Source organism: Phyllobates terribilis, unplaced genomic scaffold (assembly GCF_046119375.1).
Source record: "Phyllobates terribilis strain yellow unplaced genomic scaffold, ASM4611937v1 Scaffold_12__6_contigs__length_324123572, whole genome shotgun sequence".
In the NCBI taxonomy this organism is placed as follows: domain Eukaryota; kingdom Metazoa; phylum Chordata; class Amphibia; order Anura; family Dendrobatidae; genus Phyllobates; species Phyllobates terribilis.
Genome location: NW_027362772.1, coordinates 151,505,761 through 151,577,849, shown reverse-complemented (window position 1 = coordinate 151,577,849; position 72,089 = coordinate 151,505,761). Strand labels below are relative to the sequence as shown.

The 72,089-nt window shown below is 43.3% G+C and overlaps 3 protein-coding genes across 4 annotated transcripts; 1 reads left to right on the top strand and 2 right to left on the bottom strand.

The window, feature by feature from the left end:
• Nucleotides 1-39,143: 39,143 nt before the first annotated feature.
• RPS9 (ribosomal protein S9) lies at nt 39,144-43,076 on the bottom strand. 2 transcript variants are annotated; one of them, XM_073656394.1, is made up of 5 exons: nt 43,001-43,076; nt 42,206-42,316; nt 40,360-40,482; nt 39,931-40,117; nt 39,144-39,392 (listed from the first exon to the last, which is right to left on the bottom strand). In XM_073656394.1, the coding sequence occupies exons 2-5, from the start codon at nt 42,300-42,302 to the stop codon at nt 39,215-39,217; spliced, it is 585 nt and encodes a 194-aa protein (XP_073512495.1). In that variant the 5' UTR covers nt 42,303-42,316; nt 43,001-43,076; the 3' UTR covers nt 39,144-39,214. The 2 variants fall into 2 exon arrangements, with proteins under 2 accessions (XP_073512495.1, XP_073512496.1); XM_073656395.1 differs by having other exon boundaries at nt 42,993-43,039.
• A 296-nt stretch (nt 43,077-43,372) lies between these two features.
• Nucleotides 43,373-48,147, bottom strand: LOC141171735 (uncharacterized). Its single transcript, XM_073655379.1, has 3 exons — nt 48,130-48,147; nt 45,940-47,223; nt 43,373-43,506 (listed from the first exon to the last, which is right to left on the bottom strand). The coding sequence occupies exons 1-2, from the start codon at nt 48,145-48,147 to the stop codon at nt 46,093-46,095; spliced, it is 1,149 nt and encodes a 382-aa protein (XP_073511480.1). The 3' UTR covers nt 43,373-43,506; nt 45,940-46,092.
• Nucleotides 48,148-48,425: 278 nt separating this feature from the next.
• Nucleotides 48,426-70,046, top strand: MBOAT7 (membrane bound acylglycerophosphatidylinositol O-acyltransferase MBOAT7). Its single transcript, XM_073656393.1, has 8 exons — nt 48,426-48,568; nt 51,581-51,666; nt 52,048-52,177; nt 54,945-55,071; nt 60,210-60,366; nt 61,033-61,393; nt 61,478-61,660; nt 66,552-70,046. The coding sequence occupies exons 2-8, from the start codon at nt 51,591-51,593 to the stop codon at nt 66,913-66,915; spliced, it is 1,398 nt and encodes a 465-aa protein (XP_073512494.1). The 5' UTR covers nt 48,426-48,568; nt 51,581-51,590; the 3' UTR covers nt 66,916-70,046.
• Nucleotides 70,047-72,089: the final 2,043 nt, after the last annotated feature.

The window sequence follows — 72,089 nt, the reverse complement described above, 5'->3', positions numbered from 1 at the left end:
CCATCTCCTCTTATCCCGGCTGGGGCAGCACCCTGGTGCATATAAGCCCCCCTCAGGTGGGAGAGGTGTAGTGTTGGGTGATGTGGTGGGGTCCCGATTGGTGCTCCCTCCTTACCTCGGAGAGGAGATACCACACCTCGGTCTGAGGTGCAGTACCCCTGTGGCGACTGAACCCTCAGGGGCGCCACAGAAACAAAGCCTGAATCCTAGAGATGAGACAGGTGAATGACACCAACCCATCCTCAGAGTATCTACAAACTTGTGGTTTATTTTTTCTTAATGATACACTACATCATGTATTAAATCACTTGGCAAAGAGAAACTAATAGATAGGTTACACTAACAAATTAGATTTTTTCTGTTCATTGCTACTTTAGCAAATGTAAAACCGATCATGATTGTAAAGTGTTGGATTTCATGATCCATCCAGCATTTTCATAAACCGTGCTTTGTGCTTCCAAACAAAATTAAAAGTTTAGCTAGTAAGAATTCCAGCTGGATTATGTACCATGCATACCAGCAGAAACAGCTAATAAGTTGTTCACAAATTCCAACAGCCATTCTTAAAGGGAAACTATGGTCACACTGGGGTCAATAAGCATGTAATGTTCAACCATCCACCAAAAATCTCATTTTGTAGGTGTTAGGAACTTACCTGGGTTGGAGTAGTGGTATTGCAACCACTAGGGGCAGCACCGGCAGGTAGCATAGTCAGGGAAAACCAGGAGTAGATACACAGGAGGAGCATTATAATCTTGTAGAATTTAGCAGATTGTGTAGTCAGGGAAAGCCAGGAGTCGATACTCAGGAGAAGTAGTATGATTTTGTAGGAGGCAGCAGGTGATGGAAGAGCTTGACTAAAGGCTGGGAGCTCAATAATCTCACAAGGAAGGAGGTGCTAGGCCAGGTATAATAGTCAGGAACTCACAGGATTAAGCCAATCAGGAGAAACACAGGGTGGTGCTGCTCAGGAACAACATGGGTACTAGAATCTAGTTTAGCCAGGAACTGGCCAGCAAGCAGAATAGCTCAGAGGGAAGAGCCGCCGACTGGTGTACAAGAGCTGCTGGGTTCGAATCCTAACAGTAGTCCCCTCCTTCCAAGATGACCTCTGGACATCTCAGGTGCTGATGTCTCTGATGAAAATCTCTTTTAAGCTTGGATGCATGGATATTGCATTCCGGTTCCCATGAATTATCTTCTATTCCGTAACCCTTCCATTGCACTAATTACTGTAATTTTCCTCTGAATCTTCTAGAGTCCAGAATTGTATCCATGATGTACTCTTCTTCACCATGGACTATTTCTGGTGGAGGGGGTGGCTGAGTTCTTCCTGGAAATGGGTTCTCACTGAAAGTTTTGAGCAAGGATACATGGAGCACAGGGTGAATTTCCATGCTGTTAAGAAGTTTTAAACGAGAGGCAACTTGGTTATTTTGTGCAGAAATTTGAAAAGGTCCTATGAATTTTTGACCCAATTTCGACGAAGGTGCGTTTGCTTTCAGGTTTTTTGTTGATAGCCAAACCTTGTCACCGACCTGAAGGTTAGGAGCGGCTTTGCGATGTTTATCTGCTGTTTTTTATAGTCTTCTTGGGCCTTCAGCTCAATTAATTCTTGCTGAGCTTCCTGCAGCTTTGTCAGTCTGTCTGTAACAGCAGGAACCAAAGTATTACATGGAAGATTAGGAAAACATACTGGATGCAAGCCATAATTAGCAAAAAATGGACATTGGGATGTAGAACTGTGTTTGGAGTTATGGTAGGAAAATTCTGCTGTTGGTAAATAGTCCACCCAGTCATCCTGTAGGTAAGAAATAAAGCAGCACAGATATTGTTCGAGAGTTTGGTTAGTTCTTTCAGTCTGTCCATTGGATTGTGGATGGAAGGCAGTAGACAAGTTGACAGTAACTCCTAAAGCTGTACAGAGGCTTTTCCAAATTTTTTAAGTAAACTGAACACCTCTATCAGAAATTATATTGTCAGGAATTCCATGCAGCCTGAACATCTCTCTGACCATTAATTCTGCGGTTTGTTCAGCGGTAGGAATCTCTTTAGTTGGAATAAAATGGGCCATCTTTGTGAGCCTATCCACCACAACAAAGATAACAGTCATTTATTTAGATGGAGGTAGGTCCACGATAAAATCCATTGAGATTGATACCCAAGGCCTGGATGGAACTTGAAGAGGTTGAAGGAGTCCTAAAGGAGAAGATTGTGGCATCTTGTTCCGTGCACATGTTAAACAGGAAGAAACATATTTTTTCACATCCCTCCTACAATTTGGCCACCAAAAAGAACGAAGCAGTAGTTCTTCAGTTTTCATGACTCCAGGGTGTCCTACAAGTTTGGAATCATGGACAACTTTGAGGACTTCAAGTTGAGCAGATTCGGGGACATATATTTAGTGCTTCTTCATTCAAAACCTCTCCTTAAAAGAAAGATCAACATGTTTGAAAGAATGGTGGAGATAAAAAGGCAGTTTTGTATCCATCTTTAAATTTTGTAACAAAATTATTTTGTGTCCAGTATTCCAAAATAAAAATTTGGACGAAGAATGGTATGGTCAGTGTTAGACCTCTCCTGAGGTTCAGTAGATGTCCTGGACGGTGCGTCAGCTTTGCCGTTTGTTGTACCAGGCCGATAAGAAATTACAAAATTTAACCTGGAGAAAAATAAGGCTCAGCGTGCTTGTCTTGCAGACAACCTCTTAGCTGTACGTATGAACTCTAAATTTTGGTGGTCAGAAAGGACAGTTACCGGATGATTAGCCCCTTTCAAAAGATGTCTCCATTCGGAGAAGGCGACTTTGATAGCTAAAAGTTCTTTATTTCCATTGTCATAGTTCTTTTCTGCAGATGACATAGTATGAGAAAGGAATGCACATGGATGAAGCTGCATCTTGTCTCCAATACGCTGTGCCAAAAAGGCTCCCACTGCAGAGTCTGAGGCGTCTACTTTGACAACAAACGGCAGTTCTAGCGCAAGTTATTTTTTTGCTCTGGATTCTATTCTTCTACAGTTTATTTCATTCTTAGCAGTATTATAGCCCACACAGAGCGGCCGCCACTTATGGTGATACAGTGAAAATCTAAGGTAGAGCAGGCAGCCATCGTCTCCCTGCCCCACCACTCTCTGTTCTATAGTCTGGAAGTTGCTTTTATCTTGTGGCCTGTAGAACAGTGGTAGCGCACATAGGATGTCAGATTACCTGCACAGGTATTGTGATTATGTCACTGTGTTGCTCTGCCTGTGCTAGGACGTTGACTGTGCCAGTTTTCTCTCCATGATCCAGGGTTAGGTGAGTATATAGTATTTATTTTTTTATTTTTTTTATACTTGTATGGAACCATATGACCATCATACTATGTGTGAATGAGCTGTGGGGGCATCATATTGTGTGGGGTCATCATACTTGTGTGGAGAGGGCTGTGTGGTCCATTATACTGTGTGTGGGTGACTATTGGGGCATTACACTGTGTGTGGCAGCATCTTACTGAATGTCGGAGGGGGCTGTGGGGTATCATACTGTGTAGGTAGGACTTTTGGGGCATCGTAGTGTGTGGGGGGCTCTGGGGCCATCATACCTTGTGGTGAGGGATGTGGTGGCCTCATACTGTGTGGAGGGTTGTGGGGACATCATGCTGTATGCAGGTCATCATACTATGTGTGGGGTTATCATATTATGTGGGGGCAGTATGGCCATAAAACTGCGTGGTGGGCTGTTTGTCATCCATACTTTGTGGGGGGCTTTGAGTACATCAAATTGTGTGTGAGTCATCATACTGTGTGTAGGAAGTGGTGTCATCATACTTTGTAGAAGCCATCATATTGTGTGTGTGGGTGCATCATATTATGTGGTTGGGGTGTGGGGGCATCTTATTGTATAGGGGACTGTGGGGGTACAATACTTTGCTGAATGCACTGTGAGGTCATTATACTGTGCATATGGGGTGGTAGGGTGGGGGAATACATTGTGGGGTATCATACATACAGTGTGTATGCCCTTCTTGGTGTCCTCAATCCATCTTGCAATACCATCAAGGAGGCAATTGATTGGCTCCAAATTTATTCTGGAAGTCCTGGATGGGATGATATGTCCCCACAGAGTCCTGATCTCAACATCGGTCGTGGTCTTTGTATAGTGATTTTTTTTCAGTAACAACATAGTCATTTACTAAGGTTCATCTATTCCGACAGTTATTAGGGTGCATAACCATAGCTGTAAAGACTGTAATCTAGATTAGGGGCCCACTCATTTTTTTGCGCCCCGTGTGCTGAGCCTCAGGTTTAGGCAAACGCATAGTAATGCTGCAGGTGAGGATGTCACAATCTGACCCATTATCATAAGAAAAATATTGTTTTACAGCACAAAACTTTTCTGGGATGTAGCCATGGACATGAACCCTTAAAGGGGTCAACTGAGATTTATCAAGATTGGGCTAAGGGCTGGAAATTGTATAAATTATTAATAATAATAATTAGAGATAAGCGAACCCCAACTGCAAAGTTGGGGGTTCGTTCCCCGACCGGTGCTGTATACTGAACACAGATGAGAGGGAGACGGAGAGGGAGAGAGACTTTAACAGCACAAAAGTTCAGGTCCCAATTGATCTCTATGGGGTTCAGGTTCAGGTACAGTTCAGTTACCCAAACCAAACTTTGGATTAAAGTTCGGACGAAGGCGACAAACACGAACATCCCTAAGACTATAGTCACACATCAAGGTTTATTCTGCTTTCATTTTCTGCAGCAAAACCTGATCTCTTGCCAGGAGGTGATTCAGGATTTTTGTTGCTGTTTTCTCATTTTTTTGCTTTTTTTCGTGCATTTTTCAGCGTTTTTTCCACTGTCCTTTTGTCTCTTTTATGCATGTACATAAATTTCAGTGAAAAAAAAAAAAATCTCATTCTGGTTTAGGCACAAAAAACACTGAAAACTTGATACCAGCGTTTTTGGTGCGTTTTTTCACCACCCGTAATTACTTCCAATGGGTGAAGAAACGCTGAAAGAAGTGACATGCTCTATTTTGCAAAAAAAAACATGCAAAGCACAAAATCCTGAAAAAAAAACAAAAACATGATGTGTGCATGAGATTTCTGGAATCTCATAGACTTTGCTGGTACTGCAAAACGCAGTTGAAAATTTGCATAAAAAAATGCATCATAAAAAGCTGAAAAAAACATGATGTATGAACATAGTCTAATAATAATACATCATTGAGACAGACATTCCCTTTAGGAAAAGTTCTCCCTATCTTTATGGGCATGTGTACAGGAATTACTGACATTAAAGGGCCTATGTTCCAGCAGGAGGAGTATTTCCTATGCAGATGCCTGCTTAGAGCATTAAGATTATAATATCACTCGGCAGTCATGAATACGAGGCAGCCGGGATCTTTTTTTCTGCATTATTTCACTTTACGATTTTATTTTAAAAGTTGTATTCAAGTGCATGTTAGATATATGTAAAAAGAAACTTATAGATCAGTCTGGCGATTCTGGTCACACTAATATTTGATCTCTAGCGTAAGATTTTCTTTGCAATTGCAACAAACAAAAGTTGAATTGAAGCTAGGTTTAGAACACTACACCGTCTATAGAAATTGGATCTCTGCCATTCTGTATGTGTGTGTTGTGCCTGAGCTACACATACCATATTCATGCCAGTTCTCCCACTGGGAAGTTAGCGCAGGATTCCTCACTGGAGGGGTCATTTATTTTTATACTCATTAAATTCCGCTCAGCAAAAACATTCATGTAAACTCATTACAATAGAATGCACATCCATCTTACTGAAGAACCCTATGTTTTGTGTCAATTCTGGATAAATATTCCTACTGGGATTTGGGCAAGAAGTGTAAGGTCTCATTCAGACGTCCGATTTTTCCACAAACGAGAAAAATGGACTGATTATTCTGATCAGACAGTGGTCCGAGTGTCATCCGTTTTTTTCATAAGTGGAGAAATTAAAAAAAAAGTTTCTTCACCTTCTCCATTCTGACAGTCCGTGAAAATCTGACAGCAATTTTTTTCACAGACCTATTGACCTGCATTGCCGATTTTGATCCAACCCTCGGATCAAAATGGGATGTGTGCCCGATGTTTTCCGCGAACCACTCAGTCCAAGGAAAAAATTCAGATATGTGCACAGTCCAATAGAATATCATAGGTAGGAGTGCTATCCATGAAAACCACGGATAGCACTCATACACGAAAATATGACATGTAAATGAGCACTTAGATGTATTTTATTGACTTTCAACCCCAAAATCTACAACTTCCCTGAATCTACCACTCCAATATAATATTCCACCCAGACTACAACATATTCTCCCAAGGCTTTGTGTGCATGTGGCAATATTTGAGGACATGATCTGTATCAGATTCTTTCTATGGGATCAGAAAAAAAATTCCTGAAAGCTTGCTTTTGGAAATGCTCTCCTGCGTCCTCACCATAAAATTTAGTGTCAGAAGTATGCAAAAGAACATCTAAACAAGCCTGAAGCATTTTGGAAACAAGTGCTGTGGACCAATGAGGTTAAAACTCTTTGGCCACAATGATCAAAGGTATGTGTGAAGAAAAAAGTGCACAGAATTTCAGGAAAAGAACATCTTGCCAACCATTAAGCATGGGGGTGAATCAATCATGCTTTGGGGTTGTGTTGCAGCCAATGGCACGGGGAAGATTTCACAGGCAGAGGAAAGAAGGGAGTCAATGAAATTTCAACAAATTCTTGATGCAAACATAACACCATCTGTAAAAGCTGACGTTGAAAAGAGGATGGCTTCTACAAATGGATAATAATCCTAAACACAAGTCAAAATTCACAATAGACTACCTCAAAAGGTGCAAACTGAAGGTTTTACAATGGCCCTCACAGTGCCCTGATCTGAACATCATTTTAAATCTGTGGCTAGACCTCAAATGGCAGTGCATGCAAAATGACCCAGGAATCTCACTTAACTGGAAGAATGTTCCAAGGTAGAATGGATGAAAATCCCTCAAACAAGAATTGAAAGACTCTTGTCTGGCTACAAAAAGTGTTTAAAAGGTGTGATACTTTCAAAAGGGGCGCTACTAGTTATTAACCATGCAGGGTGCCCAAACGTTTGCATCGGCCCATTATATTTTGCTGAAAATACAAAAGAAATGTGTCATCTTTAATTTTAGGCCTTTTGGAGATCATTTCATCTTCAACTTGCTTAAAGCGCACCTGTCAGCAGGATTGTGCTTAGTAAACCACATACACTGTCAGGTGGGCACCGTTACACTGAGTAAAATGATACCTTTGTTGATGAAATCCGTCCAGTGGTTCTTTTATAATGTTTAGTTTCATTTCTGCCATAATGATATGCTCGTGCTTCGGGGTGGCCTTTGGGGAGGGGCTTTATCTGGTGCTCTGCTTATGTATTCATATCTCTGCCTTCTGACAGGCCACTGTGCCTTCAGTGACCTGCCTACTATTTTAAATACTGCCTGTGTAATTTGTGTTCCAAACTTGAAATTTAAATGCACCAAAATGGCCCCAGCCGACTGCGCTTTAACTGTTCACAATAACTTTTACATGCCAGAGTACATGCATAACTTTCCATCGATGAATTATGTTAGAACAAAAAAAGATCCAGCATGTTGAATCTCAGAGCACAATTCTTTTATCCACAAGAAAGATAAGCTGCCGGCTTATGACGTTCTCGCAATTGAGAACCTGTCCATACATGTGCATGGAGAGATAGAGAAGAATACTGTCAGGATTCCTCATCTCAGTGTCACCACACTGGCAGCTCAGCCATCCAATCTGAAACAGGTGCTTGCTGAGCTGTCAGTATAGTGATAGACAGCTCAGCCATCCAATCTGAGGCATGGGCGTGCTGAGCTGTAAGTGTGGTGACTGACCGTCCAGTCACCCAATCAGGGCCAGGGCGTGCTGGGTTTCCTACAGGTGTCTCCTGCTTGGAATGATTCCCCACTATTTAGCTGGCTGTCTGCCTCTTATCTCTGCCAGTTTTAGCTCTGCTCAGTTTGGTGTGTGTTTGCTCTGTGCTTTGAGTTCTAGTAGTTTGATCTTTGTTCACTGACCTTGGATTTGCCTTTGACTATCCGTTTGCCTAGCCCCTTCATCTTGATCTGCTATCTTCTTGGAATTCTGACTCCGGACTGTAACCTGACTATGCCTTTGTCTCAACCCTCTGTTTATGATGTACCCTCCTGGCAAGAGACCTTGGACTTTCTGACTTCCCCATCTCACAGAGTGTCCGTAAGTAGTGACTAGCATCACAAATATAGTCACTATTGGTCAAACAAACATTGGACAATAGCTATTGAATGTGTATGCAGTGGAGTACAGCTGATGGCGGCAGGCCACACCACTGCTATAGGGCTCGTGAGTTGAAGGACCCACACTGGGCCCCACCACTGCCCAGCCGCCCGCCCGCACAGAAGGATAGGGGTGGAAGCGTCTCCTGACACTCCCTCCTCCATCATCATTGCTCACGCTGACGGCCAGAGGGGGGCCCAGTGCGAGCAGTGATAATGGAGGAGGGAATGTCAGCTGACGCTTCTGTAGCGCCCCGAGGGTTCGGCTGCTACAGGGGTATTGCACCTCTGCCAGAGGTGTGGTATTCCACTCCCAGGTAAGGATGGAGTATGGACCAGGGCTCAGTTAGCTGCATACAGCACACACACCCCATTTCCGAGGGACAGCTCAACGGTGCTCCCACTAGACAGAAGTGCAGGCACGACCGACTATGTCCCTGGCTGGAGTGGGGAGGGGGGTGGAATATCCAGTGCTGTAGGAGCAGATAGGGGTTGGTTCCTGAGCATAGGAAGGAGCCCATTGGTTGCTGGTCACCTGGGCTCATGGTCAGAGGGAGGTATAAAAGGTGGGTACCATCTGAGCTCTGTGAGAAGTTCAGGCAGTCTGTGCAGACTGAGGAGAAGACAGGGAGTAGAGGCTCTGTAGGAGCTCTACTCCAGAGTGGGCCTAGAGAGAGGCCGAGGAAGAGAGAGAGAGGAGGTGAAAGGGAGCTGTGATTAAGTCTCATCCCAGCTCCACGAGAAATGAACAGAAAGGAACAGGAAGGAACAGAAAAGGAGAAGAAGAGACAGAGAAACAGAAGGGCTCAGGAACAAGAAGGTGGAAGGGACCCTAAGAACCCACGAGAATACAGGGTGAAGGGTCAGGCAGATTAAGGGTGCCGGATCCCAAGTTGGTGGAGGAGAAACTACCCTCAGCCAAAGACCGGACGTCGTGATCATTTATTGGTGCGACACCTCATCAAGCCTGCTAGGAAGGCACCATATAGGACAGCGGAGAACGGGGCCCACGTTTACCCGCACAAGTCCACGGCAGCTGGACAAAAGTGGATCACTGGTGAGGCAGGCCAGAGAAAGGAAAGAAGGGGGTCCTGTGCCATACTCCTGAGCTGCCTGGGAGTTGACCGAGCCCCTCACCTGGTGGACGCAGCACGGCTCGGGCGGTCACTACCTGTACAGAAGTTACCCGGAGTACCTGAACTGTGAGTAAAAGACATTGGACTGCAGTACGTTGTCTGTGTGCTCTTTCGCTCCTCCAGCACTAACGGTACTGGGACTCCCACCACCATCACTCCCACCATCCACTACACTGCCCTGGGGCCGCACTCTTCCCGTGGGGAGTCACACCATCCCAGCTGCATACATCATCGGCCCCAGCGGTCTGCCCTGCAGCGGCAGTTCCTAATAACCGCAATCCACGAGTGGCGTAGTCGGACATTATCTAAAACATCTAAAAGACTGACACTGGTCTGACCACCCTGAGCCACGGGACCAGGTCACCACTACTACCCCCATCGTCTCCCTATTGCCCGGTTCCGAATGCCCCACGGCCCAGGGGGCGAGTCACTTCCACCCCCATCATTCTTCCTCAGCGTTTGACATGTCATAGCAGCGGGCACAATGATGTCATTACAGGGCACCTGCAGCTCTGAGATGTCCGGCACTTCACACTACACGCTGAGGAGATTGGAGCATCGGCTGGAACCAGGAGAGGTGAGTACTGTATTTATTTTTTTACAATCAGTGACCGGTGGCCATAATACAGTATGGAAGGTGCATTATATTGTGTGGAGGACCAGGGGGGGGGCTGCATTATATTGTGCGGAGGACCATGGGGGTGCATTATACTGTATGGGAGACCATAGGAGTGCATTATACTGTATGGATAACCATGGGGTGCATTACATTGTATAGAGGACCATGGGGGTTAATTATACTGTATGGAGAACCATGGGGTGAGTGCATTATATTGTGTGGAGGACCATGGGGGTGTATTGTACTGTATGGAGGACCATGGGGGTGCATTATGCTGTATGGAGGACCATGGGGTGCATTATATTGTATGGAGGACCGTGGGGGGAGTGCATTATATTGTGTGGAGGACCATGGGTGGTGCATTATATTGTATGGAGGACCAGGGGGGGGCTGCATTATATTGTGCGGAGGACCATGGGGGTGCATTATACTGTATGGGAGACCATAGGAGTGCATTATACTGTATGGATAACCATGGGGTGCATTACATTGTATAGAGGACCATGGGGGTTAATTATACTGTATGGAGAACCATGGGGTGAGTGCATTATATTGTGTGGAGGACCATGGGGGTGTATTGTACTGTATGGAGGACCATGGGGGTGCATTATGCTGTATGGAGGACCATGGGGTGCATTATATTGTATGGAGGACCTTGGGGGGAGTGCATTATATTGTGTGGAGGACCATGGGTGGTGCATTATATTGTATGGAGGACCAGGGGGTGCATTAAACTGTATGGAGGACCATGGGGTGCATTATATTGTATGGAAGACCATGGGGGGAGTGCATTATATTGTGTGGAGGACTATGGGTGGTGCATTATATTGTATGGAGGACCAGGGGGTGCATTATACTGTATGGAGGACCATGGGAGAGCATTATGCTGTATGGGTAACAATGGGGGTGCATTATATTGTGTGGAGAACCATTAGGGTGCATTATCCTGCATGGAGTACCATGGGGGTGAATTATATTGTATGGAGGACCAAAGGGGTGCATCATACTGTATGGAGGACCATGGGAATGCATTATACAGTATGGAGGACAATGGGGGTGCATTATACTGTATGAAGGACCATGGGAGAGTGCATTACATTGTGTGGAGGACCATAATGGGGTGAATTGAACTGTATGGAGGACCATGGGGGTGCATTATACTGTATGGAGGACCATGGTAATGCATTATATTGTATGGAGGACCATGGGGTGCATTATACTGTATGTAGGACCATGGGAGAGTGCATTATATTGTGTGGAGGACCATGGGGGGTGAATTGTACTGTATGGAGGACCATGGAGGTGCATTATATTGTATGGAGGACCATGGTGGTGCATTATACTGTATGGAGGACCTTGGGGGGAGTGCATTATATTGTGTGGAGGACCATGGGGGGTGCAATATACTGTATAGAGGACCATGGGGGTGCATTATGCTGTATGGAGGACCATAGCGTGCATAATGCTGCATCATGGGGGTGCATTATATTGTGTGGAGGACCGTGGGGTGCATTATATTGTATGGATGACCATGGGGCTGCATTGCACTGTATGGAGGGCCATGTGGTGCATTATACTGTATGGAGGACCATGGGGGTGCATTATGCTGTATGGAGTACCATGGGGGGGTGCATTGTATTCTGTGGAGGACCATGGGATGCATTATACTGTATGGAGGACCATGGTGGTACATTATGCTGTATGGAGGACAATGGGGGTGCATTATACTGTATGGAGGATCATGGGGGTGCATTATACTGTGTGGAGGATCATGGGGGTGCATTATACTGTATGGAGCATATGTGGGGAGTGCATTATATTGTGTGGAGAACCATGGGGGTGTATTATACTGTATGGAGGACCATGGGGGGTATATTATATTGTATATAGGACTATGGGAGTGCATTATACTGTATGGAGGACCATGGGGGTCCATTATATTGTATGGAAGACCATGAGGGGTGCATATACAGTATGGAGGATCATGAGGGGTGCATTATATTATGTGGAGGGCCATGGGGGTGCAATATACTGTATGGAGGACCTTGGGGACAGTGCATTATATTGTGTGGAGGACCATGGGGGGTGCATTATACTGTATGGATGACCATAGGGCTGCATTGCACTGTATGGAGGGCCATGTGGTGCATTATACTGTATGGAGGACCATGGGGGTGCATTATGCTGTATGGAGTACCATGGGGGTGCATTGTATTCTGTGGAGGACCATGGGATGCATTCTACTGTATGGAGGACCATGGTGGTGCATTATGCTGTATGGAGGACCATGGGGGTGCATTATACTGTATGGGGGATCATGGGGGTGCATTATACTGTGTGGAGGATCATGGGGGTGCATTATACTGTATGGAGCATATGTGGGGAGTGCATTATATTGTGTGGATAACCATGGGGGTGTATTATACTGCATGGAGGACCATGGGGGTGTATTATATTGTATATAGGACTATGGGAGTGCATTATACTGTATGGAGGACCATGGGGGTCCTTTATATTGTATGGAAGACCATGAGGGGTGCATTATACTGTATGGAGGATCATGAGGGGTGCATTATATTATGTGGAGGGCCATGGGGGTGCAATATACTGTATGGAGGACCATGGGGGTGCATTATACTGTATGGAGGACCATGGGGGTGCATTATAGTGTATGGAGGACTATGAAGGGCACATTATACTTGTATAGAGGACCATGGGGGGTACATTATATTGTGTGGAGGACCATGGGGAGAGCATTTTATTATATGGAGGACCATGGGGAGATCATTTTATTATCTGGAGGACCATGGGGGTGCATTATATTCTATGGAGGACCATGGGGAGTAAGTGCACTATATTTTATGGAGGACCATGGTGAGTGTTTTATATTCTATGGAGGACCATGAGGAGTGCATTATACTATATGGAGGGTTATGGGGGGCACATTATACTATATGGAGGTTATGTAGGGCCATTATAATATGTGGGGGTCCATTATACTGTATGCAAGCAATTGTACAGTGTGAAGGTTTGTGTGGATCCATCATATTCTGTGGGGGTCATTATCCTGTTTGGAGGGCTAGTGCGGGCCATTATACTGTATGTAGGCCCATTAATGTGCATGGAGAGCTGTGTGGGAGTCACAGTTGGGTGATCATACTGTGTAGGGGTCACCATACTTTGCCTTGGGTGTTGAGGTGGGGTACAGTAGGGTCATTTTACTGTGCATGTGGAGGAATTCACCATACTGTGTCTGGGGACACTTTTGTTTTCAAAATACTTTATGGGGGCAATGAAAGGGGAATCTAGGACTTCAGCAGGAGAAAAATTGCTATGTAAAGTTGGAAAGTTGTGAGATATGCTCATTTGTGAAGCTGATAACTGTGTTTTTGCAGCATTTTTGCTCCTACTCATTGCTTTCTATGGGTGAAAAAACACTGAAAGAAGTGACATGCTGCAGTTTTCAAAAACACAGCAGTTTTCCAATTCAGTCAGGAAAAACCAATGTGTGTGCATGGGATTTTTTAAATTTCATAGTTTTTGCAGGTACTGTAAAATGCAGCATTTAAATTGCATAAAAACAGTAAAAATGCAACGTGTCAACATAGCCTAAGTGTCTCCCTTTTGTCTAAATTGCTCTCCACTATTTGTTGTCAAGTCCAGCAGCAGAGACACCATGACGGGTACAGGAAGTAGGGATGGGGTTTTGTCTCTTTGCTCCTGCTCTCCTGTCTGTCTAACTGCACATAAGGGCAGGCAAGCCATTGGAGAATAGCAGGAACGGTGCATGCTGAGAAGTGAGAAAAAGGGAGTTCCAGGTCCTAAAGTGCTGGTAGAATAGTGAAGAAGAGGAACTGTCCACTCAAAAAAAGTAGATTGCAAGGCACTGATCATGTAAGTTTCTGGACATATGAGATTGGTATGTTCCCTCAAAAGCAGCTTTAACTAAGTTGTGGTGGGACGAAGGCAGCAAGACCATGCTTTTCTACAGGTTTTGTGCCCCTATTGTGTGTACATGTGTATGTAAATTAGGGAGATGTGCTTGTTTGTCCATTTAGGACAGGGACTGATGAGAATCTCTGTGCAGCGCAGCAAAATATGGTAAAGCTATGTACATATATATAAATATGGGTCAAAGAACAATGTTGGAAAGCACGCCAATGATACTTAAAGGGGTTTTATTCAGATTAGGTTACAGGTGAGGCACTTTTCAGGATTAACAGCCTTCGTCAGGTGCATTTGCAGGCGGTAAATATATTTTGTATGTAAGCTGGAATAAAGGGAGCACCTTGCTGGATAAATCACTGGTATAGGCGACAGTGGTTAAATTAGTAACGGGAAATAAATATAACTTTTTACAGCACTTGTAACTGTATTTATAGCCAATGATCACACTATGTGCCACAGAACCATTGATGTACCTTGTATAATACTACAAGGATGATGCAGATGGCATAGTGATGATAATCCCATACTCCATCTGGCTATGTAGAGTCGTGAGTTCTATTTCGAGTTCCATTTGCTAATGTGATGTCACGAATCAGCTTTCCTATTTCTTTTCTTCTGGGAAGTATAAGTGAGGCAGAGGTGCTAAAATAGAAAGGGGACTTTGTTGTAGCAACTCAAATCAGAAAGTTTAATACACTTAAGCATTCTCCGCCATATGATTCCATCTGATACACTTAAAATAGAATGAAAAAATTATCTTAAAAAGTACTTGTCACCTCTGGGAAAACTGATAAAGTAAAAGACCAAATCTAAACCTTTGTCAAATATATTGAATTAGGAAAATGTAAACATTAATTTATTGATAAAAAGTACTGCCCTTTAAAAAGAGACTGAAGTTGGCTCCAGATGGGACTCTCCACTCCCTCACTATTTTGGAGCTCTGTGAGACTTCCTGCTTCTCAACTAGGAGATCATATTTTTTGGAGAGGACATTGCAGCATGTAAACATGGGAGAGTCTCTTACGTCATATTATAGCTTTATATATGGCAGTGAAAAACTTATTCCTGTATATTAAGGAGCAGGATGAGGAGAAGGATAGAAGCAACATTCAGATAAATCCTGCAGCCTTCTCTGTGTGGTTTGGCTGCTACTGGTTCTGTATATTATTCAGTAAGAACCTTTTATAAGCAGTGTTGTCCTTCTTTTAGCAGACTAACCTTTTAGAAACAAATCTGCAGTTTAATATTTTGGAATCAGTTACGTCCTCTCCCTTTAGCTGGTAGACAGAATACAGAACAATATCGTATTACTTGTCTGACATAAAGCAGTATTCAGTAGAAAGCAGAGATGAGCAATTTGATTCTAAGATAATGCAGTTAATTTACAATTTCCCGAAATTCAGATTTTAGCTAGATAAATAAATGAAAAAAAAAATGGCGTGGGGTCTTCCATATTTTTAATAACCAGCTAAGGGAAAGCAGACAGCTGCAGGCTAATATTAATAGACTGGGAATGCCCATGGTTATTGGGCCATACCCTACCTACAAATATCAGCTTGCAGCCACCCCAGAAGTGGTGCATCATATTTGATGCACCAATTCTGGAGCTTAGTCTCAGCTCTTCTCGACTGCCCTGGTGCAGTGGCAATCGGGGTAATTTCTTTTGGGGTTATTAATGGAGAGGTGTCAGTCAGAAACCCCCATTACTAACCCAGTAGTAAAAATAAAATAAACACACACACACAGAAAAAAAAATTATTTGATTAAAGACTCCCCCACACAAGCCCTCATATACCCATTTATTAATAAAATGATCCCACGAAGCAATCCACGACCATCTTCTTCTTTGACTCTGGTGCCTGTGTATAGCAGTAAAACTACCACTATGCAAAGGCTCCGGCTGATGAATACTCTCATCAGCATCGACTGCTCTCCATGCTATCAGTGAGAGCAGGAGACGCTGATAACAGTAGTAGTCATCAGCCAAAGCCTGACCGGCGATAACCTTGTCAAGCTGTCAAGCTTGCGAGGGCAAGGTGTCCTCTGTGTGACAGCGTGGGAGCCCACAGGAGTCCACGATACCCAGCGGCTGTGACCGGCAGTCACTTCAGTAAGGTTACCGCCGGTCAGAGCCGGTGTTTTCCATGCTGAGATGGATGACAGCATCGGAACCACCAAATGTTCGGGTCCCCTATTCACATAAATGGGGTTCGGCTTCGGGATCAAGTTCAGGTACCGTTCTGCTACCCAAACCAAACTTTTTTATAAGGTTCAGCCAAACCTGACGGACCCGAATATCTACCGTTTCGCCCATCCCTAGTGCTGATGTCTCCACTTTTCATGTGGAAACATAGAGAAGAACAGATCTATCCATCCTTGTAAAGTCAGATGGATGGTTGGCAAGTCAGGTTTTCCCAATAACCTTTTTTTGCATAATAATGACATTTGGGGCATAATTCTAAGGAATCAGGGTGCAAAATAGCCAGTCTAGATATAGTACTATAATCCCTATGTATGATATAAAGTTAAGGATCCATCCTTCTCCTCCTCCGTGAACTGTCCCAGATCCTCCTCCTACTTCTTCTTCAGAGGTGCAAGAGAAGATTCCCTGGATTTATGGAGAAGTACAGAATAGAAGTTAGTAATTTGTGAGAAGTTGGGGGTTTATAAACTAATTGGGGAGCAGAACTGAAGGTAATTTTAATGGGTCACTGCCAAGCTGTGTGGGCAATGTAATTGTACATCCTACGTCAAGTCTTCCTTCTATGGAGCAGACTCAGGAGCTGAGCCTGTGTCATACTCAGCAGATGCCAGCTGTTTTGTAACCAGTTATGACAGTAACTGATTCAATTGTCAGAGCAAGCACGCATCAGCTCTCACTAATCACTTGCAAGGCGATCGCAGGGTTAGGCTTCATAGCAAAAAGCGTTATGAGAACTTAAGAATTCCGCTCGCGGAGCATTGCCTGCAATGAATACAATTGTATCCACTTCTTAGCATTTAATATAATAGAGGTGCACATATGTAATTTGTCTGGGAACTTTACATATATATTTGTGAATTTTATAAGTGTCTCCTTATGTAAAGTGACTATTGCTGGTGACAGGAGCGGTTTTGCAGACGTTATTTTTTCAGCAAGCGGTAATAATAACTGTCTCTCTATTACAGGCCAGCGTCCTTGCTCTTCCAGCAGCGTTCCTTATGGAATCTTGGACTGGAGTTTATAGACATCACACATATAAAATCCCACCAGATGAGGTGTCTGGTAGGTGGGTGGGCAACGCTTTTATGGCGAGTACAAGTGTGATTTTAAGTGAGTTGCTTTACTGTTGGTAATAAAAGAAGTAATGTCTTCTACAGGTGACACTGTTATGTTGACTAATATCAATAAGACTTTGTACTTTGTTTTTTTCCACATATATTTTAACATTTTGGCAATTTTAGTGTGGGCTGTACCTCAAATTTTACACCTCAGACAATAAAGAAAACAAACATGAAAAACATTTAAATGCTCGCTCTACTTTCAGACGTCATCTCTTTTTATAGCTAACAAGATAAATAGGCAATCTATGCCTGTGTGTACAGTGTTATAAAGTGTTTTTGTATAACATATATATCTGTGACTGTACAGTGTCTGTGTTTACAGTGTGTGTGTGCACAGTGTCTGTACAGTATATCTGTCTGCATACTGTATATACAGTTATATGAAAAAGTTTGGGCACCCCTATTAATCTTAAGCTTAATGTTTTATAAAAATTGGTGTTTTTGCAACAGCTATTTCAGTTTGATATATGTAATAACTGTTGGACACAGTAATGTTTCTGCTTTGAAATGAGGTTTATTGTACTAACAGAAAATGTGCAATCTGCATTCAAACAAAATGTGACAGGTGCATAAGTATGGGCACCCCACCAGAAAAGTGACATTAATATTTAGTAGATCCTCCTTTTGCCTCTAGTCGCTTCCTGTAGCTTTTAATGAGTTCCTGGATCCTGGATGAAGGTATTTTTGACCATTCCTCTTCACAAAACAATTCCAGCTCAGTTAAGTTTGATGGTCGCCGAGCATGGACAGCCCTCTCCAAATGATCCCACAGATGTTCAATGATATTCAGGTCTGGGGACTGGGATGGCCATTCCAGAACATTGTAATTGTTCCTCTGCATGAATGCCTGAGTAGATTTGGAGCGGTGTTTTGGATCATTGTCTTGCTGAAAGATCCATCCCCTGCGTAACTTCAACTTTATCACTGATTCTTTAACATTATTGTCAAGAATCTGCTGATACTAAGTGGAATCCATGCGTCCCTCAACTTTAACAAGATTCCTGGTGCCGGCATTGGCCACACAGCCCCAAAGCATGATGGAACCTCCACCAAATTTTACTGTGGGTAGCAAGTGTTTTTCTTGGAATGCTGTGTTTTTTTGCCACCATGCATAACACCTTTTTGTATGACCAAACAACTCAATCTTGGTTTCATCAGTCCACAGGACCTTCTTCCAAAAAGAAATTGGCTTCTCCAAATGTGCTTTTGCATACCTCAGCCGACTCGGTTTGTGGCGTACTTGCAGAAACGGCTTCTTTCGCATCACTCTCCCATACAGCTTCTCCTTGTGCAAAGTGCGTTGTATAGTTGACCGATGCACAGTGACACCATCTGCAGCAAGTTGATGCTGCAGCTCTCTGGAGGTGGTCTGAGGATTGTCCTTGACTGATCTCACTATTCTTCTTCTCTGCCTTTCTGATGTTTTTCTTGGCCTTAACAAGAACTGTCCCTGTGTTCTTCCATTTCCTTACTATGTTCCTCACAGTGGAAACTGACAGGTTAAATCTCTGAGACAGCTTTTTGTATCCTTCCCCTGAACAACTATGTTGAATAATCTTTGTTTTTAGATCATTTGACAGTTGTTTTGAGGAGCCCATGATGCCACTCTTCAGAGGAGATTCAAACAGGAGAACAACTTGCAAGTGGCCACTTTAAGTAGCTTTTCTCATGATTGCATACACGTGGCTATGAAGTTCAAAGCTCAATGAGGTTACAAAACCAAAAAAAGTGCTTTAGTAAGTCAGTAAAAAGTAGGTAGGAGTATTTAAAACAAGAAAATGATAAGGGTGCCCATACTTATGCACCTGTCACATTTTGTTTGAATGCAGATTGCACATTTTCTGTTAGTACAATAAACCTCATTTCAAGGCAGAAACATTACTGTGTCCAACAGTTATTACATATATCAAACTGAAAGAGCTGCTGCAAAAACACCAATTTTTAGAAAACATTAAGCTTAAGATTAATAGGGGTGCCCAAACTTTTTCATATAACTGTATATATATATAGTCATCTTTTACATTTTAAAAATTACCAAAAGGAAAATGGGCCGTTGCAAAAGTTTTGGCACCCTGCATGCTTAGTACCTAGTAGCGCCCCCTTTTGAAAGTATCACAGCTTGTAAACACTTTTTTGTAGCCAGACAAAAAACTTAAAATTTTTGTTTGAGGGGTTTTCATCCATTCTTCCTTGGAAAATTCTTCCAGTTCTGTGAGATTCCTGGGTCGTCTTGCATGTATTGCTATTTTGATGTCTAGCCACAGATTTTTAATGATGTTCAGATCAGGGGACTGTGAGGGCCATTGTAAAACTCTCCCCACATACCTTTGATCATTGTGGCCAAAGAGTTCTATTTTAACCTCTTCGGTCCACAGGACTTGTTTCCAAAATGCATCAGGCTTGTTTAGATGTTCTTTTCCATACTTCTGATGCTGAATTTTATGGTGAGAACGCAGGAAAGGTTTTCTTCTGATGACTCTTCCATGAAGGCCATATTTGTGCAGGTGTCTCTGAGCAGTAGAACAATGTACCACAACTCCAGAGTCTGCTAAATCTTTCTGACGGTCTTTAGCAGTCAAGCGGGGGTTCTGATTTGCCTCTCTAGCAATCCTATGAGCAGCACTCACTGGAATTTTGCTTGGTCTTCCAGACCTTATCTTGACCTCTACTGTTCCTGTTATCTGCCATTTCTTAATTACATTTCAAACTGAGGAAAAGGCAACTTGAAAACATTTTGCTATCTTCTTATAGCCTTCTTCTGCTTTGTGGGCCTCCACCATTTTAATTTTCAGAGAGCTAGGCAGCTGCTTAGAAGAACCCATGGCTGCTGTTTTTTGGCACAAGGTTAGAGAAGGCTGGGTTTTTATAAAGCAGGAAAATTTGCATCACCTGACCTTTCCTAACAATGATGGTGAACAAGCCATAACCCTAACAGGCTAATTAAGGTCCAAAACCTTGGCCAAAGTTATCTGAGCACACAAATCTTCAAGGGTGCCCAAACTTTTGCATCTGCCCATTTTGTAATTTTTGAAGTCTAAAAAAATGACAATAAATATCTTTTTGGATAAAATACAAATGAAATGTGTCATCTTTAATTTTAGGCCTTTTAGAGATCATTTCGCCTTCAGCTTGCTTAACTGTTCACAATAACAGTCATTTTCATCAGGGGTGCTCAAGTTTTTACATGCCACTGTATAGTGTAGTTATATGTATGTAATGTGTATACTGTGTTTCTATGTAATATACAGTCATGGCCAAAAGTGTTCGGACTCTTGAAATTCTTCCAAAAAATAAATTATTTCTCCCAGAAAATGATTGCAATTGCACATGTTTTGTTATACACATGTCTATTTCCTTTGTGTGTATTGGAACAACACAAAAAAAACAAAGAAAAAAAGGCAAATTGGTCAAAAAGTAGGCCAGACAAAATTGTTGGCACTCCCAACTTAATATTTGGTTGCACGCCCTTTGGAATAAATAACTGCAATCAATTGCTTTCTATAACCATCAACAAGCTTCTTACATTTCTCAACTAGAATTGTGGTCCACTTTTCTTTTGCAAACTGCTCCAGGTCTCTCATATTTGAAGGCGCCTTCTCCCAGCAGAAATTTTAAGATCTCTTCACAGATGTTCAATGGAATTTAGATCCGAACCCATTGCTGGCCACTTCAGAACTCTCCAGCACTTGGTTTCCATCCATTTCTGGGTGCTTCTGGAAGTTTGTTTGGGGTAATTGTCCTGCTGGAAGACCCATGACCTAGGACGCAAACCTGATTTCTGACATTGGGCACTACATTGGGACCCAAAATCCATTGGTAATCTTCAGATTTCATGATGCCTTGAACACAGTCAAGGCACTCAATGCCAGAGGAAGCAAAAAGACCCCAAAACATATTTGAACCTCCACCATATTTGACTGTAGGTACGGTGTTCTTTTCCTTGTAGGCCTCATTCCGTTTTCGGTAAACAGTAGAATGATGCGCTTCACGAAAATGCTCTATCTTGGTCTTATCTGGCCACAAGATGCTTTCCCATAAGAATTTTGGTTTACTCACGTACATTTTGGCAAACTACGATCTAGCTTTTTTATATCTGTGTCAGCAGTGAGGTCCTCCTCGGTCTTCTGCCATAGCAGAACACTGATGCACTCTGAGCAGGCAGGACAGCTTGAATTTCTTCGGAACTTGATTGGGGCTGCTTATTCACCATCCAGACTACCCTGCGTTGCAACTTTAAATCAATTTTTCTCTGCCGTCCATGTCCAGGGAGATTAGCTACAGTGCCCTGGGTTGTTAAATTCTTGATTATGTTGCGCTCCGTGGTCAAAGGAACATCAAGATCTCTGAAGATGGACTTGTAACCTTGAGATTGTTGATATTTTTCCACAATTTTGGTTCTCAAGTCCTCAGACAGTTCTCTGGTCCTCTTTCTGTTCTCCATGCTTAGTGTGGCACACACAGACACACAATCCAAAGATTGAATCAACTTCTCCCTTTTTTATTTGGTTTCAGGTATGATTTTGTTATTGCCCACACCTGTTACTTGCCACAGGTGAGTTTGAATGAGCATAAATGCTGGAAGCAAAGTTGTTTACCCACAATTTTGGAAAGGTGTCAACAATTTTACTGGACCATTTATGGGGTTTTGTGTGAAATTATGTCCAATTTGCTTTTTTTTTTTTGTGTTGTTCCAATACACACATGCGTAATTATAATTTTCTGGGAGAAATACTTCACTTTCTAGAACAATTTCAAGGATGCTAACACTTTCGGCCATGACTGTATGTGAGTAAAGTATATATATATATCAAAGCTAAATTATGCATCATGGGAATTGTGAAGGCTTAACCCATTATTACTCAACTCGAGCTTGTGGTTCATGCCACTGATCTTTTTAAATCCACTGCTCTCTTTTTTCATCCTCCTATAGGCTGCAATGCAATGAACAGCTTTAGTGACTGAAGAGTCCACTTAGTCATGCACACATCAGTGATTTTCTCGTACGAGAAAATCGGTTTGAGTTTCATCAGTGTCATTGATCAGAGTGTCAGAGTTTCGCCAGAGTTTGGTCAGAGTGACTCAGTGGTTAGCACTGCAGCCTTGCAGCGCTGGGGTCCTGGGTTCAAATCCCACCAAGAGCAACGTCTGCAAGGAGTGTGTATGTTTTCCCCGTGTTTGCGTTGGTTTCCTCCAGGTTCTCCGGTTTCCTCCCACACTCCAAAGACATACTGATAGGCAATGTAGATTGTGAGCCCCGATGGGGGCAGCGATGATCATATATCTAAAGCACTGCAGAGTATGATGGCGCTTTATATAGTAAACGACCCATAATTAATAGATTTTCAGCCTGATGGTATGAATGGAAAAGAAGGATGTTTGTCCACTTTCTCCTATCAGTGTGTGAAATACGGTCAGCGCACAGATAGCATCCGAGTGCTATCCAATTTTTCACAGACCGATAAGATTTCACTGTCGAGTTTGATCCGACATTTGGATCCACTTGGTCCACGACAAATAACGGACATGTGAACAGCCCCATAGGCTATCATAGGTACGAGTTCAAGCCATGAAAAACTCAGAGAGCACTCGTATGCAAACAAAACTGACATGTGAATGAGCAGTAAGGTTGTGTTTAATAGAGAAAATCGTTGTTTTTTTTGTATTTCTATTTTGGCTAATGGAAATTAACCCTTAGGGTATGTTCACACTGGGTCTTTTTCCGGCGGTCAAAAATATCTGTTTTTAGACCAGGAAACAATTCAGGAATTGCTCCTTTTCTCTGGAGCTTTGTGTGCGGACTTGTTTTTTGCTTGGTGAACTGATGTTTTTCTTGATACCATTTTGGGTATATATAGCATTTTGATTGGTTTTTGGTGCAATTTATTGCATTTTTTTTCTCAATTTTCATTTTCTTTATGGCTGTTACTGTACAGATTAATTAATTTTACATTTTGATAGATTGGACTTTTATAGACTCAGACCAAACATGTTTATTGTGGGTGATTTGAATTTTTATAACATTTTTTTTTTAAATGTTCCTAAAATGTAGTCCCTTGAGGGACTTGAACTTGCAATTGTTTGTCCTATATACTGCAATACTGCTGCATTGTTGCAGATACTGTAGTGTAAATGATGGCCTTCTATGAAGAAAAGCCTGTGACTGGGATGTTTTCAGCTGATGACCTGAACCTTGATAATGCACCATTCCTATTGATAATTGATTGTCATAGAAGAGATATTTCCTACACTAGACAACCCAGTCTTTGTTGTTCTGGATTCTTTTCTGGCCTGCATGTCTTTGTAGTCTCTGGACTATCAGATCTGGTAAATGGAAGATGTCATTCTTGGAGAACCTCTTCCAGCTCTAACTCTGCGATGATGATGTTTCTCTGCTTTTTTTGAGGATTGCATCTTTGTTCATACTCTTTCTATCAGGGATCAGTTCTCCAATTTTTTTCCCGACCCTCTGAAGTTCTTTGTCGACTTAGCTAGCAGAATGGGATTCCATTTTCCTTTTCATCTCTAAGGATTTCATGTCTCGTGATCTTTTTTGTTTTCTCCAGATTCTGACATTGTTTCTGAGATGTCATTGTCAATATCCAGTAGTTGATAGTCTTTTTGCCCTAAGGCAAATATTGGTATCTGCTCTAGATCAATTCCTTTATAGTGTTCTGCTATATAATTATTAATAAAAATAACTAGAAAAATCATATTCACTTCTCTATTTTCAGACTAAAGACCTATTTTTTTTTAAAGAGCTAGTTTTCCCAGTAAATGGGAGACCAAATCTGGAATGGACGACCAACTGTAGATTGATGGATTTTCATATGTAGTGTGTCTATTCCAAAGCAGATGACTGTATGTGCTGTAGTCAGGCCCAGACTGGCCCACAGGAGAACAGGAGAATCCTCCGGTGGGCCACCACCCTCTTTTATAAGCAGTACTTGGCACAATATACTTGAATCATTATGTACAGACAAAGGCAGCATGTTATTCACTTAATAATAATCTTTTTATTTATATAGTGTCAACATATTCCGCAGCGCTTTACAATTCAGACAATTTACAGACATTATGGGCACTGTCCCCATTGGGGCTCACAATCTACATTCCCTATCAGTATGTCTTTGGAGTGTGAGAGGAAACCGGAGAACATGGAGGAAACCCACGCAAACATGGGGAGAACATACAAACTCCTTGCAGATGTTGTCCTTGGTGGGATTTGAACCCAGGACCCCAGTGCTGCAAGGTAACAATCTACCCAGTTCATTGTTATATTAATTTGTGTTTATGAGTGGGGCCCTGGAGTTGGTAACTGGTGGGTCCTTGGAGCCCCAGTCTGACACTGACTATAGTAGTAAGTTTTATCAGGGGTGCACTTACTATTAAAGGAGAGATTGCTACTCCTTTTGTGTCCTTGAAGCCATGATTGGTCCCACCTATGCAGGACTCCCTTTTTCTCAGAAGAACTGTCTTGTTATCAGACACAGGGGTGAGAATTGTCCAAATGACCATGAAATAGACTTGGAGGGGAAATTAACACCAGGCTCTTCTATCCTTTATATTGTTTTTTTGCTATGTGACCTCCTCTCTTTTAGTATACAACAAGGTGTCATCATGGCAGAGCAAAGGATAAGGTGTATCTTCTGTACTGTGTATAGTTTTGCGGAGAAAGGTTTGGTATAAGTTGTATTTTATTAATTTTTCATGGTCATTCTTGGCTCAGAGGTCCAGAAGGTGGTCATATTCTGTGGATGACAGCTATCTCTATTCATGCTTATACTGGAAAGGCTGTCAGTCACTGATTATATCCGGCCACTTAACCTCTGAACCAAGAATGAGCAGGCATTTACATCAACAAAATACAAGTTTTACTGAATCTTTTCCCACAAACCTATATACACTGTCCCTCAAATGGATAACTTAAGCATCACAGTATAACCCCAAGTCAATTAAACTTCAGGGAAATTATATTGCTCAGTTTAAAGAGACAATGGCAGTCAAAAATGTCTGTTTTTCAAGCAGAAGATGCTTCAGGCAGGGCTCTCTTTTTCAGGCGTTCTCTTGGCGTTTTGTAAACTTCAGCTTTTTTTTATTAGCGTTTTTTGGTTATTTCCTGAAGTTAACGCTGGTTAACGTTTTTTGCCTGCCTTTTTATTGCCATTTTCTAGAACATTTTTTTTTAAATCTATTAAGCAATGAATAAAACGCCAACGTGCTCTTTTGTTTTTGTTTTTTTGCAGGTGAAAATGTTTACAAAATGCTAACAACGTCTGGACATTTTTTTTAGCCTTCACATTGACTTCTATTGGACAGTATGGCGCGTCATCCTTGCAGAAAATGCCTGAAAATTGGACAGGTCACTTTTTGAAGGCCTGAAACATTTAAAGGGGGCTCAAAAGCATACAGTTTTCCACTGAAACAAACAGGGCGATTGTTATGACTTTTTTTCTTTTGCACTTTTTCTGGTGTTTTTAGGAGCAGCGCCGCTCAAAAAACGCCGGAATAATACACAGTGTGAACACAGCTGGCATCTGCCCAGTATGTAACTGGCTCAGCTCCTGAGCCTGCTCCATATACCCGCTCTCAATATGCGTCATACAAGTACCAAGATCGGACATACTGTTTGTGAAACAGGGGCCCAAGGTGAAAGGGGGCCACTTCCAACCTTCATGCTGTCTATCAGTGAAATGGCCTTATCGTCCATAGCAAGCAACCAGAGGTCGGCCTTGATTTCTTAAACCGCTCTAAAGAATGACGCGATCAGCGAATATAAGTGAGATGTAAAGTCTTGTGTATGAAAGAATGGGAGCAGTTGACCCTACATCTTGGTTCAGAGAAAGTTATGAAGCCCGTTAGGTGTTATGGTTGCTATGGGCATTGTGTAATGTGTAATGTGTGGTGGGACCTTATAAAGCAAAGCTAATGTAGCAAGTGCAGACACTGAAATCAGCCCACCATGTAAGAGGAAACTGGAGGCACCAAGATCACTTTCTAATTTTGGAAACCCATATGACCATCAAGGCGTAAAGTCAGAATATGACTACACGCCATACCAGACACTGCTTATCTACAGATGGCGTTTACAAGGATGCTCAGTCTGACAAGATCAAACCTTATTCTCGGGGATGAGGCTTATTTTTGGATCCACATGGTCACAGTACTATTGTCAATGTTTGTACGAGACTACTATGAGCCACAAAAAAAACCTGTCAGAGGGTAAAAGTAGCCAGTTTTTTTTCTTATTTTATTCCCACAGTTCCCCTGAGTATTCTGCTTTTTATATTTTTTTAAATTCGCCATATGGTTCCAGAGATATTGGCCTTTTTATTTAGTGCTAATCTTTATGTTCTTTAAAAGGGGGCGGTGCTCACATAGTAATTATGCAGGGCAGCCATAAGACACACCCACAAGGACCCTGTGAGCCACACCCCCTTTGTAGAGACCATTGAAATTAGCACTAAATAAAAAGGCCCATATCTCTGGAACAATTTGACAGATTTTAAAAAGACGAAAAACAAAATATTCAGGGGAGCAGCAAGAATAAATAAAGAGCAAAAACTGGCCACTTTTGACCTGGTGACAGGTCCACTTTAAAATTACGGCTGAGCTATGTAGCCAGTATGGAAATGCACAGACATGCAGATGTCCAAAGTCCGTGTATATTGCTACATAGGCTCTATAAAGTGCCATATATAAGGAGAAACAATACTTACTAGGGACATTTTCTTACATCACAGAGCCATTACAATCCATGCGCTTGTTCACAAGTCCTGTTTTTACAGACTGATTGTCCACAAAATTAAACTAAAAACTGAGACATGTCCTACTTTGATCTGTGGTCCCGTGAAAAAAAAAACAGATAGGACAGGGATGTCATCCTTGTGCTGTCCATATTTTACTGTTTAATGGGTAGAAGAAGCCAAGTTTTTTTTTTTATGAGAAATATGGATGCAACAAGAATTGTATAAATTGACGCATAGACCCAATAATAAGCACACTAAAAATAAAACATGGAACGTATTTTATGTATGGAAAAAAAAACTGACAGATTAAAGCTGTCTAACGCTTAGATAAATGTCACCATTATTTTGGATAGATCTTTAGGTAAGCCAACTGTATAAACCTTAGTATATACCATGGAAGATTTCTACCCAATCAGTTGCGTTTTTGAGGTAGGCACGGGAAGCGGTTTCAGTAAAACGTCCGTGCTGGTTTATTAAAACTCCATAAACCACTCAGGACAACAGAACAAAAAACAGTCTTTTCTGGCACAAAGTGAAGACATAAAATAAATATTTCATATAGTAGTGCAGATTCGCCCGCTTGGGTCAGTGTCCAGCTCTATAGTCTTTAGCAAAGACAAACAACACTGGAGGTCTGCACACCTCCACACACAGACCCGCAATGAGACAACTGGTCTCCTTTTTATCCGCTGTACCACGCCCCGGTGAGCAGTCAGTCACACCCATCTCTCTGACTGCTCATAAACCCAGCCCTGACACGCCATACTAACTCTCTCAGCACTATTGGAGCTCCTACTGGAGCCTGCTTTTCCGGGCTTACATCACCAAGACTACCAACCTTGATGATACATATTTCCCCTCGAGGACCTGTCCGGCGACCATCTTACAGCCCTTATAAGTAATCAGTTGCATACAAAGATAAGGTAAGAACACAAAACCCAAGCAATTGAAACACGCCAACAATATCAGGTGTCAATATCAGTGTGAACAAAGTGAATACGGAAGTTTCTTCACTCCAACCGAGAAGAATTATCTGATGAACCACTTTTAGGATACGGATTAAAGTTAGGTGAGACAGTGGTTTATTAGGAGTCACTACTTTATTTTTCCATACCTTTATTCCTAAAAAAAATTAAAAACAATACTTCCCTGTTCGCTGCAGAAAAATTGATATTTATGTAGACCTTATTTTTAATACAATTAAAAAGGAGTGAATTACAGTAAGTGAAAGCCATTTAGAGTAATCCTTTATGCCATAATTCCATCATTGGAGATAGAAGTGCAATGTGGGTGTTTAGGCTCACCTGGTGAGGTGGATCCTCTGAGCCTCAAGTCCAGGTGGGCACACAGACCCTGGCGTTGGTACAGCAAGCAGGAAGGCACGTGGGAAGCGAAGACTCAACACACTCAGGAATCTCACGAGCAGCAGGATGGATGAAGTGGAATCCAGCATGAATGGAAGTTGAAGCACTGTATGCACAGAAGGTGGAGTAGACGAAATAGAAGTCTAGAGTCTCACCTCTAAGACATACATGTGTGTCCTAATAGGCCTTAAATAGGATTAAAGAGATGACATCACTGAGCCACACTAGACAACCTGTAAGCCGGATGTGGAGCACAACAGACAGCAGCGGACCAAGGTGAAGGATGCAGAGCACCAGGATATCTGGAATAGGTGTGTAACAGTGGGAGCTCAGATGACAAATCATTAGGTTACGGTCTGGCTACAGAGTATTAATAAACCATTGCAGGTTTCCAATGACATCCAGAGAAACTTTGACACCAGATATCTACTGTACCTGAATGGTAAAACATACATAAATCACTTGGGGTCTGGCCACTTGGAACCCCATGGATCACAAGAATGTGCCTCTAGTTCCTGGGATCAGGGTTCTGCAGAACCTCATCTTGACTGATGCAGAGATGGACAAGCTCGACCACTGCTCTATCAATTGTCTATGGGACTATCAGTAATAGCTGAACACTATACTCGGCTTTGTCCCGCATTCATATAGATAGTCAATAGAGCAGAGGTCAAGCATGTAAAGTGTAAGAGCCAAAGCTTTTTTGGAATCGCTGAGGGCCTAACCATTGTGACTAGAGATCAGCAGATCAGGTAAAATTCTAGTTTACCGGTTTGCTTTTTTTTCCTTGGAAAATTAGGTTTTTGAAGAAGTTATTCTCCGCAAATGTATTGTTCCTGATTATACTCTAGGGTGTCTCCAGTCCCCAGAGTATAATAAACGTAATATGTAAAAAATAAGTCCTTATACACACCGCTGATTCTCCCACCCCTCTGCTCCTCACCGTCACCTATCCAGTCCTCGCTGCATCTTCAGATTGCTTCCGCTCATGTTGAAATACCCGTGCCTCCCACGTTGGGTCAGGTCTTCTATCATTGATGTGGCCTAGGAGGGTTCTGAGCATGCGCACACAAGGTTACGGTGCACCCAAAGACATCATGACGCCGTGACCTTTCGCACGCATGTAGAAAACCCTTCCAAGCCCTGATCATAGTCAGAAGTCCTGGCCCAGCATTAGAGGCTCAAGGATATCAGCCCAAGCGGAGGCGATCTGAAGATGGGTGACGTCGAGAGACCAAAAAGGTGAGTATAAGGATTTTTTTTTAACATTTTGATGTCACTTTATAGATCAATAAAATTGGGGGCATAGGGACGCTATTCTGCTGATTCCACACGGACGCACATTACAAAAAATGTACATTTTAGCAAAGGTGGATTTTTGGAAAATTCAAGTAGAATTCAATTCAACTTGAATTTATTTGCTCATCACTAATTGCGACCCAATGTGATCCTGAGAATGGGGCTTTGGATCTCAGGATCAGAAAACCTATCCTGTGGATAGGGGATGACTTTTGTTTTTGAGAGTAATCCTTTAACTAAAATCAGAACAAATGCCATAGAGTATTTACAAACTTACTCAACTTTACACATAGAGTGCAATTGTGAAATGTAATGGGGGTTTGGCAGTGGCTTCTCACCTCGATAAAAGTTGATCGTTGGAAGTGAGAGAAGCCAAATGCTTTTTCAAAAAGTATTGCCTTCCCTTTAAAATAAATGACATACGGGACAAAAAGAGAAGTTATCTGACTTACATCAATACTATATTATTATGTTTATGTTCAAACTGTCTTACGCTATTCTTGCCATTAAAACAAAAAAAAAACACAAAACATTGGGATGGAAACTCCAAAGGAGGCTCCAAGCTCAATTGTGAACAGAGCCTAATCCTGGACATCCCAATGGGGTCACCAATCTTTCTTACTTTTAGTACCACATTCAGCTCTGAAAGATAATAGCAAACCATCTTACACGCCCCTTAGAAATCTTAGAAGCCCCTAAGAAGGTTGTAATTTCCTGAGTGCCCCCTTATAAAGTAATAATGCTTCTAGTGCCCCCTAATAAAGTACCTTCTACCTCCTTCCCCAAGTGCCTCTTATAAAGTAGTTTGTCCCTGACTGCCCGTTTAACAAGTAATAATTCTTATTTTATGTGAATAATTTACATTCTATGCAAAGTTATCTTGGAAGCCCCTTAAAAGGTTGTAATTTCCCAAGTGACCCCTTATAAAGTAATGATGCCTCTAGTACCTCCCTTATAAAGTAATAATGCCCCTGGTACTCCCCTTATAAAGTAATAATGCACCTAGTAACCCCCTTATAAAGTGATAATGCCCTTAGTAACCCCCTTATAAAGTAATAATGTACCTTGTGCCTCCTTACAGAAGTGATCATCCCCCGAGTGCCCCTTATAAAGTAGTATGTCCCTGACTGCCCCCTTAATAAGTAATAATTCCCTCTGAGGAACCCCCTCAATTATGCCGGCTGTGGACACTGATACAGTTGAGAGTGGAATTCTCTTGAGCAGAGGGCCGCTGGTTGGGGGACCACTGATCTAGGGTATTTTTATAGTTTGGAGCCTAAATGACCTTAGGGGTCTAATGGAGCGCTGCCAATAATTTTTAGGGCTGTCATATTTCAAGTGATTACAGGGCATTATGCTGGAGTATTTGGGGAAGTGTGGACTATAGGAAAGTGACGAATCATATATTAGAAAAAGTTGGAGTTGGGTGTAATTTTTTGGCTTAATTGTCCAAAAATAATTGAAGGGCAAATGGGTAATTTCGATCTCATAACAATTTTTGGGCAATTATTTTATTTGCGGTTGTGTTAAGCAATCGTTTGCACTCCAAATATAGTGGAACTGGCAGTGTATTCTAGGAGTTGTAAAAAAGTTTGGAGTTGGGTGTAATTTTTTGGCTTAATTGTCCAAAAATAATTGAAGGGCAAATGGGTAACTTTGATCACATAATAATTTTTGGGGAATTATTCTATTTGAGGTTGTGTTAAGCAATCGACGGCACTCCAACTATAGTGGCACTGGCAGTGTATTCTAGGAGTTGTAAAAAAAGTTTCTTCTGTGCTGGTTTTTAGTTGATTAGACTCTCTGAAATGTGAACGCACTTTTCACGTACTTTTACAAGGCCACTAAACTTGGCAACGGAGTAAAGGGTTTACAGCTCTGATGGACAGCTGCCAGCATATCCCATGGCACTCCGTATACATATTAATATTCTCCGTAACCGTGATTACTGTGAGAAGTGAACACTAATGTGCTTGACCATGAGATAGAAGGATCAAGCGGGGAGGGGAGTTCTTCACATGCCGAGCATTGGTGGTGAATTGCGAGAAATGTTGCAGGCTGGACTGTGGAGCAGCTCTCATATTACCCAAAGAAAAAAAGAGGCACTTTGAGAGAAATAAGTTACATATGAAGTAGTGTTAGGCAGCGTCGGCTCACAGGGGGTTAAGTCCTGAACTGACCTGCTGGGAAGTCAGACAACTGCTGGGAACTCTTGAATGGTTGCCAAACCTTTTGTACTTGATGTTGAAGGGGGTGGGGAAAAGGGCCCGGCCTTCCCCGATACAACATCTGTCTTATTTGCAAGTGGCAGAGTTGGGCAGGAAGGCTCCAAAGGGGTTATTTCCTTTGGCTCTTGAAGATATACAATGAATGCACAGGAAACCCTAAAAAGTTACAAACTCACTAACACTCAGGAATTCCAGCAGTTCATTATCTATGCAATTATTTAGACGACTGTGCAAAGAGCAAAAGTGAGGCCAACTTTTTACTCCACGTTTTAATTATAAAAATCGCTAACAAACATTGCACATTTTCTGGGAATATTTCCCCTGGGGCCATCAATTAACTTGTGTTTTGAAAGCTGAATGCTATAATTGTGGAATAATATAAAAAAATGGAAAAATAAAAAAAAAGGCCCTTCAGCTAAACATAAAAAAAAGGGAATAGATTTCTCGGTATAATCATTCATTTCCCGAACATATGCAGCATTTTGCACAAAAGTTCTATAGTGCAAATTAGGATTCAAATCTTCTTAAAATGTTGATAGTATCTGATAAACTTCAATGGTCCGTAACCAGAAGCAAGAAGAAATAAAAGATCAAAAGTCCAAAATATGGTTAAAAAATAGCAAATTTTATTAACAAAATACAATATACAGGTAAGGGAAATAGGAAAAGTGTAAATGTGCAGCACAACTGTGTATGGGGTGCACAGAGGAGCTGATATATATAACTATATCTATTGGTGAGTAGCTACACAGTGGTACTCTGCACATGAGTGCATGTATTTGTACATCCTCCATTATAGTAGAGTGGCATGGTGTCAGAAATAATCCAGGCATAAGAACCAAGGATCAGAACATGATAGAAATTTTTTACATGGTGGCAAAAGTTGTAAATGGCATAATACCTTAGAATAAACACCAATAAAGGAGGGCTGCAACCTTCCCTTGTTTCCACCCCCCAACGCGCGTTTCGAACCATCCTTTGTCAGGGCACATGAAATTGTCCGTAACCAGTAACACTACGATTCTCAGCATCAGTGTGTGCTAAAGCTTGAGGGCCACAAGGAGTAGAATATTAATATAGAGTATAATATCTAAGCTGGAATGTATCACCCGGATTTCTTTTACTAATTAACACAAGATACTAGTGTTTTCTTTCTTTTCTTTTTACTCTTTTTAGTAGAATTTTTTATACTCTCTGTACATGATTATGGAGGCGGTCATCTTTCTGTTACACACTTTAAAAGGACCTGTCACTAGGCTAAAAGGGTCCAGCTTTTGATCCTATTTTATTCCTGCTGCTCCTGAGTATTCAGATTTTTTAATAATCCGCCACACAGTTCCAGAGATATGGACCATTTTATTTAGTGTTGATTTTTATGATCCTTACCAAGTGGGTGAGGCACACATGGTAATAATGCAAAGCAGACACGCCTCAGAGGATCCTAAGAGCCTTGGCAAAGATCCTAAAAGTTAGCACTAAGTAAAAAGGCACATATCTTTAGAACCGTTTGGTGGATTTAAAAATACAACAACAAACAAACAAAACAACCTAGAACACTCAGGGGAGCAGCGGGAATAAAACAAGAGAAAAAAATGGTAATTTTTGACCTGGTGACAGGTTCTTTTACAGCTGCCACGTGATCTTTCACTTCTAGAAGAGGATCCTGGCTGTGTTCTAAGACCTGTGCAAAGGTATTTGTACAGTGAGGGGGTTGGAATGGTGTAAGACACATACATATGTGTGTGTATATATATACACTGTATAAATACTCATATATATAAACATTGCATATAGTGTGTGTGTATGTATGTATGTATGTGTATATATATATATATATATATATATATATATATATATATGTGTGTGTGTATATATATATATACTAGCTATTGAACCCGTTCTACGCCCGGGTGGCGAGCATTTTTATTGGTATATGGTCTCCCAGTGCTGCCCCCCTCCTGGTATTTGTGCTGCCCCCATCCTGTCCCCACCATCCTATACTGGTATGCGTGGTACCCCTCACCCCAATCCTGGTATGCGTGGTACCCCTCACCCCAATCCTGGTATGTGTGGTACCCCTCATCCCCCCAATCTCGGTATGTGTGGCACCCCTCATCCCCCCAATCCCGGTATGTGTGGTACCCCTCACCCCAATCCTGGTATGTGTGGTACCCCTCACCCCAATCCTGGTATGTGTAGCCCCCGCATCCCTTTCACGCTGTACACACATCCAAAAAAAATAAACAGTTATACTCACCTTTCTTCTCTGTGCTCCAGCGCTGCTGTGTCCTGTTCTGCCGGAGGCCGGGGGAGGAGTGAGGTGCCGGAGCACCGCGCTGTCCGGTGTCATTTTGCTGAAGACACTGCAAATGTGTCTTCAGTAAAATGGCGCCGGATAGCGCTATGCGCATGCGCCGATCCGACGCCTCACTCCTGCCCCGGTCTCCGGCCAGAAGAGAGGCGTAACGCTCCTCCCGGTCAGGTAAGTATGGCTCCGGAGATCGCAGTATGCGTTCAGTGTCTACACATACCGCGATCTCTGGCGCCATACACCTCCTCTTACCTGTAACGGCTCCAAGCGTTCTTCTGTCTGGAGCCAGACTGCGGGTCACGCATGCGCAGTCTATAAAGGCTTCAGACAGAGGGACGCTTGCAGCATTATATATATATATATATATATATATATATATATATATATATATATATATATACACACACAGTACAGACCAAAAGTTTGGACACACCTCAATTAAAGATTTTTCTGTATTTTCATGACTATGAAAATTGTACATTCACACTGAAGGCATCAAAACTATGAATTAACACATGTGGAATTATATACTTAACAAAAAAGTGTGAAACAACTGAAAATATATCTTATATTCTAGGTTCTTCAAAGTAGCCACCTTTTGCTTTGATGACTGCTTTGCACACTCTTGTAATTCTCTTGATGAGCTTCAAGAGGTAGTCACCGGAAATACAGAAAAATCTTTAAATGAGGTGTGTCCAAACTTTTGGTCTGTACTGTGTGTGTGTGTGTGTGTATATATATATATACATACACACACACACTTGTGTTACACCACTTCCAACATATTTACATATACACTAGTTGGAGCAGCAGTCCAAACTCGGACATGCGGGACATTTCATGGCCAAGTATAGTTGTCTGCATACATGGCGGCAATATACGTGGTATTAAGGTATCACGTCCTTTGGTATCCGCAATGTGCCATGCAGGATGAGGCAACCCTAATGCTGGGAAGAGATGAGTGTCTTAACCGCTCACCACGTCTGTTTCCTGAAAAGGTTTTTGTGGAGAAAATGAGGAAATTGACAATGGGCTTAGTAACAGAGTAAAGACAAATTCTTAGGCCAATGTTTATCAAGCAGTTATTAAGCAAGATGTGAGAAAACGTACTCCTGCTGTATCAGCAAGAAGTGGACAATTAGCAGGGCAAACCTCAGAAGAAGATGACTAGGTCTTCACCTTTCTCTAAAAATCTTCTTCTGGTCTATACACCAGTAATTCTTCACTTCCAGTGACTTGGAACCATTACACTTGGTAAAAGCAAATAAGGTAATGGTCTCTCATGCCTAAACTAGTTGTCACCTATCAACTGGATAGGTAGTATCTATTAGATGGGTGTGGACCTCCACTGATGGATAGAATGGGGAACTTGTGTCCTCGTTTTTTTCCTGGTTGCAAAATAGTGGCTAGGAGGAGTTGAATGAAGCCACAAGTTGTGCAGATGCCCTGTTCCTCCATTCAAATCAATGGCGCTGACGAAGATAATTGAATGCAGAGCTCGGCAATCTTCTGCGTCATAGACTTGGGACGAATCAGCAGAGCACATGTGCGACCTGCTTCTCTATTCAACGGCTTCTGACCGGGGAAGAACACGTGATACAAGTCCACTTTTCAGACAGTTGGTGTGGATTCCAGCATTGGGAGCCACACCGATCTAACACTTCTCAACTATACAGTGGAGAGGTAATAACTTATAGCAGAAAGCTCCTTTAATTTGTACAGTAACAACCATTATATGTTGGATTGGATATATTGCGAGTTTAAACCATTACTTTAAGGAAAACCTGTAAATGGTTCCAAGGTTTCAAAATTTCACCCACAATAAGAAAGTGAAAATTAAAGAGGAGTAAATAATACAGGACAAGTTGGTGACACACTACAACATCTATCTTCTTCCATTCTTCAAGAACGACCTCTTTTAGAGAATGGATGCTGGATGGAGAGTGATGACAACTTGTCTCTTCACAATTCTCCCTAGGTGTTCGATCAAGTTCTGATCAGGAGACATACTTTGGCCACTGAGACACTTTCATCTGGTTCTTCTTCAGAACTGCAACAGATGTTGTGTTTTGGATCATTGTCATGTTGGAAAAGTGAACGTCTACCAAAGGTACGGAGTGATAGCAGCATCTTTCAATATAGAGCAGTATATCTGTGAATTCATGATACCATAAATGAAATGTAGCCCCCTGACATCAGCAGCACTCATAAGGACACTGCACTACCATATTTCACTGTAGGCACCATGCATTTAGGAAAATTAATTTAGAAAAATGCATGGTGCCTACAGTGAAACATGGTGGTGGCAGTATCCTTATGTGGGGCTGCATTAGTGCTGCTGGTGTCACGTGCTACATCTCATTGATGAGATCATGATTTTGCAGATGTACTGCTCTATACTGAAAGAGAAGATGCTGCCATCACTCAGTGTGCTTGGTAGACGTGCAGTTTTCCAACATGACCACGATTCAAAACACACACCTGTTGCATTTCTGAACAGGGTATCGTTTCTCCTTGCAGAGAGTGACATGTTAAGCATGTCAAGGGAAGGAGACTTTTAAGCCACAATGCTCCTCTGGCAAATATGCAAATTGTCTCTTCAAAGAGGAAGAAAACTAGAACACTAGTGCCACCTATAGGAAGCAGCAATCCTAAAAGTCAATATCGACCCTTTAATGAGTCTTGTCATATGACTTAGGATAAAAGCCAGAACCATAGTTCTAGTCCTCTTCCTCTCTGAAGAGACAATTTGCTGCAAATTGAGATTATTGTTCTCATGGTTTGCACTGGTGAGTGGCAAAAACAAAACAAGTCTCTGTGAATGGAGCTTCTGGTTTGGCATCTTATCCCAAGTCATATGACAAAGCTCATTAAAGGGTCGATATTGACTTTTATGATTGCTATGTCCTATAGGTGGCACTAGAGCTCTAGTTCTGAAGACAATCTGAAGAAAATGGTGAAAATGATTCTGTGGCCAGAGTATGTCTCCTGATCTGACCCCAACTGAACACCTATGGGGAATTCTCAATTTTTTTTCTATTTTATTCCCAATGCTCCCCTGATTATTCCAATTAGGATTTTTATCTGCCACAGTTCCAGAGATATGGACCTTTTATTTAATGCTCATCTTTATCAATGGATCGATAAGATCAGTTCTTATATCAGAAATAATGTCCAACTGTCCTAATATTCTGCCATCCAGACCTTAGAAAAGCTTCCATAAAAGAAATTGCAGCAGTGACACCTATGGGTCACATTCAAGAAGACAAGACAGAAAGTGAACATATGAAGCTGAAACCCAAGAGGTTGAATTAAGTAAATGTTGTTGTATTAATTTTTAGAAATATTGCATTTTTAGTCCCTTCTACACAAAAATGTGTTTTAACTATAAGAAAAACTAGTCTGCCGTGCCATTTTATTAAAAATATTATCGGGGATCAACTCTGAGGCACGACCAAAACTTGCAGCATTTGGAGCAGATTTGTCCAAGGAATAAAGCTCCAACACAAAAAAAAGCTGTAAAACGACACATATTTGGCTTAGTTCACACCAGAGCTTCATAATTTGAACCGTTTCCCTCATGGATGTCAATGGCTCCATCTGAAAACTGTTTTACAGGTATCAAGACGAAGGGTGTGGAGCGGGGACCAAGGTAAAGAGTAAAGAACTATTGCTAACAATTAGTTCTTGCAAGACCACCTGAAATTACCAATTTGTAATAAATGTGTAATAAAACTCAACATGACCAATATGTACACACATCTTTCAGGTGGTGAGCTTCAAAGAACGCCTGAAGTAGCACTAAACACTCGAAACAATAAATATTTTTACGTCAACGACTTACATACAGTATGTTCAGTCTCTTGAGTATCCTTCTACAACACTATCTGACTTTCCTTGGGTCCTGGTATCCATTTGCTGTGTTCTTGAGACTGGAGAAAATGAACCAGACTATGTGACAGCACATATGACTGTGGCAAACATGAATGGGTGGCAGGGTACAGACTACATGCCACCAGCAGTTACAAGGACACCAGTTAAGTGCTAAACTAGAAAAGAATCTATGCACCTAATCCCATCATTCCACCCCACAATCGGTTGACATTTACAGCCAGGGGTATACTAAAAGCCCCTTACTACAGTGTTTGACCTCCTATGAAGTACAGTTGCAGCATTTTATTTATACTGCAAGGAGTTTGTATGTTCTCCCTGTGTTTGGTAGGTTTCCTCTGGGTTCTCCAGTTTCCTCCCACATTCAAGACATACTGATAGGGAATGTAGATTGTGAGCCCTAATGGGGACAGTGATGTCTGAAAAGTGCTGTGGAATTAATGGCGCTATGAGTAAAATAAATACTGAACAAGCGATTGAGTCCCCTAAAGGGGACTTAAGAAAAGTTCTTAAAGGAAATATGTCAGCAGGATTCTATTACCTCATCTGAGAGTAGCATGAAGTAGGGAAAGACCCCGAATCCAATGATGTATCCCTTAGATTACCAGGTGCAGCCATTCTGATAATCAGAGCTTTTTGATTTAGCAATACAGCAGAGCTGAGGAAGCTAGCCCCACCCACACCAGGCTCTGTATATACAATGTCCATAGACCGTGAGGTGCTTATCACAGGAGGGGTTGTTGCCAGACCAGGAAGCTCTGCTGCTGTGTCAGGCTTATGGCACCAAAACAAAACCAGAGACTGGTAAGAGAAGCATCCCTGGAATCTGTGTTTTAACCCCTACAGCATGCAGTCTTCAGTTTACATAGCAAAAACCTGACGACAGTTTCCCTTTAAATATGAAGTCAGTAGCGCCATATTGCCATTTTCATCAGTTTTGACAGAAAACACTCGACATACGCAGTTATGTTCAACAGCGTTTATTTTACAACTTTTTATTACAACTTCCCAGATCTTCAGAAGCTGCTTTACTGTTTAATCCTCCTCTTCATCATCTCCACCTCCGGCACCACCTTGTGCCTTCTTGGCATTCTTTCTCTTGACGCGGCCGGGACGTCCACCGCCGTATGGTGAGCGCAGGGAGAAGTCAATGTGTTTTTGGGAGTCCAAGCGCACGATGAATGATGGGATGTTGACCACTTGCTTGCGGACGCTGTAAGATAAAACATTCATTTAACCACATTATCAGCATCTATCATCGTCTAAGCAGCGCAACCCCTCATTTGCTGTGCAGTAACTGAGCCAGTGAATCAAGGATTACCTGTACTATATGGATTTACAGATGACAGAAGGCATAAAGACCCTTCACAAGGTGTATGGCCAGAGCCAAAGTGACCTTGCTGAAATTATTGCTTCATGCCCAAGTGTGGGAAGCAGTTGGACACCAACGATTGCGAGCAGATCACAAGGTGTATGGCTAGAGCCAAAGTGACCTTGCTGAGCCAAGGACTGTTTCAAGGACTGTTCCATGTGCTAGGCAAGACCAAAAATCACACTTCACATAACAGGCAGGTTACACAACACAAGTACTGGCAGACAATTAACTGCAGTCATTGCAAATCTGGGAGCATCCATCAGGAGGAATAGCTGTGAGCTTAACACATACTAAAAGCATTGCAGGTGTCACTACCAAAATAAGCCAACGTATGAGATTCAGAGCTAATCCTGCAGACATTGGGGCAGTGACGTACCGGATGTGCCTCTGACGGATCAGCACACGGGCATGATGGATGGACTTGGCCAAACCCAACTTGAACACTTGGGTCTGAAGACGCCTTTCCAAGAAATCTTCAATTTTCAAGCCCAGAATGTAATCGAGCTTCATCTTGCCCTCATCCAACACACCAATACGTACCAGACGCCTAAGCAGGGCATTACCTAAAGGGGAAAAATATTATTAATGGATGTTCAGAGCAATGAGTTGTTGACCCCCTTAAGCCAGGTTTATTAACGTTCTACAAAGACTGCAGGGTTCATGTTTTTTTTCTGTGAGTCTCCCCAGGTCTCAAACCCACAGCCTTAACATTGCAGAAACAAGCTGCAATACCAAGATCACAGGGATAGAGGCAGCAGATCACCAACTCCTAAACTCTTCCCATACATTTCCATCTCATGCCTACCTTCAAACAGACGTTTGGGATCCTTCTCGTCCAGAGTCAGCAGCTCTCTGGCAGCTTTACGGATCTTGGCAAGTGTGAATTTTACTCTCCACACCTCACGCTTGTTACGAAGACCATATTCACCTAAGGAAGAAAGTGAATTTAGTGACGGTTTCAGAATAAAAACGTAATTTTAGAATGTCACCTATTGAATACATTTGCAGGTCTCATGTCAGTATTGCACTGGACGGGGGCCCTACAAACTGCCTCTGACATACTGGGTACTCTTGATTAGCCATCCTAGTGCAAGGCGTGTGCATCAAGATATATATATTCATTTATCAGTTCAAGCCATGGTCATTTTCAGTTTTTTTCCTTCCCCTCTTCTAAGAGCCATAACTCTTATCTTTCCGTCAATAGCAGTCATATGAGGGTTTTTTTTTTGCAGGATAAGCTTTACTTTTGCATAACACGATTGTTTTTACCATATAGAGTACTGGAAAACAAGAAAAAAATACCAAAAGCAAGAAAATTGCAAAATAGTGCAATTCTAAAATTGCTTTTGGGGATTTCATTTAAGTTCACTAGAAGGTAAAACTGACCTGGCAATATGATTCTATAGGTCAGTAGGATTACACAGACCAAATGTAGAATTCATTTTGTGGTGGAAAAAAAAATCTGAAATTTTTATGAAAAAGTATGTGATAGTTATTTTTCGGTATCTGGGTGAGTGCTTATTTTTTGTGCCCTGAGCTGGTGTTTTTATATAGATCATTTTGGGGTAGATAAGATGTTTTGATCACCCGTTATTGCAATATTGCGGTGACCAAAAAAATATAATTCTCGTTTTGCAGTTTACTGATCGGATTAACTATTTATATTCTGATAGATTGGACATTTCTGAACTCAGCGATACCACGTATTTATTTTTTTTATTTTCAATGGGGCAAAAGGGGGTGATTTAAACTTGTTTATTTTTGCATGTTTTTAAAAACTTTACACATTTTACTTTATTAGTCCTCTCGGACACTTGAAACTGCGATCGTCCAATCGCCGTTATGTATAGCAGAAATCACAAACGCCGGCCACAAGCCAGCATTCACAGGAAGATCATAATGACAAGCACAGAGGGTCTTCTGCAGAACCCCAGCTTTCATAACCCATTGCCAACCCCCGATCATGTGACAGACGTTTTAGGGGTCAGGATATATGACGCGCTTGCGACTGGTGCGTGTTAAATCCCACTGTTACATTTAACTAGTTAGCTGCAGGTGGAGCTCCGATCCACCTGCGGCTGTTAAAGGACTGATTCAGCAGTCATGTAAAAGGAAAGATGTGGGCTCAGCATCGGGAGGACATGGCAAGACGTAATTATATACATCATGAAGGGGTTAATCTTGTATACAATATTGTGTGTCCATATATATCTTCCTGTCTTTGACCTCACCTCATAGATGCAATTTTGTTACAATACAGCAGAGCTCAGCTGAAAAAAATATTTGCAAGACAAATTTCATTTCTGTTAGTTACTTGTCTCACTGATAACTCCCCCTTCACATACAATAAGCTCTAGAGGCAGAGTTATCTTCCAGTCAACATCCTCCCCAGAACCTGGAAGAGGTCATTTACAAAAAGTGATAAAAGAGGATTTATAAACAAGACATCTGATATGAGGCATACAGGGATCGCCGTACTCAGCAGTCTATAACCTGAATGCCCATATTAATAGTTTAGGTAGGTCAAATGTGGTGACAGATTCCCTTTAAGCAGCTGTAGCTCTGACGAGTGAACTGCAAACACTAAACGTGCATCCACCCTGATGAGATCTTTCAGTACACGTTTGGAGCCCAAACCTTTAACTACTTACCAATAAGCTTCAACTCCTGGTCCAACCGTGACTTCTCGAACGGACGTCGTGGGGTGACATAGGTCTTCCGACACACCCAGCTCCTGGCAACGGGCATCCTGGGCTATTCACCTGTTAAAACAAGATAGTAACTGAAACATTGACTGTATACTACACAAACACATGGCTATCTGGAGTCTGGCCTTTAGATCAGATGTGAACAGAAATTGGCCAGTTATAGTGATTATTACTTTATAAAGTCCAACCTAATGTGTGTAAAAGCCATCTAACCAGTGGTGTTAATGTATAGTGGTGGGCAACTTGTCAAGTTCTGGAGCACACAAAGGGGTTAACAGTTGTGAAACCATAACTCCCAGCAAGCACTGAGCCTGCTGAGGTCACAGGAAATTACAACCACCAGCGTGCTACCAGATGGTGTATGCATGGTGCATTGCACCCTGGTTTATTAGAGGGCAGCTTACACCACCTGAGACAGGTATGGAGAACTTTTTTTAAACATGCAATTGCACTGGAGTCTAGCAGCTAAAATGAGGAGCAGAAGGGAGCAGGGCTGCAAGCAGTACGAGCTGTATTACGACCCAGACCGATAGAACACAACATACGAGCAGCAGAAAGGCCTGCTCCAAGATGGAGGTCTAATAAAAAAAGCACGCGGCCGGATACAACCAGAAAACCTAACCACCCGGACCCGTTCAGAAGGGAGAAGCGATTAAAAATCCGGGCAGATAAGTGGTAGAAGTTATGCGGTCGGGTGCTTTATCGCTTTCCCTCCTCCAACTATACGTACAGACTCACCAGGCAGCTCCGAGGAAAAGGGAGGCCGCGCACGCTGCGGTCATTTATATATTGCATTGTAAACCACGCCCCTTATACGTCATCTTCCAGCGTCAGACCATGATACGTTCTGCTACGTCTGTCGCCAGACATGGGGAAATGTCCGCCATTTTTATGGTTGGAACGAGTGCCACATAATGCTTTCTGGGCTATGAGGCTTGGTGTACGGACTGTCTGTGGTGTGTGAGGTCAGGGAGGAGAGGAGGCAGCGGAGGGAGAAGTGTTTAGTTGTTTGGGCTTTTATAGACTTTTTGATATTCAATATTGATATGGTTGGTGAATTCATAAATCAGATGAGAGGAGCTGAGAAAAGGATAGAAAACAGAGTTACATACTGCTGGTCTCAGAATGAGCTCGCTGACAGATTCTCAGTTAACTCCTTCTGCCGCTATGGAGGTGATCAGTATGCAGTGGCTGGACAACCCCTTTAATATGGCGTCATTTGCGGACAGCGTCTTCCTCTGCACCTGATGAAAAACACACAATAGCGGAAAATGGAAATTATTGATCCTATACATTTTTAATGTATCACTGGTTTTCATGACTGCGCATTTCTACATTTGGCTTTAAGGGGATGTGTACAATAGTACAGGACCGGCTTTGAATAAATTATGACACAAATTGGGAATTTATTACATTATTTTTTTAATTCTGCACATTTTTTTCTGTCCAAGGAGAGCAGCCTTGTTCCTGAAAGTGATTTTCTATAGAATTTACCAGGTACAGAAAGAGGAGTAACCTGCAATTCCCGGGAATCAGGGTATGATCTGTAATGGTGCAGAGCCCCCTCTTACCATATCATATCTCACCTGTCCCTTCTCACACGCTGCTGCTTCGTTCTCGTCGGTGGCACTGGTTGGGGATGATGGCACTGGTTGAGGATGGTGGCACTGGTTGAGGATAGTGGCACTGGTTGGGGATGATGGCACTGGTTGAGGATGGTGGCACTGGTTGAGGATAGTGGCACTGGTTGAGGATGATGGCACTGGTTGGAGATAGTGGCACTGGTTGGGGATGATGGCACTGGTTGGGGATGATGGCACTGGTTGGGGATGATGGCACTGGTTGGGGATGGTGCCACTGGTTGGGGACGATGGCACTGGTTGGGGACAGTGGCACTGGTTGGGCATGGTGGCACTGGTTGGGCATGGTGGCCCTAGTTGGGATAGTGCCACTGGTTGGGGACAATGGCACTGGTTGGGGATGGTGGCACTGGTTGGGGATGAGGGCACTGGTTGGGGGTGATGGCACTGGTTGGGGATAGTGGCCCTGGTTGGAGATGGTGGCCTTGGTTGGGAATGATGGCCCTGGTTGGGGATGATGGCCCTGGTTGGGGATGATGGCCCTGGTTGGGGATAGTGGCCCTGGTTGGGGATGGTGGCCTTGGTGGGGGATGATGGCACTGGTTGGGGATGGTGGCATTGGTTGGGGATGGTGGCATTGGTTGGGGATGGTGGCACTGGTTGGGAATGATGGCCCGGTTGGGGATGATGGCACTGGTTGGGGATAGTGGCCCTGGTTGGGAATGATGGCCCTGGTTGGGGATGATGGCACTGGGTGGGGATGGTGACACTGGTTGGGGATAGTGGCACTGGTTGGGGATAGTGGCATTGGTTGGGGGCTTGTAGATAGTGGCACTGGTTGGGAATGATGGCTCTGGTTGGGGATGATGGCACTGGTTGGGGATTGTGGCACCGGTTGGGGATAGTGGCACCGGTTGGGGATAATGTTGAGCAGCATGCATGCCCCCTGGCCAGTGTGATAAGGGTTTCAGTCTGAGTGATCATCTAGCTGACATTTTTGGGGGTATTTAAATCCTATCCCCACCTCACCAGGGAAGACCCCTAGCCCACCTGGGGTTTACCTAAACCTCATTACCTTTCAGCTACAGAAATCTGAAACAGTTAGCCAATTCCTCGGGCTGATTAGCTGGCAGGTTTGGTGGCCAATGGGCAAGGCGAATAATTTAAGTCAGTGTTTCCCAAGCCCCAGTCCTCAAGGCCCCCAACACATCAGGATTTCCTTCGTTTTGCACCGGGGATGGAATTATTATCAAGGCATCAGAAGCTGCCGCAGGTTCTCTTGCCCTGAGAAATATGAAGGAAATCCTGATCTGTTGGGGCCCTGAGGACTAAAGTTGGCGAAACATTCATTTAAGACCTTTTTTGTTCCCCCCAGTTATTGGATACCCTACCATCCTGGTGTGCTTTTACAAGAATTCACTTTTTTTTACCCATAAATGTCCTAGCAGATTGATATTTTGGACTGCCCAACCTCTCTCTCTGCTTATTCTTATTTCCTGACCTCCCGGCTTCTTACATTTTTCACTCTGGTCTTGTTTCATTTTTCCCTCCACTTGCTCCACCGGCCAGCAGCTACTGATTAGATGCAGTGAAGGCCCTAATCTATATGTAGTGTGAATCACAAAATGGAAAATCAGCAGAATATGGTTTTGTGCAAATGAGTAATTGCAGCAGATTTTTCTGCACCAAAAACCAGAGTGTGGGCAGGAAAGATGCATGTTTTTTATATGCATTTTTGCTTGTGTTTTTTCCCTCCATTCATTTGAATGGGTGAAAAACGCTGTAAGAATGGAAATGCTGCAGATTTGAAAAAAAAAACACTTTGATGGTTAAAATTTGCAAGGAAAAAATAAGCATCATGCGTATGAGACTTCAGAAATTTCATTCACTTTGATGGTACTTTTTTTTTTACTCTTGAAAAATACAGCTTGTGAACAAGCCCTTAGGGTAAGTGCATATTTAGGTTTTTGTTTTTTTGAGAAAGTCAAAAACGATGAGTTTTCTAGTGGAAAACTGGGTTACTGGGAAATTCCAGTTATTCTCTGCAAATGTAATGTCTTTTATGCTCTGGGCTCTGTCTCTAGACCCTATACTCACCCTCGCCCTTCCGGCCCCTCTCGCGGCCCTGTTCTCCATGTCTCCGACATGTCACATCTCTAGCCCGGTGTCCACTTTGGGCCAATGGCTTCCAGCCGTGAGCAGATCCTGGACCCGGAACCTGAGGCCAGAAGTTGTGGTCCGGTGTTCACTCTAGGCCAGGACTTCCGGCTGTGAGTAGACCCTGGACCCCGTGCAGTGACCTCCAGGACCTGCTCGCGGCCAGTAGTCCTGGCCTAGACTGAACACTGGGCCAGTGTGACAGAGGACCAGACAGCGGGCAGGAAGCAGCGGGGCCGGCCAGAGACATAAGTGGCAATCAAAACGACCTTTTCGGCCATCCTTGCCACTCCTTGTCTGGTTCTCTGTGCCTCTGCATGCTACATCTTTGGCCCTGTGACAGCGAACAAGGAGCAATGGGGGGGCAACAGGAACAAGGAACAGCAAGGGGGCAACCGGAACAAGAAGCAGCGGGGGGCAACCGGAATAAAAGAGCAGCGGGGGCAACAGGAACAAGGAGGAGCAGAGGGGGCAACAGGAACAAAGAGGAGCAGAGGGGGCAACAGGAACAAAGAGGAGCAGAGGGGGGCAACAGGAACAAAGAGAAGCAGAGGGGGGCAACAGGAACAAAGAGGAGCAGAGGGGGGCAACAGGAACAAAGAGGAGCAGAGGGGGGCAACAGGAACAAAGAGGAGCAGAGGGGGGCAACAGGAACAAAGAGGAGCAGAGGGGGCAACAGGAACAAAGAGGAGCAGAGGGGGCAACAGGAACAAGGAGGAGCAGAGGGGGCAACTGGAACAAGGAGCAGCAAGGGGGAAACTGGAACAAGGAGCAGCAAGGGGGCAACTGGAACAAGAAGCAGCAGCGCAACCGGAATAAAGGAGCAGCGGGGGGCGACCGGAACAAGGAGTAGGGGGGACAACAGGAACAAGGGGCAGCCAGATCAAGGAGCAGCGGGGCGACCGGAACCAGGAGCAGCCAGAACAATGAGCAGTGGGAGCAACCGGAACAAGGAACAGTGGGGACAACCGGAACCAGGAGCAGAGGGGGCAACAGGAACAAGGAGCAGAGGGGGCAACAGGAACAAGGAGCAGAGGGGGCAACAGGAACAAGGAGCAGAGGGGGCAACAGGAACCAGGAGCAGAGGGGGCAACAGGAACCAGGAGCAGAGGGCGCAACAGGAACCAGGAGCAGAGGGGGCAACAGGAACCAGGAGCAGAGGGGGCAACAGGAACCAGGAGCAGCGGGGGCAACCAGAACTAGGAGCAGCGGGGGCAACCAGAACTAGGAGCAGCGGGGACAACCGGAACCAGGAGCAGCGGGGACTACCGGAACCAGGAGCAGCGGGGACTACCGGAACCAGGAGCAGCGGGGACTACCGGAACCAGGAGCAGCGGGGACTACCGGAACCAGGAGCAGCGGGGACTACAGGAACCAGGAGCAGCGGAGGCAGCCAGAACAAGGAGCAGAGGGGGCGACAGGAACAAGGAGCAGCGGGGGGCAGCCGGAACCAGGAGCAGCGGGGGGCAGCCAGAACAAGGAGCAGAGGGGGGCAGCCAGAACAAGGAGCAGAGGGGGCGACAGGAACAAGGAGCAGTGGGGGCAGCCGGAACCAGGAGCAGCGGGGGGCAGCCGGAACGGGGGCAGCCGGAACCAGGAGCAGCGGGGGCAACCGGAACAAGGAGCAGCGGGGGCAACCGGAACAAGGAGCAGCGGGGCGACCGGAACCAGGAGCAGCCAGAACAATGAGCAGTGGGGGGCAACCGGAACAAGGAGCAGCGGGGGCAACTAGAACAAGGAGCAGAGGGGGCAACTAGAACAAGGAGCAGAGGGGGCAACAGGAACCAGGAGCAGAGGGGGCAACAGGAACCAGGAGCAGAGGGGGAAACAGGAACCAGGAGCAGAGGGGGAAACAGGAACAAGGAGCAGAGGGGGAAACAGGAACAAGGAGCAGAGGGGGAAACAGGAACAAGGAGCAGAGGGGGCAGCCGGAACAAGGAGCAGAGGGGGCAACAGGAACAAGTAGCAGAGGGGACAACAGGAACAAGGAGCAGTGGGGGCAACAGGAACAAGGAGCAGCGGGGGCAACAGGAACAAGGAGCAGCGGGGGCAACCGGAAGCGAATTAGAAAAAAAATCTGTATTCCCCTTAATGAGTTTTTTTAAAAATTTGAGCATTATTCAATCCCACTGGAATAAATTCGCCCATCTTTAGTATCCACATGACCACTCCACCAAATCAATGGCGGACGTGATAAAACTTTATTGTCCCAGCAGCTGTGCGAGCAGCAGAGCCCGAGCCGCGTGTACTTCGCACTTTAGTGAACTGGACTGCGGTCCTGAAAAGGTTAATCCCGCACGCTTTACGCACAACCCATTCCTCCCGCCCCTCATAAGTTGAGTGATGGATAACCAGCCAATCACCAATGAGCGACGCCAGGCATCTTCCAATCCGCTTTGAGAATGCGAGGCGGGGCTGATGAGGTCACTAGGAAGCGGCTCATCCCATGAAGTGAGGAAGGGGGGGGTGGTGGCTGCTGTTGTGACAGGGTTCTTGTTACCTCTGCTGATTGATTGAATGGTTCCTCATTAAACAACCGAGTGTCCCCCTGCTGAGCCGGCACCAGAAGGTAAGAGCGGCCCGGGGTGTGGGCGCCGTGTACGGGCACTGTGCGGTATCATACAGGTGAGAGCACGGCGAGGTGTGCGGGCTCTGCTACTGCGGGGCTCAGGCTGGAGGAAACTGCCCCTGACTGAAGAGTTGTAATATCTTATAATAATCCAGTCACATATATCATTGTATCGTTCTATTCTATTATACCATTTATATTGTGTTTATGTTATTGCTATTTTATATGATTATTTATATTTTATTTATTGTATTTATAGCTATATTATATTTGTATATTATACTATCTATATTTTTATATTTTTTTATTGTATATATTATAGCTATATTGTATTTATATCAGATCTATTATATTTGTATATTTATGGTGTGTGTAATTTGTATATTGATATAGTGTGTGTGTGTGTGTGTGTGTGTGTATATATATATATATATATATATATATATATATATATATATATATATATACACACACAATATAAATATACAAATATAGCTATAAATACAATATAAAATATAGCTATTATAAATATCTAAAAAATATAAAATACTAAATAAATTATATATATAATTTATTTAGTATTTTATATTTTTTAGATATTTATAATAGCTATATTTTATATTGTATTTATAGCTATATTTGTATATTGTGTGTGTGTGTGTGTGTATATATATATATATATATATATATATATATATATATATATATATATATATATATATATATATACAAATATAGCTATTATAAATATCTAAAAAATATAAAATACTAATGTATATAAAGTATATATCTATTATATTTATTAGTATTTTATAGCTATTATATATTTATATTGTGTGTGTATATGTATGTGTGTATATATATGCTTTTTTTTTATATTTTATTGTACATATAATAGCTATATTTTTAGTATATTATATTTTATATTGAATTTGTATTTATAGTTATATTTTTTTCATATTATATTTAGTCATTTCCTTTGTATCGTGTAAATGTTTTGAAAAGAAATGTGTTCCTGTCCAACACTTGACTTGTAGTTGTGCGGTACAGGTGTTGTGTCCCCCATCTTAGCCACCCAAAGCAATGTGTGCACTGTTTTAACCCGTGGGGGGGATAACTTTATAGCAATGAAATCTCTCACCTATATTTGCAGGTAAGGTCAGATGTGGGCAGAAGAGGGCCCCTGTGCAACAGCAGTATACGGGACCCTCTTTGTGACAGAAGCTGCTGGATGTGGTCCCCTTACCACTTGGGCCACTGTGCAGTTGCACCAATGCAACAACACACACCTGATCACATCGACAGCGCTGCAGCCAATCATTTATCTCAGCGGCTCGTGCTGTTGACTTCGATCTCACTGGGAAAAAAATCAAATGCCACCAAAAATAAATGCTTAGAAAAAGTTTACTATTTTTATTTTTTGGGTGAAAGTCCAGAGGTGTAATGGCGACCATCTGCCTAAAGAACTGGAGCATTATATAAAAGAACTTTGGTAAATCCTCCCCCCATTATCACTAGATCTAGTTAGCTGCAGCAGATTCTTCCACCGTTGGGTGCACGGGCAGTGACCTCCATTGAAGTCCTATTAGATATACGTGTGACCCATCCTGATTCCTCCTATATTTGGTGCCACAATGTTGGCATCACTGGAAATTTACATTTTTGTTACCATACCAACTGATGAATCAGGTGGGCTGTCAGTATGAGAGCATCTGCTGAGGATTCTTCTAGGAAGACACCATCAGATTTTATTGAAAATAGTGTTGAGTATAAATGAGGAATATTAACTAAAAAAAAAACAGATGCAATGCTGAGGAGGGGGTCGCTCGCCATGCAGACCCCCTCACACCTCTGTACTTTAAAGTCCAAAACCCAAGAACCTCTTTTTTTGGTATTGAACGGTTATTCTCGGTTCTCTTGGGAACATGCGGGAGGCTCCTGAATAGGAGGAACCTCCCAATCTCTTGTGCCCAGTATTGCTCCTCTACACAAAATGCCTCTACTCTTCCCAGTATAGTGCACCCAGTATACAATGTGTATATAGACCTATTCTGTACGCTGCACTGTATATTATTATTATTTATTATTATAGCGCCATTTATTCCATGGCGCTTTACATGTGAAAAAGGGGTATAATACAAGAACAGTTACAATAATCTTGAACACAATGTGACAGCGACTGGTACAGGAGGAACGAGGACCCTGCCCGTGAGGGCTCACAGTCTACGAGGGATGGGTGAGGATATAGTAGGTGAGGGTAGAGCTGGTTGTGGAGCGGTGGTTACTGCAGGTTGTAGGCTTGTCGGAAGAGGTGGGTCTTCAGGTTCCTTTTGAAGGTTTCCACGGTAGGTGAGAGTCTGATACTTTGGGGTAGGGGGGGAAGCACAGGAGAAATCTTGTATACGGTTGTGGGAGGAGGAGATAAGAGGGGAGTAGAGCAGGAGATCTTGTGAGGATCGGAGGCTGCGTGCAGGTATGTACCTGGAGACTAGGTCGGAGATATATGGAGGAGATAGGTTGTGAATGGCTTTGTATGCCATGGTTGGGGTTTTGAACTGGAGTCTCTGAGCAATGGGGAGCCAGTGAAGAGATTGACAGAGAGGAGAGGCCGGGGAATAGTGGGGGGACAGGTTGATTAGTCGAGCAGCAGAGTTTAGGATAGATTGGAGAGGTGCGAGAGTGTTAGAGGACTAACTGCACTCCCATCCTGCCCCTGTACGGACTGTGACCTGCTCTGTGATTCCTGCCGCACATGGAGGTACAGTCCTAACTGGAGGAGTCTGCTCCTTACATCCGCTCTATGAATTATTGATATATTCGAGTCCATCACTCGCCCTGATGGGTCAGATTGCCCACTAAGTGCCAGGGATCTTAGAATCCTTTCCACTAGGAGGATCCTCGCTGCAGGAAACATTTCCCAGCACGGAGTGTCGTCGCTGCCACCATTACTTGTACAGATAATGGTTGTGTACTGGTCGGCTAAGGTCTTGTTCTCTTGTGCTTCCTTTCCAGGAGGGCAACCATGTCCCCCGAGGAGATCACCTATCTCGCTGTGCTGCTCTTTTCTGTAGTTGTAGGATTTCTCTTCAAGCATGCGGGTGAGTTCTATGTAATTTCATGGGACACAATGTTGAGATTTTGGATTTATTGCAAGGGGAAAAATAATCTTTGCAAATTCTCTGTTCGGATATCTCCCGAGAGTTGGGTCTTGTATTACGGAAGGATCTTCCCTAAAATATAAAGCAGAGAAATATAAGATGCACATCCAGACGTCATACTTCAGCCTTAAAGGGGTGATGATGTGGGTAGGATATGCCACCACTCGCTGAAGGTCCCACCTCAATCAGGTAGAGGGGAGAGCTGCAGTGATTGGAGGTAACACTGTGACTCCTTCACTCTCAGGCTTGGTGGGGGTCCCAGATATCGGATAACTTTTGACTTTGGGAATTCCCGCGTTATATATGAGTTTCTGCTTTCAGGTCCACACGTGAAGCAGTGGGGTGGAGCAGCGGTGGGATTGCTGCTCACCCTGGGGACCTGTAATGTCCACATCCTGCACTCCATTATTACTATTCTTGGGACGTGGCTGATCACAAAGATTTCACCCAGGTACAAGTCCTGTGAACATATTGCCTGATTTTGAAGCTGTTAAATATAATATGGTCTAAAAAAAAAAATATGATTTAAAAGGGTTTTCCAGTTTTGGAAAACTTCTGTGCTCGGTTGCAGTTTGTTTAAAAAAAAAAAAAAACGCTTTACTCATCTTTCCCTGGTCCGGCGCGGAGTCTCCGGCACTTCTCTCGGTGTTTTGTTATTGTTCGCAGTGCTGACATCCCTGTGACATAGCTGCAGCCAATCTCTGAACTCAGTGGCTTTGATCAGCTCATGCCACCTTCTCGGGCAGAGCCACTGAACTCAGTGATTGGCTGCAGCGCTGACAATGTGTCAGTACAGCAGACCATAAAACACTGGGAGCAGCGGTGGTGATTCAGCCCTGGACCTGGGGAGGGTGAAAACAATCCTTTGTTTTAATATAAAAAAAACTGTTGCCAGGAAAAAAGAGATTGTCGTCTTAAAAACTGGTAAGAAATGGCATCAGGAAAGGGATAGTCATCTTACCAAATCCCTGCCCCTGCCTTTCAAAAACTTGTACGACGTTGGTCTTTCTAGGCACACAGGAAAGGATGGCTCAGCTGATAACTGGCTGCAGCGGTCTCTCTCTAGCCATTTAGTGGAGTGGCGGACAGTTGGTCACATGCTCCTTTGTCTGGATGCTGTCCATGCATCAGGAAGAGGAGACCGGTGGGGAGTCTGGAATTGGGCGTTGTGATACATACATACAGTGGGGGAAATAAATATTTGATCCCTTGCTGTGTTTGTAAGTTTGCCCACTGACAAAGACATGAACAGTCTATAATTTTAAGGGTAGGTTAATTTTAACATTGAGAGATAGAATATCCCCAAAAAAATCAAGAAAATCACATTGTATAAATTAGATAAAAAACATTTTTTGCAGTGAGAAATAAGTATTTGATCCCTCTGGCAAACAACACTTATTACTTATTGGCAAAAGCCTTGTTGGCAAGCACAGCAGTCAGATATTTTTCGTAGTTGATGATGAGGGTTGCGCACATGTGAGGAGGAATTTTGGTCCACTCCTCTTTGCAGATCATCTCTAAATCATTAAGATTTTGAGGCTGTCGCTTGGCAACTCGGAGCTTCAACTCCCTCTATAAGTTTTCTATGGGATTAAGGTCTGGAGACTGGCTAGGCCACTCCATGACCTTACTGTGCTGTTTTTTGAGCCACTCTTTTGTTGCCTTGGCTGTATGTTTTGGGTCATTGTCTTGCTGGAAGACCCAGCCGCGTCCTATTTTTAATGTCCTGGCTGAGGGAAGGAGGTTGTCACTCAGGATTTTACGGTACATGACTCCATCTATTCTCCCATTGATGCGGTGAAGTAGTCCTGTGCTCTTAGCTGGGCTGTGGAGTCGGTAAGCCAAACCTTCGACTCTGACTCCCTCATACGTGGCTCATGTTTAAGTGATAAATTTACGGTAGGACACATTTTTCTCAGCTAAAAGTTTAGATCATTAAATCAGGAATAGGACAGACATTTATAGGACATTTCATAACTTTCCCAAATTATGAAAAAAATTCCCCACAAACTGCATTAAACTACTGTACCCAATTTATTATATATTTTAGGAGTCTGTCCATTTTATACAGACTCAGACTCCACAGCCCTGGCTCTTAGCAGAGAAAGACCCTCAAAATATAATGCTTCCACCTCTATGCTTGACAGTGGGGATGGTGTTCTTTGGGTCATGGGCAGCATTTCTCTTCCTCCAAACACGTTGAGTTAATGCCAAAGAGCGCAATTTTTGTCTCATCTGACCACAGCACCTTCTCCCAATAACTCACAGAATCATCCAGGTGTTCATTGGCAAACTTCAGACAGGCCTGCACAAGTGCCTTCTTGCACTGCAGGATTTTAAACCTTTAAGGCGTAATGTGTTACCAAGGGTTTTCTTGGTGACTGTGGTCCCAGCTGCCTTGAGATCATTAACAAGTTCCCCCCAAGTAGTTTTAGGCTGATCTCTCACCTTCCTCATGATCAAGGATACCTCACGAGGTGAGATTTTGCATGGTGCCCCAGATCAATGTCGATTGACAGTCATTTTGTATTTCTTCCATTTTCTTATTATTGCACCAACAGTTGTCTCCTTCTCACCCAGCGTCTTACTTATGGTTTTGTAGCCCATTCCAGCTTTGTGCAGGTCTATGATCTTGTCCCTGACATCCTTAGAAAGCTCTTTGGTCTTGTCCATGTTGTAGAGGTTAGAGTCTGACTGATTAATTGAGTCTGTGGACAGGAGTCTTTTATACAGGTGACTATGTAAGACAGCTGTCTTTAATGCAGGGAACGAGTTGATTAGAAGCGTCTAACTGGTCTGTAGGAGCCAGAACTCATAATGGTTTGTAGGGGATCAGATACTTATTTCTCACTGCAAAATGCAAATAAATGTATCTAATTTATACAATGTGTTTTTGTTTTTTTTTTGTTTTTTGATATTTTATCTCTCAATGTTAAAATTAACCTACCCTTAAAATTGTAGACTGTTCATGTCTTTATCAGTGGGCAGACTTACGAAAACAGCAAGGGATGAAATAATTATTTCACCCACTGTATGTATAATTTTTTTTTTTCACTTTATTTTAAAAATTATATACATTTATTGATTTTTTTTTTTTTTTAAACCATTTAAAAATATCAAAGTTTACATCCCGTTACCTCCATTGATGCATTGTATCCATTGTACACTGATGTATTGTAAGAAATTATTGATCCTTATGCTTTTCATTGCTCTACTAGATCCTGTCACTTCCTTGCACTGGGCTGGACTTTCACCTACCTGCTCTTCTTCAGGACGGTGACTTACTTTGACCTTCCTGCCCCGACCCCGTTCACTAACGCCGTTCAGTTACTCTTAACTTTGAAGGTGAGTCCACGCCACCAATACTGTGCGTCAACTGTTGTCTGCTGCCAGGAAATGCCGACGTGAAGTGTCAGGGGCACGCAGTATTCATTGCAATCACTAAAAAAAAATCCATCATGCATCAGAAGAACCTACCGTGCGTTTGGTCAATAGGTGGCCTCTATATAAAAATTCCCATTGTCCTCAGATCCAATACACTTTTAAAACCATGGAAAAACAAAACCAGCGTACCATGTAAATCACAATCAACTCGCTCAATACATTCTAACAGATCAGCAAAAGGTGAGTATAAAATATTACTTTTTTTATTTGAGAATTTTTTAAAAGATGACAGATGCCATAAAAATTACTTAAGAATGTAAAAATACATCTCCAGACCCACCGGACATGTTTGCAAAAAAGATCAAACCACAGTGATGGCCAAAAGGACTGACAGACAATGTCTCTTGATACAGCAGACAATGTATAGACCGTCTACGACTGACAATGGACAGCTAACCTTAGATAGGTTTTTCAATAAAGGACCATCTATCTGGTTGAGACCTGCCTCTGCATCATGTCGAACTAGCGGCAAAAGAAATTGAACAATTTCACCAGTCTGTCGTATCCAGAAAAGCGGGGGTCTTTGCTCTTCAATCAATGTCGCAAGTACTCGTGTGTACTGCAGAATGGGGTTCGGGAACTTTTTTTTCACCAAATTTTTCAAATAAAAGTTATATTTTTTTTACTTATACTCCCCATTAAAAAAAAAATAAACATTATTGGTATCTGTATGCCTAAAAAGTCTATTAAAATATACCATTATTTAAACTGTACAGTAAATGACACAAAAAAAAAGTTACAACACCAAAATTACTATTTTTTTATTTTTTTTTGAGTTGCTGCACACCTCCATTCCCTCGCCCCCAAAAAAACTACAATAAAAAGAAATCAAAATATCACATGCTTCCCAAAGTAGCATCAATATAAACATCAGCTAAGAGCGCAAAAAAAGTACTTGTACAGCTGCTTTGACAGGAAAATACAAGATATGGGTGGTTGTTTTTTTTTTAAACACTAGAATAAAAAAAATGGGCAAGTTTGGTATCACCAGACTGATCTGGAGAAATAACATGCCAGGTCATTTTCTAATTTTTCCCACACTGTGATCTCCTTGAAAATGAAACCCAAAAAACAAGGTTGGAACTTGCTGATTGTATATACTGTTTTTTTGTTTTTTTTTAAAGGGAACCTGTCACGTGAAAAAAAAAAAAACAAAACAAAAAAAAAACACTATCAACCTGCAGCTATGGGGTTAATCTGCAGGTTAATAGCGCTCTGAACCTGCCCGGCGCCTGCACTTGTAGCCCCGCTGCCGGAAGGAAATCCACTTTTTATTCGTTCTCCCATGACAGCACCACAATATACGGGTGCTGTCATGGGCTCCGAAAAATCCCGTTACCGGTAAGTAACTAAGGCTATTCCTCTCGGTAGCGTTCGGCATTCAGTCATAAGGGTGGCGCTGCCATGGGTTCAGTCTCCGCTCTGTAGAGAGAGCGGCGGTGCTGTGACTGACAGCCGACCCTAATGTGGATTGTGCTGTCAGTCAGGGCAGGGGACGTGGTTACAGCTGGCGCTCTCTATACACAGAGCAGTGACTGAAGCCCGAATGCTGCCAGGAAGAATAAAGTTAATCTCCTCCTGGCAGAGGGGCTCTCAGTATGGGTTCTGGACAGGTTCAGAATGCTATTTATATGCAGATTAACTCCATATCTGCAGGTTAATAACATGTTTGGTTGTTTGTTTGTTTTTTCACGTGACAGTTTCCCTTTAAAAAAAATCACCACTGCAGCTCTCTTCCGAGTGGTGAGAGCCGGGCTGCGGTGGTCACTTTTTCCAGAGGTGAGAAGAGCTCAGTAGCCTCTCATTAATAGTACAATATCAGGCTGCCCGATATGTGCTCACTGCAGCTGTGCTCTGATCATTGACTAAGCTCTGCTTTGTCAGTGTAAATTCTCATTCAGACATCCGTGATGTAGAGAGGCCTAAATGAGGCTTTACTGCCATGTACAAAGCCGGACCTGGTCATCACTCATCAGTAATTACTGTGATTTGAGCAGAGCTGTCACAATAACATGACGCCTACACTCAGATCACAGTAATGGTCTACTGAGCCATGTATCTAATTCTATTGTGTGATACAGTCTAAACCGTGCGTCTAGTCCCGTCGTGCCTGGCGCGGCCCGTGCGTCTAGTCCCGTCGTGCCTGGCGCGGCCCGTGCGTCTAGTCCCGTCGTGCCTGGCGCGGCCCGTGCGTCTAGCCCCGTCGTGCCTGGCGCGGCCCGTGCGTCTAGCCCCGTCGTGCCTGGCGCGGCCCGTGCGTCTAGCCCCGTCGTGCCTGGCGCGGCCCGTGCGTCTAGCCCCGTCGTGCCTGGCGCGGCCCGTGCGTCTAGCCCCGTCGTGCCTGGCGCGGCCCGTGCGTCTAGCCCCGTCGTGCCTGGCGCGGCCCGTGCGTCTAGCCCCGTCGTGCCTGGCGCGGCCCGTGCGTCTAGCCCCGTCGTGCCTGGCGCGGCCCGCCCAATTAACTGTGTAATCACTGTGATCTAAATGTTGCAATGATATGACTGCTCCTCTGAGATCTCAGTAAAGACCAGTCAGCAGCGCAGCAGCAACTAACAGAATCTGCGCTGCCAGGCATCCTCTGTGACACTGTCCACATCTCGGTATCACATTGCAGTCACCAAAAAAATGTCTCTGTACTGTGATCCTAAACTTCATCCTCTTTTATCCTTTTCCAAACCCCAAGGAGGGGAGGAGACATCAGACACATGCAAGCTGGCAGTACACTAGGTCTTTATGGATAATGTAAGCAGCTGCTCCCTCATGTTTAAAAGTTGGAAATATCAAAACTTTATTTTTTTTTTTTTTTTTTTTAGGTTTCATATTTTATATACCATAAAAAAAAAATTTAAATATGAATGCTTTCCTTTTTTTTTTGCAGTGATGCATTCCTCTAAGCTATAGATCTACTTTACACTATAATTCTGTATAGCTAGTTGGGTCGTGTCTAGAAAATGTCCCTGGTGACTGGGTGTAACTTGCAGCGCGGCCCATATGCGGAAGAGTGAATATTGCAGAAACATCGTCTCTGAAATGATCAGAATGTTACCGGCGTCCATTGTATGTCTAACCAGAAGGAAAGCGGATACATCACATGTAACTAGACCTGGCTGGGATTAGAGCTCGGTCAAAGTCTCCTCTATCAGACAAGGAAACGTGAGACTAGAACAATCAGTCACTACTAATATATCTGCAGGAACGTTGCCAGTGACACCTTGCTTCCTACATTGCTGATACACGAGATCTCCTGCGCAGAACATCCCTGCTCTTCAGTGGTTTGTCTAGGATATCCTCCAAAGATAATATACCCGGTGACTGATATTGCCGAGCATGTGTCTACACAGCTCGTGGCACCAAATGGTCAGAGCCATGGTGTTATATGCAAAATTATGGCATCTTCAGTCCTGGTGAACGGAGAGGACACCTGGCAGATAATGCTGTCCATGGATAACATCATAGCACAGACTTACGCTGCCCAGGAGCCTGTGACTACTGTATGGGCACCAACAAGTAGCTGGCACCATGGCTAGAGAGAAATCGTGGAAGGGTGATAATCTTACCAGCCAATGATATGGTTTATACATTCCTGAGGAAGGATAGACATGTTACTGATCTGCAAATGATGGAAAAATGTAAGCAGAATTTTACAAATGTTTTGATTTAGTCAGAAAGCCTGCACTTACAACCTTGGGGTCATTAATGGTCGAGGAACGTTCTGCTGCTCTGAATGCACTTGGGAAAATCATCAAGGTCCTCTGCTGGCAGCTCCTGTGTAATCACCGACTAATGTCCCAGATGTGCTCCCATGGCTGCAGTATCTCCACACATTATAAAACTTTTTTCATTTACCCAAATCTTCTCTATAGAACCACTGACTCTTCTGGTCTGAAAGGCAACTCCTGGCAATGCTTTATGCGCTCTCTGTGCCGGCTAATGCCGCCCCTCCAGCTCTGAGTGACATGGATGAAGTCTCCCACACCAGCCAAATCTCCCTCCTGCACCTTTGCTCTGAAGACTGTGCAGGTGCGGAGGATCACTTTGCAATCCTGAACAGGCAGAGTAAACTGCGATGGTCTTCTGAGTAACGGCACGGGCACAAGATTTGCCTAACGCTGTGCAAGATGTAGGAGATTATCGTAGAGAAAAAATTAAAATCCCTAAAGATCTCTCCAGAGAGGGGACCTATCACCCTCACCTTGAACATTCGGGGTTAATTATAACTGGGGAAGTGAGAGGAAGCTGACCCTTCAACCTCCATTGCAGTATGGACCTCCTGCCATGAACAGGTAATTACAACAAGAGATTTGCTCTAGGAAAAAGAGACCAAGACTGAGATTCGTTTACGCAGAGGCGGGGAAGTACACTTCCCAGGCCAGAGCTTCTTCTGATCAAAGCACTGTTCTGAGACTTTTTTTAGCTAGTGGTCAGTGGTGAATATCGGGGTTTGTATCGATCCAATATTTATGGATATATATAATTTCGGCGTCGTAGTGAAGGGTCTAACATAACGCATTCACTCACAGCACCATAAGGCCTTTTTAACAGTCAAACTTAATAATGATCCAATGGATGATGCTATCCATGCCATGTTTCCTCTCTATGGAAAGGTAAAATCACAATAGGAAACCTAACGACAATATCTACCGCCTGGGACCTCGGGAGCGAAGATATCCTGTAAGTTGGGGATCTCATAAAATTTTAAAAGACCACATCCCACATGAGTAAGGGGAGGTATATAGGCATAACCTTGATCTAATAAAAAGCAGACAACAAGCTCTACCACCACTTCCTAAAAAATGTGCTGACCTATCGGCGCACCTGTCTCACAAGTTTTTTTCAGAAAATACTTGTAGTTCTTATTCTATAAAAATGTTGGAAAACCCTATTTCATGAGTGTCGTGCTGTTCCTCTGTTATTCCTCCTGGAAATGTATAGGTAAAGTGGACATTGTCCACTCACACACACATCCTGGATTTATCTATATACAATGTGTCCTGGATTTATCATAATCTAACTCTTTGCTTGCGTTTTTTATTTTCTAGCTTGTGAGCCTAGCAAATGAGGTGCAAGAATTTAGCAGAGTGAAGAAACAAGAAGTGGCGTCATTTTCCAGCCAGTCATCTGTTAATATGATTCCCAAGATCCCAAGTCTGACGGAGGTGTTCTTGTACAGCTATTGCTACATAGGGCTGATGACTGGTAAGTGTAGCTTATAGACAGCATGAATGGGTTAATGTATGTCATTCGCTTTACAATACTACATGTCCCTTGCCTTGGCTGCAGCAAGCGAAAATCCCTGGAAAAATCAGCATCTGGGTAATCATTATTAAGTCATCAACGTGGACTGTCCTTAAAGGGTTATTTCCGTATTCAAAAATGGGTATTGTCGGATAGTACAAGCACTTTTGCAATTTACTGCTTGTTAAAATTTTCAGCTGTTCTTGAGATATTTAAACTTTTATTTACAGCTCGTTGCCTTGGAGACCGACCACCGCTGCTATACAGCAAGAACGTGCCCTGTGCTTTTTCCTATTGAGCTTCTAAGCACTTCTTTAAAGCTAGCCAGGATCGCTGGAGCGCGCTGTTATCCCATGATCCCGGCCACCTTCAGCACAGTGCTTACAAGCTAGACAGCAGCGGTGGTCGGTGTCCTAGGCAATGAGCTGTAAACAAAAGAAAAAAGTGTTAATATCTCGAACGGCAGCAAATTTTAACAAGCAGTAAATTGCAAAATTGCTTGTTTTTACAAGGCCTATCATCTATGAAGACGCGACTGCCCGAATGAACGCTATGAACCACAGTAATGTATGTAAGGAAACCGAAATCATGGAGAAGCCCTGACCATTGGTGTTATGTTGTCTCTAGGCCCTTTCTACCGATTTAAGACCTACCACGACTGGCTGCACCAAATTGGTTCTCAAGAGATTCCCAGCTGGAAGCCCATGTTGTCTCGGCTGAGGGTGGCCCCCGTATTCGGCGTCCTGTTTCTGATTGTCTCTCACTACTTCCCTCTGGAATACGTGAAGAAAGAAGAGTTCTACGAGTGCTCCTTCCTGTATCGCCTCTTCTATATGGTCCCAATCTTTTTTGTGTTCCGCATGCGTTTCTACGTGGCCTGGATATTTGCGGAGTGTGGCTGTATTGCTGCCGCCTTCGGTGCTTATCCTGTGGCGGCCAAGTCTCGCTCAGGCGGAGGACCCACTGTGGAATATGCGCTACTAGAGAGGTACGCCTCCCATTACTTCCATAGGGATGTCGTCTACTACTGATTACGGGGCAGCGAATATTCAATCTGTTCTCCTTTTTGTAGAGACGCTGATGGGTCCAAGCTGAACACAGAGTATGACTATGAGACCGTCAAGAACATTGACTGCTACGGAGCGGATTTCTGCGTGAAGGTGAAAGATGGGATGCGCTGCTGGAATATGAGCGTGCAGTGGTGGCTGGCACAGTACATATACAAGAATGCTCCTGTCAAGTCCTTCGTTTTTGGGTAAGTTCATCGCACCCGATTGTCCTGCTGTCAACTTTTGGTAATGGAGCAATCACTGGAACTATCAGTTCAGGGCACTGTTCCGGGTCATTTTGATGATTTACTGACTTAAAGGGATTCCTGAAATGTAACACTGATCGCCTATCCTATTGGGGGTGTGACACTCGATGCCTCGACTGGTCAGCTGCCCCCCCTGGCCTCGACCTGTCAGCTGGCCGCCGCGGCGACCTTCAGAACTGCTTAGTTATGGAGCTGCACAGCACAGTTCCGTTGACAGAATAGTGGCCACTGCCGGGTATTGCACATCGGCCCCCTATTGATTTGAATAAAGGCGTATGTGCAGTAACGGCCGTGGCCACTATACTGTGCTGCGCGGTTCCACAACTGAGTAGTTCCAGCCAACACTGGGAACAGCCTATCAACGGGGGTGACTGGTATCGGGCCCCTACCGATCAGACAATGATGACCTATCCTAAGGATAGGCCATCAATGATAAAATCCTGGACAGCCCCTTTTTACATTTTTTTTTTTTTTTTAAGGAGCTGAGTTGCTCAAAAAGACGCAGAGTGAACATAACCTAACTTGATTTGTTGAGGCTTAACTATCCAGATTTGGTTTATAGGCCCTAGAAAAGCTGCTCCGTACTCTTACAGTTCTGATATTTGTTGTCGTCAAAAACTGCTAAAGAATAGAATGGTCAGGAAAAAGATTTTAACAACTGGTACATCTATATAGTTTTTATATGCATGCTCAGCTGAGTGTAGTAAGTCCAGTGGTCGGCCGGTAGCACACAGGCTTTTCCCCCTTAGATTTCTCCAACCTGGTTTTGTAGGAAAAGGACACACCACAAACATATCTATGAAGAAGGTGAGAAGCTTTAAACCAGTGTTTCCCAAACTCCAGTCCTCACGGACCCCACAGGTCATGTTTTCAGGATTTCCATAGTAATGCACAGGTGAGAGAATTCCTGATGTCTTGATGATACTTTCATCATCTGTGCAATACTAAGGAAATCCTGATAACACGGCCTGTGGGGTCCGTGAGGACTGGAGTTTGGGAAACACTGCTTTAAACCAACACCTTTCCTTACAGGGATGTCAAGCTCAAATACAGAGAGGAAGAAAAATTAAAAACTTGAACAAAGTCATGGGCCAATTTTGATATTTATTAAAAAAAAAAATGCCTACAATTGAAGTTTTTCCTTATTCTCAAATAGAACGATGAACTTTTTCATATGGAAACAAACTTAAATGGGTTGTTCCACAAAGTACATTTTAATAGATCTTAGAATAAAATAAACCCATCACAAATGGGGCATACTGGAATAATATAATATGTTATGAAAGAGCAGTAAAAAGCCTATGGCCCAATGGCCTAATTTTAAATACCGTATATTCCGGCGTATAAGACGACCTGGTGTATAAGACGACCCCCCTACTTTCCTGTTAAAATATAGAGTTTAGGATATATTCACCGTATAAGACTACCCCTTTTCCAACGCATACCAAACACCGGTAAAAATAAAAAAAAAAACAGATTTGAATTTAACATGGTCCTTTTTTAATTTAAATTCTTATGACATGCAGGTATATAGCAGGAAAACTGTCACTCATAAACATATTAAAATAGGGGGGACCCCACGTCATTTTTTGGGGGGGTCCCCCATTCTAATAGCTAGTAAAGGCTAGGTGTTCAGCTGGGGGCTGATATTAGTAGCCTGGGAAGCTCCGTGGGTTTTACCCCCTTCCCAGACTTCAAACATCTGCCCCAGCCGTCTGCTTAACCTCCGCTAGAGACTATAATGATGGTGGATCCCACGCCAATTTTCTTTTTAAAAAATCCTTTATTTTAACACTAAATGACAATTGAGGGGTTAATAAAGATGCAGTCCCTAAATTATTATTAATTTTGTAATTAATTTTTCCCAAAAATGTTGACGTAGGCTTCGCCATATTTTTGTGTCCAGCCAGGTGCAGCAGGCAGGAACGGGCTGCCCCCAACCACCAGCTGCCTATTTGTACCTGGCCGGACACAACAATATAGGGAAGCCCTTTTTTTTAAAATTATTTCATGAAATAATTAAAAAAAAAAAGACGTGGGGCTTCGCCCTATTTTTGTGTCCAGCCAGGTACAACTAGGCAGCTGGGGACTGGAATCTGCAGCGCAGGGAGGCCCAAGCTTTCTGGCCCCCCCCCCCGCTGCAAATTGCAGTCCGCAGCCACCCCGGAAAATGGCGCGTTCATAGAAGCGCCATCTTCTGGCGCTGTACCCAACTCATCCAGGGCCCTGGTGCGGTGGCTCACTGGGTAATAAAGGGGTTAAGGCCAGCTTGGCATTATCAGCTGGCCCTAAGCCCGAAATTCATGGGGTCACGCCAATATTAGACATGACCACCATGAATTTCTAGTAAAGTAATTAAAAAAAACACAAACACCCAGAATAAAGTCCTTTAATTGAAATAAAGACACAATCCTTTATTGTTCTAAATTAAACCATACTTACCATCACGCCCATTCCAGCTGAAGCCAACGATCTCCTGCAATAAAAGTAAAATAATAAAGCAACCTCATCCTTACCTCTCCATGGTTCCCAGGACCGGTCCAGCTCTGCTACATTCACATGACAGGCTGCACCGCAGCAGAACGCTGCCGTTCAGCTTGCCATGCGGCAGACACTGAGAAGCGCAGGCATGCTTGTGCTCCTCAGTGTCTGACTGTGACGGCATCCAGATGAGCCGAGATCATGTCCAATGAACTCGGCTCACCTCATGCACGTCACTGACAGCGTGGGAAAATTCTCCTGCTCCCCGCATGCGCAGTAGAAGTTTCCCACGCTGTCAGTGACGGACGTCCAGGAGGTGAGCTGAGTTCATTGTCGGCTCATCTGGATGCCGTCACAGTCAGACACTGAGGAGCACAAGCATGCCTGCGCTTCTCAGTGTCTGCGGGATGACAGGCTGGATGGCAGCGTTCTGCTGCGGTCCAGCCTGTCATCTCGATGTAGCAGAGCTGGAGCTGTCCTGGGAACCATGGAAAGGTAAGGATGAGGTTGCTTTATTATTTTACTTTTATTGCAGGAGATCGTTGGCTTCAGCTGGAATGGGCGTGATGGTAAGTATGGTTTAATTTAGAACAATAAAGAATTGTGTGTTTATTTCAATTAAAGGACTTTATTCTGGGTGTTTGTGTTTTTTTTAACTTTTACTATGGGGTTAGTAATGGGGGTGTCTTATAGACGCCTCTCCATTACTAACCTGGGCTTGATGTCAGCTGGCATTATAAGCTGACATCAACCCCAACCCTATTACCCCCTGCCACCGCACCAGGGCAGCGTGGAAGAGCGAGGCTAAGTGCCAGAATTGGCGCATCCTATGAATGCGCCATTTCTGGGGCGGCTGACGGCTGGTGTTTCTAGCCTGGGAGGGGGCCAATATTCATGGCTCCCTTCCTGGGCTATTAATATCAGCCCCCAGCTGTCTGCCTAGCCTTTGCTAGCTATTAAATTAGGGGGGACCCCATGTCATTTTTTTTGGGGGGTCCCCCATTTTAATAGCTAGTAAAGGCTAGGTATTCAGCTGGGGGCTGATATTAGTAGCCTGGGAAGCTCCGTGGGTATTACCCCCTTCCCAGGCTTCAAACATCTGCCCCAGCTGTCTGCTTAACCTCCGCTAGAGACTAAAATTAAGGGGAACCCCACGCCAATTTTTTTTTTAAATAAATCTGTTATTTTAACACTAAATGACAAGTACAGTAACCAGCACTGTCACTGTACTTCATATATATGTGACTGACATGTTTCTATCTAATCTATGTGTGATGCTCTATTCTGTCTGTTATAAATTGTCGGGTACCGCTGCTGAATTGCCGGACGGCTTTTTTAAAGAGACAGTGCATGAAAACACTATTATTTGTTTTAATAAATCCTTTACACTAAATGACAAGTACAGTAAGCAACACTGTCACTGTACTTCATATATATGTGACTGACATGTTTCTATCTATCTAATCTATGTGTGAAGCTCTATTCTTTCTATTCTAAATTGTCGGGTGCCGGCTTATGCCGCTGCTGAATTGCCGGCTTTTCATATATTGTCACAGAAGCGATGCGAACTTCCCTGCTCCGGACACAGCGCAGCGCTTCTGTGACAAGTGAAAGCTGTCGGCACAGAAGCCCTGCGCTGTGTCCGGAGCTGGGAATACGCAGCGATGTGTCAGTTTCAGCACAGAAGCGCTGACTGTCTGGACCTACCGCCGCCGTATTTTAACTCCCTCCACCTTATATTAACTCCGACATGGCAGGGATACGGCCACGGCAGCTTATTAACACCCCCAGAGTATCCCCGCATGTCAATTTCTGAAAGTTCAAAAGCATTACCGGCATATAAGACGACCCCAGACTAGACAGAAGATTTTTCAGTCTTCAAAAGTCGTCTTATACGCCGGAATATACGGTATGTAATAACAAAGGATAAAAACCTTGAATAAAACAGATAAAGTATGATGCAAACAGAAGTGCCCCCAAAATACAGTATGATACCCCCACAGTACCCTCCACACGCACTGTATGTTAACTCTACTGTGACCCCACATAGTCCTCCATTCAGTATAATGTGCCCCGCATAGTCCTCCGTGCAGTGGGCCCCGCGGGCCAGATTTTGACATGTTTTAGATCATCAACTCAGCTGTTGTGAGACTATAACTCCCAGCATTCCCTGTTAATCACATGTTGGGAGTTTTTGCCTTAGTTTTCTGATCTCTCTCCGAGATGCCTTAGTGCAAAGGTCTGGTGAAAATGTATCTTAAAAAAAAAAAAAAATTAATGCTGTCTATAACTAAGAAGAACCTTTTATAAAACTTTTTCACGTGTCCTATTGCCATGGTTCCCCTGACAGGAGTGCGTGGACCATGCTGATCAGCGCTTACTGGCACGGGATTCATCCGGGGTATTACCTGAGTTTCCTGACCATACCCTTGTGTCTGGCATCGGAGGCCTCCATGGACGCCGGCCTGAGACGTCGCCTGTCTGATTCTGGCAAGATGGTGTTCGACTGGGTGCACTGGTTCCTTAAAATGAGGTCCTACGACTACATGTGCATGGGCTTTGTCCTGCTCACCTTCTCCGACACTGTCCGCTACTGGCGCTCCATTTATTTTGCCGTCCACGTGGTGGCTGTTTTCTTCCTCATCGTCGGCAAGCTGTTGTCCATGACGGCTCCTAGGCCTCCCCGCGACAGCAAAGGCGGAAAGGAGAAATAATTGATTGTCAGACCCTTGTCCGGTGTGTCTTGTGCCTGGATGTTCTTGCAAGCCATACAATATCTGTGCTTGTGCTAAACTGGATGAACAAGTCCTACGCTTCAGTTCCCGGACTGTGAAAGACGTTATTGACTGTACATGCTGGGAGTTGTGGTCCCTCAGTGAGCGTCACCGTCATCACTCGACCTTTGGGCTTCCTTAAAGGACCACTGAACGGTTATTACACTTCACATCTATGATTTACGTGCTACATTATTTTTTTTTCTCTTTTTTTTTTTTTTTTTACCTTTGTCATATAAGTTGCGATCAAATACCCGTCTGTGTCTTTAGGTTTTTTGCCAATTACTCATCATTTTACGTTTGTATCTAACTCCCCCTACTGGTTGGACCAAGAATTGCTGGAAATACCAAATAAGTCTGGTTGCACATTTCACTACAGGTACAGTTGCAAAATCTGTTTGTTTGTTTTTTTATATGCCATTAGGCATTGTCTTTAAGCTTAAATATTTTTTTTTTTACTTCTAGTGAATGAGGATATAAATAATAACAGTCCCTGGGATCATATGGGGTAATGACGCCGATGCCAGCGGTACTGATATCCCATTTTTAAGGCTCAATTCACATCTGCCTCTGATGCTACAGCATACATTGCCATTCTTGCCAGCAGTATGATGGAACCAGATTACCAAAGCTTTAAAAGGGAAATATAACCAGGACAAGTGTCCATTGTTTGTTCTTATTCTATTTCCTCTGCTCCTCTTTAGTATTCCAGTTCTTTTCTTTTGTTAATCGACCATACGGTTCCAGGAATAAAGGCCTGCACGTGTCTCACAGGATCCTCGGGGGCGGGTCTTTAGGCTGCTCTGCATAATTACCTTGTGAGCCACGCCCCTTTTGTAAAGACCATACAAAGGCTCATATCTCTGGAACCGTTTGGCTGATTTAAAAAAGACAAAAAAATTAATACTCTGGAAAATAGCAGGGATAAAAAGAGCAGTCACAGGCCACTCTTGATAGGATTTTGATTAGTGCTCCAATTATTTTTCAATATTAGTGGAATTTTGTACTATAACCATGCCTCCTGCAGCCTGACTATATGTATGGACAAATGGTCAGGGACTATGAGACTTATTTTACTTTTTTTTTGGCTGGAGAAAAGACTTGCCCTTGGATCCGCTGCTTCCTCAGATGTGGCTGCTGGAACCTATGCCACCTGTATAGCAGCAAAGTATTATATATGGTGCCCATTGGAAGGATTTGTTCTTTGAGAGGTTACTAGTATTGTGCACGGTCCTGTTTGCAGCGCTAATGTCATGTTGACAAGCGCTGCAGCCAATCAGTGAGCTCTTGTGCCGTCTACTCGGGCAAAGTCGCTAAGCTTAGTTATTGGCTGCACAGCTGTCGACAATAAGAGACACTGGGAGCAGTGGCAGAGACTCAGACCTGGACCCGGGGAGGGTGAGCAAAGCTCAGTTTGTTTCTTTTAAAACAAACTGCAAATAGGAGAGATGGGTTTTCTGAAATCACAAAATTCTTTTAAAGGGGTTGTCCAGGTAAAAAGATGTAGTTAAATGACCTTTTAAGTTATGCAAGTTAGGCCGGGTGCAGACAAGCTAATGCAAAATCATCCCAGGAAAAAAAAAAAAATTGCCCCAAGTTTTATCAATGTCATCTGATTTTACACCACAACGGTTTAAAATGTACACGATGAAGTACAGTTTCCTCTGTTGGGAATGGCAATGTATCTATACAAATTGGGTACTATACACATAATCCATATAGAATGGGGTTTTTTTTTTGGTTTTCTTTTTATTTTGTTTTTTTGCGCACCCGTACACATGAATAGGCAAGTGTCATCCAAAATATGGAACAGAAAAGTGCAATTCGCGGGTTTTTTTTTTTGTTTTTTTTTTGTTTTTTTTTTTTCTTCAAACTCGGTCCATATGTAAAAACTGTCATATAAACAGCCCCGTTGAACAATGAGCCCTTACTGATCTACTTCACACTGCAAAGTTGCCCCAATCTTTACCCATAATCTCCACTTCTGGGTCTCGAAGCAAACCACAAGTGGACATGCCAGGACTAGAGCTTCCATCTGTGGACCAGGGCACCTGTCTTTTGTGGAGTACATATGAGATGCATAACTTGCCCATCTTCTAGTTTCAGTCTTGCACCAATCCCTGGTTTCAGAGGCACAGGCACCCCCTCCTGAGTAATACCTTGGCCAGCAAACTATACACTCCCAGTGCTGCTTTTCTTCTGCAACTGGGGGCATCAAAGCTGGCTGGGGTCATGAGTTAACTCAGCTCTCCAGCGATACTAGCCAGCTTCAGTGCAGAGCTTGCAAGCTCATTAGGGAAGAGCTTGCACGCACTGCACATTTTCAGCCGTCGCTGCAAGACTTCAATAGGGGCCCAACCCTAATGCAACAAGCTGTTAACTACAAGGGTATGTGCACTCGTTAATTATCTGGTGCAGAAATGTTTTCACCATTTTTGCATCTCTAGGCAGATTTTACTTGCATTTATTTACTTTTTTTTCCCCCCAACTACCTAAGTTTCAATAGTGTTCCCATTATGCTCGTGCAAATGTTTTGCACTTTTGTATTAGAGAGCGTGGCCTCACACAGGGTGCCAAGCTGGTGGGGTACAGCTGTAGGAGATCAGTCTGCCAACCCTCAAGATCTTCCTTAAGGACCCACAATGCCAACATCTCAGCAAATAAAGGAATTCATTATCCAGCTGGAGCCGTTGCTGTCAGGTTATAAAATGGGACCTTTGCAAGTGAGAAATTGGGAGAACCTTGGTGAAAATATTTTGTGCCATTTTTGCCTATACACTGAGTCATCACTATTGTGCTATCTCTGTAACCTTCTGGTCACCATGGCTGGTATTGTTCTTCACCATTTACCTCTTGGTTATTCCTTTCCATATTTCAGGTCATGCAGTGTTTGAGCTATTTGTGCCATTATATGTCTGTGTGTTGTTTGTTTTTTTTTTTTGCTGGAGAGAAGAAGCCACATTTCCATTTCCACGTCTATCTTGCTGGTTGAGAGGTGTCTCCTGCATTCTGCCTTCGGACATTATTCCCGGAGAGGCTCTTGTCTTATAATAAAGATGCTTTCTATTTTACATTTCTTTTGTTTTCTTCTTGACAGATTTGCCCTTGAATTCCCCATTATTGGCTTGCTAGAATTGGTCAAGTTAAGGGTTAATTTTGCCCACAAGAGGTGATTAATGTGGGGCCCACCCTTCATCTATATTATCACGGTACAGTGATGACGTGATCCCCGTACCATCACTTGTAGGTGCCGGTTGTATTATGTAGCTGCTGTAGCATTCAGGATCAGAGACAACTCCAAGCCATTTACTCCTACAAAACAATTCTGATTGGTTGACAGAGGGAGCTTCTCCTTCTGTCTAACCAACTAACCAATCAGCTATGGCAGGAGATTAGACGTTCAAGTTCCCTGCTGAGCCTAAAATAAAATTAAAATTGAGAACATAAAAAAGAGTAAACTAATTTTTTAGAACTTTCCTTGCAGGACAAAATAATGAAAGTTTGCAAATCACTTTATTAGGGGATTTGTCTTCATCCCTGTAGAGAAAAATATCATGCAACTGTGTGCAAAATTGTGGCGACAGGTCTGAGATTGGTCCAAGTGACAGATCAAGCTCTTCAAATCTACGGGTCCGTGAAAAAAAATCGGACCGCACTCGGATGTCATCCGAATACTGTCTGTTTTTCACTGAATGATTGGAGATGGAGAAGAGAAACTTTATTTCTCATCAGTGAAAACCTGAGGAAACTGATAAACACTGATTAAACTTAGACCGAAAGAAAATCACTGAGCCCTTAGTGAGACACTCGTACTGAGCTGCCCCATCACTGCCATCATCTGTACTCCAAATGAGTAAATCCTGATATCAATGCAGATAAATGGCAATAGACTTGGGGAAAAGCTGGGGTCTGGAAGCCACTTGCATGCAATTTTTTATTTACAGGAATGAAGACAAATCCCCTAATAAGATTTGTAAAGTTTTTATAACTTTCCATGCTGGACTAAATTATATATAAAAGAAAGTTACCTTATAAGTAAAAATGATAGGGATATTTTTACTTGCAAAAAGTTAGGGATATTTTGCTTTTGGGTAAAATTAAAGAAAAACATAAGTTCACGCTACAGTGATATTTTATCATAACAGTCTGGCATTTAAGTAGAAGCATGCAATGGTGATTTCCTCATCTCCAGCAATTTATTGAAACAGTGGTGGGTATACCCCATCAAAAAATGCCAGTGTCTCAATAACTTGTCATGTGGCCTTGAGCATCAATTACAGATTGACAACGACGTCTCGTGGAGTTTTTGTCTGCTGAGGCATGGCATCCCACTCTTCTTGAAGGGTGGCCTTCAAGTCATTGAGGTTCTGGGGTACAGAGTAACGATTCTCTACATGGCGACTCAGGTGATCCCATAGATTTTCTATGGGATTCAGGTCTGGAGAAAGTGCAGGCCGCTCCATTTGAGGTTCCCCAGTCTCCAGCAGCTGTTCCCTAATGATGTGACCTCGTTGAGCTGGAGTATTGTCATCCATGCAGATGAAATTAGGTCTATATTGTTCATGCAGAGGCACAATGACTGGATTATTAGTTATTCAAGTAGTAGGGGCTTGTCACAAAGTGTAGGGCAGTTCTATATTGACTAGACACACCTGCCCACTCTAACACCACCATCAAAGGCTCATCTGGTGACAATGGCAGACTCATAGAACTCTCCTTGTCGTCGCCAACATCGTTGGTGGCCATCGTTTCTGCTCAGCGTGAATCGACTTTCATCAGTGAACAGCACTGAGGCCCACTTGTCCCTCGCTCAGTGTAGATGCTCTTTGGCCCATTCAAGATGATAGCGTAGCTAGGTTATTTATAGTAAGACCAACCAATCAGACCCTCCGCTGCACATGTGCCGATAAGGTAACCTCATTGTGAGGTTGGAAGCGACATCAGACGACATATACCTTGGCACCGCCCATCAACCAATAAAATGCATTCATTTTCTAACACAAATTATCCATAAGGAGCTGTGGAGACTGTCACATGTCCATTGTATAAGGCGTATCGCAAGAGTAATCGCTATATCACAATGCAATTGGACCTTTTTGTGACGTCATGATCAC

Bases quoted from the DNA above. Each gene is read 5' to 3' on its own strand.
- RPS9 (XM_073656394.1), bottom strand. From the start codon at position 42,302: ATGCCCGTTGCCAGGAGCTGGGTGTGTCGGAAGACCTATGTCACCCCA. The intron at 40,483-42,205 runs GTAAGTAGTTAA...TTTCTTCCTTAG, and splicing joins CCAGGAGTTGAAGCTTATTG to GTGAATATGGTCTTCGTAAC. The intron at 40,118-40,359 runs GTAGGCATGAGA...TTTCCCCTTTAG, and splicing joins TCCCAAACGTCTGTTTGAAG to GTAATGCCCTGCTTAGGCGT.
- MBOAT7 (XM_073656393.1), top strand. From the start codon at position 51,591: ATGTCCCCCGAGGAGATCACCTATCTCGCTGTGCTGCTCTTTTCTGTA. The intron at 55,072-60,209 runs GTGAGTCCACGC...TTTATTTTCTAG, and splicing joins AGTTACTCTTAACTTTGAAG to CTTGTGAGCCTAGCAAATGA. The intron at 61,394-61,477 runs GTACGCCTCCCA...TCCTTTTTGTAG, and splicing joins GAATATGCGCTACTAGAGAG to AGACGCTGATGGGTCCAAGC.